General features: G+C 37.6%; 4 protein-coding genes and 1 long non-coding RNA gene across 7 annotated transcripts; 4 read left to right on the top strand and 1 right to left on the bottom strand.

The window, feature by feature from the left end:
• Positions 1-4,221: 4,221 nt before the first annotated feature.
• LOC103702623 (BTB/POZ domain protein TNFAIP protein) lies at positions 4,222-14,877 on the top strand. The gene is made up of 10 exons (XM_008785124.6): positions 4,222-5,573; positions 6,750-6,847; positions 6,925-6,970; positions 8,359-8,441; positions 8,637-8,701; positions 12,040-12,101; positions 13,268-13,327; positions 13,517-13,549; positions 14,216-14,281; positions 14,537-14,877. The coding sequence occupies exons 1-10, from the start codon at positions 5,190-5,192 to the stop codon at positions 14,579-14,581; spliced, it is 942 nt and encodes a 313-aa protein (XP_008783346.1). The 5' UTR covers positions 4,222-5,189; the 3' UTR covers positions 14,582-14,877.
• A 12,035-nt stretch (positions 14,878-26,912) lies between these two features.
• On the top strand, positions 26,913-36,043 carry LOC103702622 (uncharacterized). Of its 2 annotated transcripts, XR_005514689.3 has the most exons (7): positions 26,913-27,197; positions 27,281-27,797; positions 27,886-28,135; positions 28,237-28,327; positions 31,269-31,347; positions 35,246-35,317; positions 35,667-35,732. XR_005514689.3 is itself a non-coding variant. In XM_008785123.6 (6 exons), the coding sequence occupies exons 1-6, from the start codon at positions 27,006-27,008 to the stop codon at positions 35,736-35,738; spliced, it is 1,194 nt and encodes a 397-aa protein (XP_008783345.4). In that variant the 5' UTR covers positions 26,920-27,005; the 3' UTR covers positions 35,739-36,043. The 2 variants fall into 2 exon arrangements, 1 of the variants encoding a protein (XP_008783345.4); XM_008785123.6 differs by lacking the exon at positions 31,269-31,347 and having other exon boundaries at positions 26,920-27,197; positions 35,667-36,043.
• A 6,895-nt stretch (positions 36,044-42,938) lies between these two features.
• LOC103702620 (beta-galactosidase 7-like) lies at positions 42,939-55,620 on the top strand. 2 transcript variants are annotated; one of them, XM_008785121.6, is made up of 19 exons: positions 42,939-43,429; positions 45,167-45,262; positions 45,375-45,487; positions 47,086-47,152; positions 47,941-48,033; positions 48,131-48,274; positions 48,370-48,464; positions 49,665-49,773; positions 50,907-50,991; positions 51,117-51,235; positions 51,363-51,527; positions 51,829-52,010; positions 52,189-52,280; positions 52,532-52,644; positions 53,726-53,833; positions 54,179-54,286; positions 54,380-54,525; positions 54,691-55,000; positions 55,292-55,620. In XM_008785121.6, the coding sequence occupies exons 1-19, from the start codon at positions 43,253-43,255 to the stop codon at positions 55,400-55,402; spliced, it is 2,433 nt and encodes an 810-aa protein (XP_008783343.4). In that variant the 5' UTR covers positions 42,939-43,252; the 3' UTR covers positions 55,403-55,620. The 2 variants fall into 2 exon arrangements, with proteins under 2 accessions (XP_008783343.4, XP_088571157.2); XM_088715031.2 differs by having other exon boundaries at positions 54,179-54,525.
• On the bottom strand, positions 45,854-57,450 carry LOC103702621 (uncharacterized). Its single transcript, XR_603340.6, has 3 exons — positions 56,740-57,450; positions 48,146-48,310; positions 45,854-46,226 (listed from the first exon to the last, which is right to left on the bottom strand). It is a non-coding gene; the product is annotated as an uncharacterized LOC103702621 (long non-coding RNA).
• Positions 57,451-60,004: 2,554 nt separating this feature from the next.
• LOC103702733 (GATA transcription factor 1) lies at positions 60,005-60,592 on the top strand. The gene has a single exon (XM_008785286.3). It carries the CDS (start codon positions 60,005-60,007, stop codon positions 60,590-60,592), a length of 588 nt encoding a protein of 195 aa, XP_008783508.3.
• Positions 60,593-62,834: the final 2,242 nt, after the last annotated feature.

Below are 62,834 nucleotides of genomic sequence, written 5' to 3'. Positions count from 1 at the left end.
TGGAACATTGCATCGAGACAAGGGTAGAAGGAGAGAGAGAGAGAACTACATGGTGGTTTCGGTGGCAGGCAGAGGAATTTAGGAAGGAGGAAGAGGAGAAGACTAAAGAACGACGAGGACAGTGTGGGAGAGGAGTAGCTCCTGGAGTTGGGTCACGAGACAGGATAGGTGGGATTCCTCGTCTCTTGTCTTTCGACTTTCGAGGCCGCGGTCTGGGCCTCCCTCCGATTTTTTTAAGCTTATGCTGTTCTCTTGGACCCCACTATGATTGGAGGGGTAGTCGGCAACGTCTTCGCGAACTGACTTGGTGACACCTGAACCGGACCGGCTACGGTTTTTCTACTATTTGGATTCTCCTCAATAATCCCTGTGACGTCTCGTGCAAGCGTTTAGTCCCACATTGATTATTCGCCAGATAAATTTTGGGTACTTATACAGGTTTGAAAAATCCAAATAATACCTTCCGACTAGCCATTTTGAGTGAGGTCCTGAGTTGTTACAAATAGTATCAGAGCGGATCCGACTCATAACCTATGTGGTGTAGGAAACACTGCAGCACAGATCCATTAGGGCTGACCACGGGCCGATCATGGTATTTATGAATAAATTTGAACCCTTAGCCTGATGAGGACGTTATGACTTGAACATGGAGAATATGTGATGATCCATACATGGTAAATTTTGGATACTTGTACAAGATCAAGAAACGTTGGGACTTGAGTTAATTCTGCTTACTTTTCAAACTTGGAGAATTTAATTCGACTACTCATTTCTTAAAGGGTATGAAGAAAAATCATTTGCCAGTTCTTTAATTCTTTCAACATCCGACCAGATTTTTGACGTTTTGTTAAGGCATTGAAGTCAACATTCTTAACAAATGTTCTAAGATTATAGGTGTACATTAATTGAGCAATTATTTCTTAGGCTCGAAACGTGCTATAGATATTAAAATAGTCAAATATAGGAAGCTCATGGAAAGAGTGACGTAAGTGCTTAGATTGTTTTCTTGAAAGCATGTTAAATTTTATCTATTTATAACCTTTACATATTTGGTGGTCGTGCCACCTTTCATTTAACAAGTTTCAATTATGATTGAAAAAATAGATTTACACAGCGGTGATGGAAGTCAAGTAGATCCTGAAGTAAGATCCACTCTTATGTAAATTATGATAATACCTTGCAATGGCAAGCATTGGTTAGTCTGTCAACCAATTAACATTTACCATATCAATATGGTGGATTTCTACAAGTTCCAACTAATATTGTTGACAAAGTCATTAGATGCTAGATAAAAATGATCTGAAATAATTGATCACTAATTTAACAAGTTGCTAGTCCCGCTTGTTTGAAAAGAATTTATTAGCTTAGGATGTAACATCTATCTACCTGTCAATGACGATAGCCATCATGACATATGTTTTGTGTCTTTTCTTTTATGTGCTAATCGCTATATATTTTCATCATCTTGACAATTTTAGAATTCATGAAGTAAAAAATCATATGAATATAGTCAAACTTCCGTATAAACTATTATTAAAATTTTTTTTTAGATACTACTAATATTATTAGGAAAAAATTATAGGTTGAAAATTTCATAACTATGTTTGATTCAAGCATGAAGCAGGTATAAGAGTATGATTTATGTTTGCCAAACAGTATTTAGGAAGGAGGAAAGATAAAAAAGCTAAGAAATAGTTACGTGGCTCAAAATTGCTTGTGACTCGTATAACCATTCCACGAGAGCTGTCAATAGCTGTCATGCAGGCATTTTTAATAAAGAGTCAATCGTCTATAAATTATTTCACAAAATGGAGCCAGTTAGTATTGTTTGGCTCACGATATAACTATTTTCACAAACATAACTTTAGTTTTTTTTCGTTTTTCTTACTTCCAAATCAAATGCAAAAAAAAAAAAGAAATCTAAGAGAGAATCGCTGCAAATCACCACCCTACCTTTGCTCTTATCACCAATTGTGCATGGCAATTTGTGATTGGTGGAGTACACTCTTTCTTAAGTTATTTTTCCAAATAAAAGTAACTATCATAATGGTGACGTGAGAACCCATGCGAGCGTGTGTTTATTCTCATATTGGTTATTCACTGGGTAGATCTTGAGTACTTATACAGGATCAAGAAACCTAAATAATACCTTCCAGCTAGCCATTTTGGATGAGATCCTAAATTATTACAAATGGTATCAGAGCAAACCCAGCCTATAATCTATATAAACTAGAAGACACTATAGTATGGATCCATTGGGGCTAACCACGGCCGATCGCGGTGCTTGTGATTAAATTTGAATGGATTTGAACCTTTAGTCTAACGAGTATGTCAGGACGCGAGCATGTGTTTAGTTCCATATTGATTATTCGTTGGATAAATTTTGAATATTTATATATAATTAAGGATCTTAAATAATATCTTCCGATTAGCTATGATGAAGTGACAACAGCTTGAAATGAGCCTCTACCTTGTGAGTTCCTTTTCTTATAAAAGGGTTTTTAGATTAAAAAAAAACGCTATCGTATGCCGAAAGATGGTCTTCCTTCTGGTCACCTTAAACGGTTCAAGTTGACAGGCAGCCTGACCTTTGGCTGGTAACTGTGAGGACTCAATTGTAAGAAAAATAGTGGGGGCCTTTGCCCATAAAGTTGCTTGGATCAGTAGAAGACTTATCAGCCCTGTCCTCGTCGAGGCCATCATCAAAGGCCGCATTCCACTGCCATGTGGAGGCCCGCATGTAATGGTGTCGGCGTTGTTGGTGTTGGATGTCCATCAGACTAAGATGAAGTTAAACAAGTTTCCAGTAGAGTTGAGGACCACAGCATTTCACCAGAAAGTTTTCTTTCTTAGGTTTGACTAAGTACTCTTTAATATTATTTCATAAAAATAAAAAAATATCTTAACATTCTAATAATTTAAATCCAAAGTCTATCATAGGCATACTATACCATATTGAATGAAATACAAACTACGTACCATCTCGTACCGAAATGTACCGAGATGCATACAGGTCCGTATTAAAATAAAAATTGAAAAAAAGTTAGAGAGCTATTTCGACACATAAGTATATTATATCGAACTGATAAAATATCGATACGGTATTTGGTACTGAGATTATGGTGTTTGTTCGATGATATTTTTATTGAGAACAAATTACCAATTAATTTCTAAATTTTTTATTTAAAAATAAATTATTTTATTATTTTTTGTTCTGATTTGCTAAACTAAAGTAGGTATAAAGCTGGCTCAAAGCAGATGGATCGGAGAGAAAGCTGGGCTCCTTTGATCGGCATCCTCTTCTTGCTCATGTTCTCCACCCCGCTGCTGCCAAAATCGCCAGTGGGATCAAGTGGCTGCGGCCAATTCTGAAATGTTTGCAGTAGAAATAGCCATTTCTGACATTCCTCCTCTGACCATTTCTCAGGGGGTTCATCATCTAAAACTATTGTCTAATGGCCGAGTTGCATGGAGCGTGGAAAAGGTTGACCTATGCTATTAAGATCCTAAGAGGATCTTGTATTATACTTGAGAGGGATTCAAGTACATTTATTAAATGATATCATACATGACCTCCAAGAAATGGTGCTCAACCCTCATCGAGGATTGTTGGTGGATGATGGCTTTCTTTGATTCTTTTATTATGGTTCATACCTATAAGGAGGCAAACAAAATTATAAATTGTGTGCATTTTATGCGACCAATCATGCATGACTTGTATGGTGGGATTTGACTTTGTTCTCCCTTCTCTTCTCTTGAAAATTTTTCTATAGCAACTCCCGTGAATGTGTTTCCATGTTTATAGTATTATAGTTCTACCAAAAATTAGAAAATTAAAGAGAATGTAGTGTTGTTTGTAAATTTGTATATACTGCAGCCATGCCCCTTATCACCTTAAAACTGGCTAGAACTCGGCACCGTAGGATAAATTGAATATATCCGGTTTGAATCGGACGGCCAAAAAAAATTGCAGGAAGAAACTTACGGAATACCTGTAGCACCTCCTATTCTTTCTTTGGATAATTAGGCTCCGCCAACGTGGCAATTTCCACGCCACAGACCCACCTGTACTCAGGTGCGGCTCAGCTGTTTCCGCTCACACAGGAAACAGACCGAGCCGGACAGCTGGAGCCCTCTGCTTGGCTGTTAGACATGGGTCCCGCCATTCAGAAACTTAGTTCAAACGGTGTCTTAACGTCGTCCGAGAAGTAATAAAATAATAATAATAAACCAATTATACGGCGGAAATCCATCGCTCCATCTCCGGCCCCCTCTTCTTTCTTCCTCCGAGGAGAGCCGCCGGCGATGCCACCTCCGTGGCGGCGGCCGATGGACAGCGATGACCGATGCCATGGGCAAGTGAAATTAGATCCAAGGCACCCCTCTCCCTTCTCATCCTCCCATTCCAACAATGCCATCGCCCCTCATCGCCGAGGAGGATGAAGTGGACCGTGCTCTCCTCGCTTCCCGCCTCCTCTCCAGCTCTCCGTCTTCCCCTGTTCTCTCCTCCGCCTCCTTCTCCAGCCAAAACCTTCTCTTTTCTTTCTCCTAGATCCCCTCTTCGTCAAGTCCAAGCTCCACTTCTCCCTGCAGCCCGCCACCCCCGCCTTGCCTACCTGTCCTCCGGCGATGGCTGGATTCGGATATATAACTCTGCCACCCGGCCGACCCCTGCGTTTCCCATCTCGACTTGGGAGGCCCCGGCCGCGGAGGTGGCATCGCCGCCGATCTGCTCGGGGGCGGACGCGGAACGATGGGTTTCCTCCCTATAATTGAATTATTATTATTATATCAGTAGTTTTCAAGCGGCGTTAAAGCACCGTCGCTCTGTTTCCTGTTTGAGGGGAAACAGCTGAGCCGCACCCCCTGTTCTCGGCTTCGCGGTAGCAAATGCCCGTATGATCCACCTTGATACCCCCGGCTCGCCGAACAAAGATTTTTTTATTTTTGGGGCGACAACGTTATCGATTTCATTCCAAGCTCTCTGCTTTCCTCAACTCGAAATCTCGCTCGTTTCTCTTCCCTCCTCTCACCCGCGATCTAATTGTCAGGACCCTACTCACAATTCGCGCAGGATTACCTCTCTGGCGCTCTCATGAACTGCCTCAGGGCGCGGGAGGCTTCAACTTCTCTCAGCCATTCCACCTAACACCTTAAGTGCAATTCGAGATTCCTTGGAATCCATTAAGATGATAGGCATCTCCACTGCGTCGCGCTGTTCCTACTGCCCTCCCGGAATAAAGCCCCTTAACGTTTCCTTTTCGACGAGTCTCTCTCTATCCAAGTCTTGGTCCCTGTCGATACCACTCTCTACTACAAAGAAGAGGTCCGGCTGCGAGCTCCGCCTCCACCGCCGCTACCCTTGGTGCCGCGCGGCCAAGACCGGCCCGGTGAAGAAGAGAGCAACGAAGAGGAGAGCTCCGGAGAAGCCGGTAACCGACGATGATGACGGCCTGGTAGAGGCGGTACCCTCGCCAGGCCAGCCATCTCCATTGCCGAAGCCGCCCACAGGCTTCGTGCTGGACCCTCATGGAAGGGTCCTCACGGCTTCTTTAAATCGGTTAGCCACCATTGTAAGTGTCTCTTGCTTTTTTTCCCCTTTTTAATTTATGAACACTATACTCTGAAATATGTAATATTGTGGATTCCACTGAATTCATTGGTTGTTAACCCAACCTTAAACATTCATCAAGATGCAAGACCAGCATAAAGTGGGGCAGAAAGAGATGAGAAGTTCAGCATGTCATATTTGCAATGTGGGAAAGCGAATGCACTTCCACCACATTCTTGCACCTCAGTTCCATGTGAAGAATGCAAAAAGAAATGTGTTCCATGACAATTAGAGGATGAAATAAAGTGTCGGTGGGTTGGAGACTAAAGACAGACGGAGATGGTTGCTTACCCCTTTTCTTTGTTGTGTGAGATATTGTGTCTGCTCAGAAACATAGTTTACTAGCTAATCATGATCCTAAATTCTGTTTTAGATCTTTCTGAAAATACCAATCATACTATAATGGTTCTCTAGAATGGCCATATTCATCATATATAGTTGTATTCTTTAGAGGATGGTGCCAGTGGATGCAGTAGAGATCAAAATAAAACAGAAAGAGGTAGGGAGGTTTAGAAGGGAATTAAACAAAGAATAGGGGGAGAGAGAGACCTAATCTTCGATGCAGTAAGAAATTCTCAGAGCTAAGAGATGGTGACACAGGAGTTAGTCTTTGTGTTGTAGGTGAACATTCCTCCCTGTGGTTGAGGGCCCCTTTCTTCTTCTTCTAAATATTTTTTTTCTTCCATTAGCTAGAGGAGATGTGGGACTGAGGCGGTTTGGCTTTTCTTTCTTTTCTTTTCTTTTCTTTTCTTTTCTTTTCTTTTTTTTATGTTTCTACTGGCTGGGTTGGCCAGTTCTTCACCTTGTTTGTCATAGTGAGAACTACTTTCTAAACTCCTACCATCTGGAATAATTTCCTTGTTCCATAGTGAGAACTTCTTCCTGTTCTTCTTTTAAATAATTTCTTTCTTCCATTATCTGGGGGGAGATATGGGACTGAGGCGGTTTAGCTTTTGTTTCTTTTCTTTCTTTCTTTCTTTTCTCTTTCTTTTTTGAATGTTTCTACTGGCTGGGTTGGTAGTTCTTCACCTTGGTTGTCATTAGTGAGAACTATTTTCCAAATTCCTACCATCTTAAGTTGGATTTATAATTTTCTTGTTATACTGATATTTATACTAATACCGGAAATATGTTACAGGTTGACTCTACAAATAATTTGCCTTTAGAATGCGTAATTAGGAGAGTCTTTCAAAGTTCTCAAGGGGATGAGTGCATGCTGCTCTGTCCAGTTGATACGTGAGTATGTGCCTTCAAGGTGTTAAGCAAATTTTCTGAATGTGTGGTCCTCTGAAAAATAAATTGTCTTTGTTCAGGCCTGTACAGATCTTGAAGAGCACAAACTTCAATGGATGGTCAGCTGTATGTCTCTTGTTCTTATGTAAATTGCAAATGCCAGATAAAATTCCATTAACATCAATGTGATAATCTTGATAATCAATTTTTAATGCTTTATGTATTGTTCTATATGAGCATTTCTATGGGTTTTATTTGTCTTAGCTTCTGAATGTGCACATTGTCTTAGTTCTAGATGTTGATCAGCACTGCAAGATAGTATATGGATTTATCTTTGTTTCTGATTTATTTGCTACTTATCTGATTTATCTTCTCTAGTAGTGGGAAGCTTATCTGCTACTAGAATGAATAGGATTGCAATAAATTATTAATCAATAGTGAAAGCTAGCTATTCCCAATTTTCTGTTTTACCATTTTTCTTATGAGTTGATCCTCTTATTTGGTTACTTTGCTTGTAAGCTCACATGATTTCTTTTTATTTTTTATATGTTCCTTGTTGTTCTCATCATAAAACATATCTTATGAGCTTTGTTAACTAAGCTTGGATAGGGTTAAAGGGCTGGATATTTTCTTCTTTTTTGAGAGAAAGCAGTACAAGAGCATCACTTGCAGGATATTTCTTAAAGTAACCCATGCATTCCTCTGACTTTAGGGCTGCCACCTTGTCCTGGGAGGGACTATCCTAACCAAGGCTTTTAGGTGTTAGTCCTTGTCTAGCATCTACAGTGCTATACCATCGCGGGCTAATGCTGGCACTGGGAACATGCACGTGCACATGTGTTGCAAGGCAAACATGCTGATTCAGTGCAGGTTGGTACGGCTCAGTATCAATTGGTACTGAGCCGAACAATATTATTTGTTTGTTTTTGCCTTGACGAAACACAGTAAAGCACTTGCGATGCTGGCAACTGGCTGGCACAATGTTATCCAGTGGCATTTTATTCCTTGACCTTAATTGTTATTTTACCTAGTATTTATACTAGTAAAAAATGTTCATTCTTGTTAGAACTTTGTTTTCTTGTTTGCCTTTTCATTTCTCATTCATTGAACAATATCTATTTTCTTTCTCGTTTGTCCAACCTTCATTTATTGATTAGAAAAACTTTAAAGCGGATACGTTAATATTGTGTTGTGGGTTAAATTCATTTAGTTGATAATTCATAAAAAATCTTTTATTTTGCTATTTATCATAATAGAAACACTACTGATGCCTGTCCGAAGCTTTGCATTAGAAAGGTAAAGTTTATCGTTTGTTGGGAATCAGTTTTAAAAAGCATGCCAAGCTATGAAATGAATCCAAATTTTATTTTTGTTAATTTAGGTGGCCCCTATTAGAGGTAGCCCTTGGTTAAAAATACTTGGTGAAGAGGATCCATAAAGCTGATCCCAAATGCTTGGGGAAATTCTTAATTGTCTTGTACTTGTCCTAATTAGGTCCATGATCTATTTTGCAGGTCAATGATGATGAAGTTGAGGCTATCATTCCTGCTGCTGCATATGCTCTTGCTAAAATCCATATGCATCTTGTATTTAGTGGGTAAAGACCGTTGTGTTTCTTTTGATTAGACTTAATTCTTTTCTGGGTTTTAATGGTTTTCTGTAAGTTTTTGGTAAACAACCTAACTGGTTTTCTGCTTCTCATAATCTACAACAAATTACTGCATTTTTTTCTTTAGATCATTTGACATAATGGTCTTCATTCTAATTTGCTCCATCTGTCTTTCTTGTTCAGATTCTGTTACACAGCAAGGGGTAGCTTTTGCTATTCTGAGGACGACATACTTGAATTCCGCACAGGCAATGTTTCTTTAGATATTACTGTCAAAGGAGATATAGAAATGATTTATGTTTTCTTGCTCTGTAAGTTTAAATTGAAGGATTTTTTTTTTCTGATTGTTAATTAAATAAGTGATGAAGTAGGCTGATAAGGCTGACCTTAAATAGATAGGAATGGAGTCTGCAATCTATGGCTCTACATCATTGTTCTAATCTAAAATTTGCAGCAAGCCAGGATGGTTCCAGCAGTCTCCTCTTAAAAGACCAACAATACAACGTAGCTACAGGAACAAACTAAGACATGGAAGATTTGGCTTAACATTATTTTTAAAATTAAACCATGTCGAATCATTAGTAGTTGAACATTAGACTGAAACCTTTTACTTACCTGGTTCCTTGCACTCCTTTCTACGTGAAACTCCATGTTTTTTTGATAAATGAGCCTTTTTTCTGTGCATAGTGAGGCAAATGTTTATGTCTATATTATGCTGGTATGAGAAACAGGGGTTAGTAAAGAAAAAAGGGAGCTTGTGGAGAATGTTGCACAATAAAGAGGGCTTACATAACAAGTGGAGTATCACCAAAATGACAATGTTAAAATGGAGTTGTGGTCAAATTAGAAAGAATAGATTGAGTAGTGAGTATATTAGATGAGCTGCAGGAGTTGCATAATGGACAAAATGATGGATAATCATTTTAGATAGTGCATGTACGTACAACAAAATTTGACGGGGCTCTAATATGGAGAGGTACTTTTATTTGTATTGAAGAATGCTCAAAAATGAGGGAAAGACCTAGGTAACAAGGATGGAGGGTGTGAAAACAGAAAATTGAAAAGCTTGAAATAGGGTAATGCTATTGCTAGAGCAGTTTTAGTTGCTTCCAAAGCACTCAATTAGCATTTTATAGAATTTGCCATCATGCTGTTTAGAACAAAGGTCCAGCTATTAGTGTTTTTTTTAAAAACTAAATTACCACCTCTCCTTCCCCATCCACCACTTATCTTTTTATCTTCCTTTTCCCCATCTATCTAGCAAGTTTTCCAACCCCTTCACCTTCCTTAGCTCTGCCTTTCACCCCTCCCACTGAGCATTCAAGGGTACAAATATAGATCTAAATAATCTAATTATTTGATAATTAGACTAGCGCCAATGTCCACCACTCCCTCTTTGTTGCCACCAACGCTATTGCCTCCTATGATTGCTTCCTTTTCCCGCCTCTCCCTAGCATGTTATTGTTGATGCCCTTATTGTTGCCCCCCTCCCTATTGACCACCACTATGGTGCTTGCCTTATCCTTATAACCCTCAAGGTGGTAGTGTAGGCCCTATGTTGAGCAAATGTTACTTTTACATTCTCTTCACTGGTGGGCCACATGTTGCCTTATGTATGGGTGGGCCAGAATGGGGCCTAGTGATTGGTGGTGTCCATGTACTTGTTCTCTAGGCCGAGCTATGTGGAGGGTGTGGCCAGAGTGGGGCCCATGTGGTTACTGAATGGGGATGCGGAATGGATGGGATGGTGAGCGTGTTGGTACATGATTTGGCAGAGGTGGCAATAAACCTGTTGGTGAATGCATAATACTCTGGGAAGAACTTGGCAACATTGAGGGAGGTTGCTGACCTCTGCGAGGGGGTGTACAGATCAATGGGGAGGGGGTACACAGGGAAAGTAACGACGGATAGGGGAGGAGCTACCAACATCAATGAGAGGAGGAGGATTTGGTGTAGTGAGTGTAGAGCTTGGTGGCTAAGGCTTGTCTGGAGCTTAATGCCATTGTTTAGAATAAGATTATCTAGATCATTTAATGCTTTTCATGTTTTTGTTGATCTTTGTCAATGCATGCTTTGGATTAGTGTACAAGTGCTCAGAGGAGGTGATGGCTGGTTGTTGCAGTGCAATGGAGGAGGAGGTAGAGGGGGTTGGAGAGCTCAGCATGGGAGTTGAGAAAAAGAGAAAAGAAAAAGGGTAATGGTGGATGGGATGGAGAAGGGGTAATTTAGGGGATGAGGAAAAGAATATTCGGTACACTTTCATTCCAAAGGGTATAACAATCAAGTGATCTAAAATTCTAAATTGAGTGATCTTGAAGCAGTTAAATTGCTTTGGCAATAGTGTTACCCTTGAATGTTGAAGGCCCTACGTGGAAATTTTTGGAGAATGAGAACTGACTGACTGCATTAGTTGGATAAGGCTGGTTTGGTTGGTTATGGTTATGTTATAATGATCAATCAATTGACTGCATATACTGCCTGTTCCTTAACCTGACTACCTAAACTCGGAGGAATATGTGGCACATGGAGAATATTTAGTTCAATTACTATATTGAACTAAAAATGTCACAATTTTGATAGTATTGGCTGACAAACTGTTAGTTACCATGTACTGTCTGCTGATTTGGATCAAACATGCGGGACTTGGTCAAAATTGAGATCCAGTTGTTCCCATGTAAGGCTGTTGGGTAATTGCATGCCTGAATTCTACATTTCAGATTGTAAATCCAGGAAGGACATTAAATTCTTCTTTTATTGAAATTGCTAGTTTCACTATAAGTCGTTTCGGGTGAAAATATAGAAATCTATTGTCCATCCTTTAATGAAATGGGTTTCTTACTTTGGCCTAGCATGGATCATTAGCCTCCATTTCTTGTGCCCGACCTGCTCTGGAATCTTGTTGGTGCATCGAATCCCGCTATCTAGGGTTTCCAACCAACTTCCAATCGAACTTTTCTTTCATATATGATGAAACCAACGTCAAATTGTAATATTTATTGTTTTCTCATGTCTATAGTCAAATCTTTGTGTGTCAATGATCAACTTAGTGAATCTTCATTGTTAAAGGAAAAGTTTTTAAAGATTCTTTTTAGGTGATTCTGCTTCCCAACTTTTTGGTAGACTTGTTTCCCTTCATCGAGACCCAACTCTGCTCAGTATTTCCTCCTGGTATAGGCTACTGAAGTCTTAACAAGGCTTTCACATGTTAAAGTCTTTGTATAAGAATATGCATATACACAAATGAGGATTTATCATCTTTTCTGCAACCATAGTTCTTGGAGACCGGTCATTTGCTATTCAATTGTAATGTTATACAACAGGATTATATGCATTATAAGTAGAAAAAACTGTTTTTAGATGTTAGTTTCGCTGTATTAGAGTTATGTATCTTACAAAGGGGAAAGTAGCAATTGTTTGTGCATGAATTTGCTTCTTGTTTAAATGGTACAGCTAAATGTTTCACTATGTGAGGTAAATTTAACATGACTTAGATCTACTTGAAGTTCAATGGTTTCTGGAATACAAAAACAGAGCAGATATTTGAATTTATAGTTCCATAAACTGTAAAATTTGTTGAATCATGCAGATGATGGTGAAGATATTGATGGGTTACCTTCTGAAGGTGCAGAGATTACTTGCTTCCATTTGGTGAGATAGCCAATACTGTCTGGGATAATCCTTTTGTTGCTCTATGTTACATTCTGGGGTCAACTTTCCATCAGCAATTTTGTAGTTCCTCTGCTTAGGTGTCCATAGTTCTCTGTGTTTATGCTGTGTTTTACTATGTTAAAATGCATTTTTCTTTTTCTTTATCAGTTTCATCTACATTTATGAGAGGCTCTTCTTAAGCCCTTCTCTAAAGCATTAGTAAGCATGCATATTTTTCATATTCTGTAAGGGCTTTTATGTAAGGCACAAACTACCAAACTTTCTTTTGGTCATCTAAAATTAAGAAATCAGCACACTTTATAGAAAATGAAACCTTTTGATACTGTGACAAGCCAGGGAATTCTTAGATTGCTTAAGGAACTTTTGTAAAAGTTGCCCTAATTGGTCCAGTAAATGGGTATCCATTTCAGTTTGATGTGTTGAAGTAGGATAAGGAAATATTACCTTTAGACCAGATTATGAGGGAGTTTATGAACATTCTAGTTGTCTCATTGGAGGGCCAACTGGTCAACATGGATGCTTATGGGCACAATGTGCTATAAATTAATAAAGAATAGACTATAATATATATTACTGCTGTATCGGACAACAGAGCACTAATATGCATTTATAACACCCCTCAAACTTGTTGGGCAAAGCCATATCCCATTTTTGAGGTTTGGATTTGCGAGAACTGAATCAAGCAGGAAGTGCAGGCAGAATTTTATTGGGTTTGAGATGGTGCACCATCTGCTAGGGAGATTTGTGGTTTGACTCTAACTTCCAGTAATGAGGTTTAAAAAGGAAATGACAACTCAAGCTGTTTGCACGCAACAGAGCTCCCTGGTTCCACAGTAAGGATTGAACAATTGATCATTTTCTAATTAAATAAACCGATCAGTTTCTTTTTTCCAAGAAAAATTCCTAAAGGACATTTAATCCTTCGAATTTTGTTTATCAAGACTGGTAAGACATTTTTTGGTTGCCTTTTTCCCTTATCATTGTCTGTAAATACTGAAACATATTATTTCTAGATTAGGCATTTCAGTGGATACCATAATCAAGTTCATAATGAACTATGAAGTTGATATTATCACAAAATGTCCATAAGACTGCATGGCAAGTCTTCCATTCTAATCCTGAATTGTTGAGATTTTATTTTGCAGGATGGGACACAATATATGATCTATACACCATCTGATCCTCTTCTTTTCGTTGCCGTTAAGGTAGATTGTCATTTTTTCTTATATCAGAGATCATTCATGTAGATAAAACTTATCTTGCTAGTCTTTTTCATAAGATATCCTGAAGCTCTCTTAAAGTGCATTTAAAAAAAAATCTCCTTTCCATAAGCGGTTTAGAATTCTGATTGTTAAATCAGATGCAGAAAAGTGACCATTATTTTACCTGTGCAGGACAAAAATGGTTTATTGCAAATTGCTGATGATGTAAGCAGTTCCATCCATTTTTGAATGTCGCGTGTTCTTGATTACTATTAACTAGTTATTGATACTTCTTTTCCATAAAAAAATTCTCTCCCATGTAATGAATGTCTTTTTGTGCTGTCATTATTTGCTAAGACATTGATGGGCAAATTCAGATACATAATGTGGACACCATATAGTTGGGACAAGGCTGAATGGTTGTGATTATAGTATTTGCTAAGAGATTTTGCGTCTGGCATTTTTACCCTCTAATGATTCACTCATTTGCATGCCTCAAATGTCCATTACATTGCATAGATTTGTTCAGAACATGGGTTTCTTTGTTTGGTTGTATGGCCAGCGACTTTGTTTCTTCACACACCTGCTTCAGTCTAGATTCTGCTTTCAGTGCAATTTGGGTTTGTTGCAGGAAAACCATTTTACTATCCCAAGCTATTAATTTTTCATAGACAAGTGCGTCAAGGTGCTACATTTTGATTTCTTGCATATGTTATTTAGCAAAAATTATTTATCGAGAATAAATTTAAGTTAGTCCGCATTAGGAAAGCTAAAGTCTGAACATTTGGAAGTTTTTTCTCAACAAAATGAACTAGCATTGATGCAACAGGTAGGAGAGAATGAAGTTTTGTTATTTAAGCTTAAGTTTCTTACATCTAAAGTTGTAAACAGGATCTCTTGGATGACCCTGCCATCATTGGTGCCATAGACGAGGAGACAGAATTCAATGCGTTGGTGGTATGTAACCTTTGTCTGCTAATTCGGAAGGCACTTTTAAAATGTTTATAACGTGTATGAGTCAAAAACATCCAATTAATGTTTTACTTGTTTAAATCTATTTGGAGAAAAATATCGTAGCCATGCTTCTTTTTGGTGCTCTTTGAACTTGGACGATTGAACCCTAAGATATATTCTTTCCATGTTTATACAACTAGAAAACTTGCTTGTAATCTAGCTACTTTGTCATAATATGCCCTCTTTTAACTTTTGTAGGAGGAGGAGGCTGCTCTTCTTGAATCTTTGCTGCGAGAAAGATGACCACATTCTGCCTACGCTAGAAGAAACTGCTTTACGTACTTGCTTCGAAGATACCCTCAGGAATGTAAATAATGAATAAAGTGTAGTTCAAGTATGCCTGATGTTTAAGTGTTGCCTAATTATATACTTCCATGAATCTAAGTACATGTCATGGGGCATTTTCATTTATTCTCTCTCTATCTACATCATCTGTTGGTGCAATTTTACTGGCTTATGGCCAGTTATCATATAAAACTGGCAAATCCTATGCACAGTCTCATTTCTTGGAGCAACTACATGAAAGCTGATATCTCAAATCCTTGGCCCTTGCAAGTGCTCTTTTCTCTAATGGATGACTGGGAAGGCAACAATACTATCCAACAAATTCTTGGACAAATGGTATCACTCTCAGTAGAACTGAATTGGCAAAATGAGCGGATTCTTAGAATGAATTGGCCGACATACATGCTATTAATTAAGCTGGTTCAGTTTTTGTTGGTTAAGTAGCAATAAAACAAGATTAGCTGAGTAATTTTTATCATGTTCCATTACCATGATAGCTGAATCATGATATCATGCTAATGTGAGATAGATGCAAGTTTGTTTTTCTATGGAGGTACACACTGTGGAAGCACTTTCTATAGATTTATCTTTTTCCAGTTGCAGCTGCATCAATCATTTTCCTTTTCTTTTTCAAGACAGGCTGCATATATTTTGTTCATGTCGCTTAATTTGGGTGTATCAGATGAAGGCAAAAAATGCATTCAGGCCTGGCAGGGCAGTTCAAGGTCGAATCCAACGAAATAGCTTGTGGTCAGCGTACTAAAAAAATAAAGAACAAGAGTGGGTCTGGAAAGCAAGCATGAGAGAAGAGTTCAAGTGAAATGCAGTAGATATTCTAGAAATTGGTGCATGCGATGCCTTATTTTGAGAGATAAATGTCTCTAAGTCCTTGAAACATACGTCACCAAGAGGGATCTTTGGTTTTTTCAGTATGCTTAACAACCCTAAATAATTCATGAACAGCATTTTCAGAAAAGCAAAACCTCAATGGCATCCAATTCAGTTTTTTTACCAAACTACATTAGATCAATCAATTAGTCTACATTTCAATTTACAATCAAAATAATATATAATCCTGAATTGTTGAGATTTTATTTGCAGGATAGGACGCATTATATGCTCTATACACTATATGATCCTCTTCTTTTGTTGCTGTTGAGATAACAAAATTAGAGGGAATAGAGGAGAGAGAGAAGAGAGAAGAAGAGAGGGAAACTAGCTACTTTCTCAAAATAGGGGAGGTTTAATCAGAATGGATGCAGCCCCTGGTGGTTGGCAGCAGTGGCACCTGCGACGGCCTGATGTCTGGCCTCCAGCGATAACCATGGTGGCATCAACACCCACGTCAGTCGATGATGGAGAAAAAGAAGAGAAAGCAGTTGCTAGATTGGCCCAAAATAAGAAGAATTGGGTATTGCGGCTCACCGGCTGGCAATCAAGACTCGACTGTGATAGTAGAGCTGGATCGAAGCTTTTGCAAGAAACCCAGCCTATTTCGGTGGTCGCCAGCAGCGAACACTGGAGGAAGAGTTGCTAAAATAGAGTACCCTCATTTCGAATGAATGCCGGTGTCTTATCAAATTAATTCAAAGGAAAACATCGCTAGAAGACCGGAAAAAGAAGAGAGGAGTGGCTTAGGTCTTACCTTAGTCCGGCGAGGTTTCCAGCGAGGAATCAAGAAGGAGACTTGGAATTGGCGGCCACTCTTGGGTCTTCATCGATGGAGCAAAGAGGAGGAAGGAGCCTTAAATAGAGAAAGTTTTCGGGGTTTTTGGTCAGTCATTAGGCTGTTCTAGGACTCTCGGAGCCCGTCGGAGTCGTGGGAGGAAGTAGACTCCCCATCTCGTGCAACAAGCATGCCTTTGGGCTAATCAAACCTGGCCTTTTTGGGGTGGCCCATAGGCCCACAAGTTGGGCTACGCGGGATTGGGCTGGGGCTGGCTCCAGGCCGGCCCACGAGCCTCAGAAAATTTCTGGGTTATTACACTAAGAGATTTTGTGTCTTGCATTTTCGCCCTCTAATGATTCACTCATATGCATCCCTCAAATGTCTATTACATTGCATAGATTTGTTCAGAACATTGGTTTCTTTGTTTGGTTGTATGGTCAGCAACTTTGTTTCTGCATACACCTGCTTTCAATATAGACTCTGGTTTCGGTGCAAGTTGGATTTCTTGCTGGAAACCCAATTTACTGTGCATCTAACTCATGTATCCCAAGCAATTAATTTTTCATAGACAAGGGGATCAAGGTGCTACATTTTGATTTCTTGCATATGTTATTTAGCAAAAATTAATTATCGAGAATAAAATTTAAGTTAGTCTGCATTAGTCCGAACATTTGGAAGATTTTTCTCAACAAAATGAACTAGTTTTGATGCAACAGGCAGAAGAGAACGAAGTTTTGTTACTAAGCAAAAGTTTCTTACATCTAAAGTTATAAACAGGGTCTCTTGGATGACCTTGCCATCATTGGTGCCATAGATGGGAGACAAAATTCAACACTTTGGTTGTATGTAACCTTTGTCTGTCAGGAGGCACTTTTAAAATGTTAAATTACTTGTATGAATCAAAAACATCCAATTAATGTTCTATTTGTTTAAATCTATTTGGAGAAAAAATATCATAGTCATGCTTCCTTTTGGAGCTCTTTGAACTTCTCTTGGACGTTTGAACCCTAAGATATACTCTTTCCATGATTATACAACTAGAAAACTTGCTTATAATCTAGCTACTTTGTCATAATATGCCCTCTTTAACTTTTGTAGGAGGAGGAGGCTGCCTTCTTGAATCTTTGCTGCGAGAAAGATGACCACATTCTGCTTACGCTAGAAGAAACTGCTCAACGTACTAGCTTCGAAGATACCCTCAGGAATGTAAATAATGAAGCAAAATATAGTTCTTATATGTCTAACGTCTAAGTGCTGCCTAATAAAAATAAGAGTTAGTCTGGAATGCAAACATGAGAGAAAAGGGTGCAAGTGAAACGCAGTAGACGTTCTAGAAATTGATACATACTATTGAAAAAGAAGATAAAAAAAGAGAATCATATTTTTGGTAAGTTCGACTAAGTTTGGCATAACCAACCACAAATCAATAAAGATGAAGTTTGGTAAGATCGACGAAGTTTGGCACAATCAGCTTTTATGGAGGCCGACTATGTTCGGCATAATTAATGGTTCTACAATAATTCTAATACATGCAATGTCTTATTTTGAGAGATGCATGTCTCTAGGTCTTTGATACATACATCACCAAGAGGGATCTTTGATTCTCTGGGTATACTTAACAACCTTAAATAGTTCATGAACAACCTTTTTTAGAAAAGAAAAAGCTCAATGGCAACCAATCGGATCAATCCAGTGAGTCTACATTTCAATTTACAATCAAAATCATGAGTTTGTACCCTGGGTGGGGTTGGAGCTAGCCAAGTCCCTTTTTTTCTGGGTAAGAATGGTAAGAATCTAGCAGCCAAGTTATATAGTTTCTATTTCAGTAGTAGAATAAGTTCTGGACCGGGCCAGATTGGTTCATGACTTGAAGCATACCAATTTCAGTATTGGGTGGATATGATTGAATTTTAAATCTTAGGAATTTGTAGTATGACAAAACTTTACTTGCCATCTGTAACAAATTCTATTTTCGGCCGAGAGATCCTCCACTGCAGTGCATTTTCTCTCCAATCACGGGTGTGGGTGCAGCCTATAAGATTTAAAAAGATAAGAGAATACAAGGACGACGGAACCAAAGTGTGGTTGTCTCAAATAAAACTTCGGAATACTGAGACGCAAAAGATGGCATCAAGTCAGTTGCCCTATTTGTCTCTCTGTAGGCATGATGGCTCAATGAGAAGTGCACTCACCCAAAAACGTCGGATGTCGTGAATCACTCGTATCCTACCGGCTGCACGGCCCGAATCCTGTATCCATCCGATCACCACTTTTTCTTCCCTCTTGTAGGCTCCTCTATCTTCTGTCCTCTTTTATAAGAGGAAAAAAAAAAAACGTTCTTCAAATCCCCTCCAAATTTTTTGTCCTTTTTCTCATTCCCCTTCATCTCGTCTTTGCTCTCATAAGCTCTAGTGTTCTGGTACAAAAACTAAGAGAGGAAAAAATTAAAAAAAATAATTAGAAGAGCGACAACAACACTCTTCTATTTTTTATTTTTTTTTTGCCTTTCTTAGTTATTGTACCAGAACACTAGAGCTTATGAGAGCAAAGAAGACGGAATTAGGAAAGAAGTAGAAGAAAGAGGAAGACCGATTTTGGAGTGGATTTGAAGAACGTTCTTTTTTCTGTTATAAAAGAGGACAGGAGATTAACACAGAAGAACATAAAAAAGAGGAGAGAGAGAGGGAGAGAAAATGGCAGGGGATCTCTTCGATTCCTAATCAAAAATAGAATTTCTTTGTAGTTATGTCATACTACAAATTTTTTAGATTTAAAATTTGACATATCAATCCAATACTAAAATTGGGCTGCTTCAAGTCATGAACCAATCTAGCCTGGTCTAGAACTTTATTTTACCACTTGGCGAGATTCTTACCCCCCAAAAAAGGAATTTGCTATCTCCAACCCGATCTAGAGTACAAACTTGGGATTTTGATTGTGAATTGAAATGTAGACAAACTAGATTGATCCAATTTAGTTTGTAACAAACTGGATTAGATGACATTGAGCTTTTTCTTTTCTAAAAAAGTTGTTCATGAACTATTTAGGGTTGTTAGGTACACTGATAAAACCAAAGATCTCTCTTGGTGACGCATGTATCCAAGACTGAGACACGTGTATCTTTCCAAATAAGGCATCGCATGCATCAATTTCTAGAATGCCTACTGCATTCCACTTGTTCAGTTTTTGTTGGTTAAGTAAAAATAAAACAAGTTAGCTGAGTAATTTTTATCATGCTAATACGAGATAGATGTGAGCTTATTTTTATATGGAAGTACAGAGTGCGGAAGTACTTTGTATGAATTTATTGTTTTCCAATTGTAGCTGCATCCATCGTTCTCTTTTTTTTTCCTCAAAAAAAGCAGCATATATTGTGTTCGTGTCACTCAATTTAGGTGCATCAGACAATAAAAAAAAGATAACAGAGACACCAATATATACATTGATTTTTTTTTTTATTGCCTGAATACAATTCTTACCTTCATTCAATCTAAATTGAGTGACACAAACATAATATATGCTATAAATGCATTCAAGGCAATAAAAAAATATTAATTAAAAAAATATTTTTTTAAATATCAAATTTTGCATGAATGTTTTTTCAAAATTAATATATATATATATATATTCTCGTAAAATATTTGTTTTGCCATTCTGCTTTTTTTTTTTATTTTTGCATATGTTACCATGCCATCAACATTGTTAAAAAATTAATAGTTTCAAATTAAAATGATTAAAATATTTTTAATGGACATATGTGCAAAAAGATACAAAATAGTAATTTCAAATTTTTTTTTACGTAATTTCCCACCAATGATGAGCCCGGTCCTGAAGCATATAGGTGGCAAATCTGATCTTCTCCTCCTCAGTACAATCCATGGCCCTGAAGGCCTTCTCCATCTCATCTATCCAACATTCGGCCTCTTGGGGATCGGTAGTTCCCTTGAAGGCCGGAGGAGCCAACTTTCTAAACTCTGCTATACTCCTCCCCTGATTTGAAGAACTAGCAGAGGGAAATAGCTGCTGTGGTCCCCTCTGCTGTCGAACTAACCCAACCACCTCTCTGATCAGCTCCATCACCTGGGTCGATCCTCCCATCCTGCTCTCGGCCATGATCTGGTCCATCCAGTACTGTTTGATCAGTCTCGTCCCCCTGGACTCTCTCAGTCGGATGAGAAGTGGCTGGATCACTCCTGATAGTCTCGATCAGGCGGCGAGGTGCCACACGTGCATGGCGGGGCGGCATGCTGATACATACACAAACAACACAACATCAGGGTTAGATCCATCCACTGTAAAATTTTCTACCCCACTATCATTTCTTCACATGTGTCCCTATATTCTTTTCTCTTTTTTTTTCCGAATAACACATCATTAGTGTTGGATCCACCCACCCATAAGATTTTCTACCCTACTCTCATTTCTTCACATGTGTCCCTATATTCCTAAGTTTTTTTTTTCCCGAATAACACATCATTAGTGTTAGATCCACCCACCCATAAGATTTTCTACCCCACTCTCATTTCTTCACATGTGTCCCTATATTCCTAAATTTTTTTTAATTATTATTATTTATTATTATATTTATTATGATTCTGTTTTAATGTCCCCAGTGATAAAAAAAATTAAGTAAAAATTCATTGGTTGATTGTATCATTAACCATTTTTTTTTTGGTGCGAGGAACTTACTAATATTTCTATTAATATTGAATATTCAAAAATATTATTAAAATTTTAACCTATGCTCTGATACCAATAAATCTGTCAATTTTAAAGACTATTAAACTAAGGGCAACGACGCCAAAAATTGATAGTCAATTTTGAAGACCACGCAATAGCACGTATCTAGTAGGATAGTGATTACGGGTATCGATCCACAGGGATTGGGGTATAATTGTTTTCTTAAAATAAAAATTTTTGAAAGGATGAATTTGTGAAGACTATTAAACTAAGCAATTTAATAAAAAAAATGCAATTAAAATAATATCAGTTTGGGAGAACCTAGGGCATGGAATTCACCACTAATATTGGAACAAGGGTTAATTATATTTTAATTTATTCTTGGATTAACATGCAAATTGACTACAAGCCCAATAAGCATCCAAATAAAAATCTCACAAAAGTAATTTAGGCATAATCCATCTTCAGTTGGCATGAAATGTCCACCCTAATCTAATGCGGTAGCACACTACATCTTCCTTAAGCATGGACTATCTTATATTTACCTAGTGATCATGAAGAACAGTTGTATGAACTTCACATTTAAAATCACAGAAATTAAATATGAGATGAAATAAAATATTCATTAGAAGCAAAATAAGGTTTATACAACTCCAAGAATAGAAATCAAAAATATAAAACCCTTGGCCCTTTGTTAGAGCTGCATCCAGCCCTAGAGAGAAGATCAGCCTTTCATGGAGTGGTAGATGGCAGCAGCAGCAATGTAGAAGGTCTTCATCATGACTGGGTTTTTCCTCTTTTCGCCCGTCGGCTTCCTCTCCCTCTTGAACTCTATTATTTTATTTCTTTGGGAAATCATTCCCAAAATATCCAAACTAGTATCTCTCCCTCTTATTTTTGTGGGAAGTCACCCGAGAAGAGATGATGCTCCAAGGAAGAAAGCTCTCCTCCTTTTATAGCTTTCACCAGCCCCCTCTCCTCTCTGTTTCGAGTGCAAGATAAACTTCTACTCCTTGATCCTTGGACGCGGTGGATGATTTCATTCTATCCGTGTCTGCTGAAGCTTATCTTCCTGCTGGCGAGAACATGGGATGCTGAAATCTCGGATGAGAGTTGATCACTTCGTTAACGCCGAAGGGAATGCAGATAGCTGGGAATGAACTGGGACCATGAATGTTGAGAGGATCTTGGACGGCTGGAACAAGCGTGGGCGAGATGGGATGTTGGGAGATTACATGAAATTACGCTGGAAGAGGATGGGATCCCGTGAATTATGCAGAGGATTTGGCTCCATTTCAGAAAGATAATCTGAGAGATAATCTTTGCAGTCAGTTCGGTGTTGAAGACTTATCCGTGGATGAAGGAATCGTTGGTCAAGAAGTTTGCTGGGGTCAATCTGATGGAAGAGGATGGGTTGGTTCGGAATGAACACGGAGAAACAGGGGATGATGTGGATGAGGCTCACGGCTGACCGTGGGATGCTGGGAAATTATCTAGAAAGGCGTTTGAAGAAGTTGGCTTGGCTCGTGGACGTGGGAGAGATCCGTGGACGAGGAAGTTTGGAAGATCCGGGATAAGGATGAGTTCTAGAATCGGTTCCGCTGGGAAGAACGCGGAGAAGTTTGAATCACAGAGGGATTACGGTAGAAGAGCTTGGATCCGGCTGGGAATGAACTGAGAACAGGGGATAAGCTTGTAATCCGAGATGCAGGGGATTTGATGCGGTTGTGGGATGAATTCATGTTCGTGGGATAAGGCTGCAAGCTGGAACAGGGGAGCTGGGGAGTTTGGAAGTGCTGCCGTTGGCTGGATAAGGATGCAAGGCTTGGTTTTTGTTCATGGGATATGGGAAGAGATGGGATCTGTTTCAACAGAGGGGAAAACCGTGGTTGTTGTGAACGGCTGATGCTCTGTCCCAAGGAAGAAGAGATCGGAAGCTGGGAGGAGTTGGTTGGGAGATTTGGGATGCTACGGGATGAGGATGATAGATTCGCTGGGAGCAGGAAATAAGGAGAAAGAGCTCTCCCGTGATGCTCGGGAAGACTGGCTTGGGTGTACGTGGAAGAAGTTGAAGGAGAGATAAGCTGTTGGGAGGAAATGACCCGTGGTAACTTGGATGCAAGATGAATGGCTGAGATGGGATGAGGCTTTGGGATCCGTGCAATTAAGATGGTATGCTTTGAGATCTGGGAGATAAATAATTGAAGGGATTTTATTGTTTTTGAGATTAAAATTGGATCATGTGGAGAAAGAGTTGGAACGAGTGGAAAGAAAATTAGGTGACTGAATCAGAGGGTCCTGATTTGCGGGGTGCATGTGATTTGGGTTCAGAGATCATCCTAAATCAATTCGACTTGACCTGCATCCATTAGACTCAACCATTAAATAATTAAATCAACTCGAATTATCTCTGATAATTATTAAAATGCAATGATGATGGTAACACATATTTTATGGTTAAATTTACGAAATATGCGAATTAAAATAATGACAAGTGCTATGTAAATTAGATAAATTTATTCATTATTTAGCACTTATCACATTTTTTTTTTATTTTTTTAATTAATGGTCCCGTACTAAGCAAAAGTTTCTTACATCTAAAGTTATAAACAGGGTCTCTTGGATGACCTTGCCATCATTGGTGCCATAGATGGGAGACAAAATTCAACACTTTGTATGTAACCTTTGTCTGTCAGGAGGCACTTTTAAAATGTTAAATTACTTGTATGGATCAAAAACATCCAATTAATGTTCTATTTGTTTAAATCTATTTGGAGAAAAAATATCATAGTCATGCTTCCTTTTGGAGCTCTTTGAACTTCTCTTGGACGTTTGAGCCCTAAGATACACTCTTTCCATGATTATACAACTAGAAAACTTGCTTATAATCTAGCTACTTTGTCATAATATGCCCTCTTTAACTTTTGTAGGAGGAGGAGGCTGCCTTCTTGAATCTTTGCTGCGAGAAAGATGACCACATTCTGCTTACGCTAGAAGAAACTGCTCAACGTACTAGCTTCGAAGATACCCTCAGGAATGTAAATAATGAAGCAAAATGTAGTTCTTATATGTCTAACGTCTAAGTGCTGCCTAATAAAAATAAGAGTTAGTCTGGAATGCAAACATGAGAGAAAAGGGTGCAAGTGAAACGCAGTAGACGTTCTAGAAATTGATACATACTATTGAAAAAAAAGATAAAAAAAGAGAATTATATTTTTGGTAAGTTCGACTAAGTTTGGCATAATCAATCACAAATCAATAAAGATGAAGTTTGGTAAGATCGACGAAGTTTGGCACAATCAGCTTTTATGGAGGCCGACTATGTTCGGCATAATTAATGGTTCTATAATAATTCTAACACATGCAATGTCTTATTTTGAGAGATGCATGTCTCTAAGTCCTTGATACATACATCACCAAGAGGGATCTTTGATTTTTTGGGTATACTTAACAACCTTAAATAGTTCATGAACAACTTTTTTTAGAAAAGAAAAAGCTCAATGGCAACCAATAGGATTCCAGTGAGTCTACATTTCAATTTACAATCAAAATCACGAGTTTGTACCCTGGGTGGGGTTGGAGCTAGCCAAGTCCCTTTTTTTCTGGGTAAGAATCTAGCAGCCAAGTCATATAGTTTCTATTTCAGTAGTAGAATAAGTTCTGGACCGGGCCAGATTGGTTCATGACTTGAAGCATTCCAATTTCAGTATTGGGTGGATATGATTGAATTTTAAATCTTAGGAATTTGTAGTATGACAAAACTTTACTTGCCATCTGTAACAAATTCTATTTTCGGCCGAGAGATCCTCCACTGCAGTGCATTCTCTCTCCTCCTCCTTTTTTTTTTTTTTCCTCACTCTTTTTTTTTTTTTTTTTTTTTTTATAAGATACAACAATGACTCACACACCACGGGTGTGGGTGCAGCCTATAAGATTCAAAAAGATAAGAGCATACAAGGACGACGGAACCAAAGTATGGTTGTCTCAAATAAAACCTCGAAATGCTGAGCCGCAAAGGATGGTATCAAGTCAGCTGCCCTATTTGTCTCTCTGTAGGCATGAGTGGCTCAATGAGAAGTGCACTCACCTAAAAACGTCGGATGTCGTGAAGCACTCGCATCCTACCAGCTACACGACCCAGATCCTATATCCACCCGATCACCTCTTTTTCTTCTCTTTTGTAGGCTCTTATCTCTTCTGTCCTCTTTTATAAGAGAAAAAAAAAAAAAACGTTCTTCAAATCCCCTCCAATTTTTTTGACCTTTTTCTCATTCCCCTTCATCCCGTCTTTGCTCTCATAAGCTCTAGCGTTCTGGTACAAAAACTAAGGGAGGAAAAAATAAAAAAAAAATAATTAGAAGAGCGACAACAACACTCTTCTATTATTTTTTTTTTTTGCCTTTCTAAGTTATTGTACCATGGCACGAGAGTTTATGGTAGCAGAGAAGACGGAATTACGAAAGAAGTAGAAGAAAGAGGAAGACCGATTTTGGAGTGGATTTGAAGAACGTTATTTTTTCTGTTATAAAAGAGGACAGGAGACTAACACAGAATAACATAAAAAAGAGGAGAGAGAGAGAGGGAGAGAAAATGGCAGGGGATCTCTTCGATTCCTAATCAAAAATAGAATTTCTTTGTAGTTATGTCATACTACAAATTTTTTAGATTTAAAATTCGGCATATCAATCCAATACTAAAATTGGGCTGCTTCAAGTCATGAACCAATCTGGCCTGATCTAGAACTTTATTTTACCACTTGGCGAGATTCTTACCTCCCAAAAAAGGAATTTGCTATCTCCAACCCGATCTAGAGTACAAACTTGAGATTTTGATTGTGAATTGAAATGTAGACAAACTAGATTGATCCAATTTAGTTTGGTAACAAACTGGATTAGATGACATTGAGCTTTTTCTTTTCTAAAAAAGTTGTTCATGAACTATTTAGGGTTGTTAAGTACACTGATAAAACCAAAGATCTCTCTTGGTGACGCATGTATCGAAGACTTAGACACGTGTATCTTTCCAAATAAGGCATCGCATGCATCAATTTCTAGAATGTCTACTGCATTCCACTTGTTCAGTTTTTGTTGGTTAAGTAAAAATAAAACAAGTTAGCTGAGTAATTTTTATCATGCTAATACGAGATAGATGTGAGCTTATTTTTATATGGAAGTACAGAGTGCGGAAGTACTTTGTATGAATTTATTGTTTTCCAATGGTAGCTGCATCCATCGTTCTCTTTTTTTTTTCCTCAAAAAAAGCAGCATATGTTGTGTTCGTGTCACTCAATTTAGGTGCATCAGACAATAAAAAAAAGATAACAGAGACACCAATATATACATTGATTTTTTTTTTTATTGCCTGAATACAATTCTTACCTTCATTCAATCTAAATTGAGTGACACAAACATAATATATGCTATAAATGCATTCAAGGCAATAAAAAAATATTAATTAAAAAATATTTTTTTAAATATTAAATTTTACATGAATATTTTTTCAAAATTAATATATATTATATTCTCGTAAAATATTTGTTTTGCCATTCTGTTTTTTTTTTATTTTTGCATATGTTACCATGCCATCAATATTGTTAAAAAATTAATAGTTTCAAATTAAAATGATTAAAATATTTTTAATGGACATATGTGCAAAAAGATACAAAATAGTAATTTCAAATTTTTTTACGTAAATATAATTTTTATTAACAATAATATAAATATTAGAAATATTATAAAAAAAGTATTTTATAAAAGTACAAAAATAAAGATATATATTCTAAAAGAATATTTAGGTAAATTTTAAAAAATATTTATAAAAAATTCTAAAACAAAGAGACGTATATAATTAAAATATTAATTTTAAGAGTTTATGGTATAATGGGACTCTATCACCAAAAAGGAATTTTATTTTCCTATCAGAAATCGGAGTGCTCCTCTCCTGCTGGCGTATGTACTCTTCCCTTCCTCTCTGCTCTCTCCTCTTTATCCGTCCTTATAAGCTCGGTGTGGGGACGATAAAAACAGAAGAGCGATGACCGTGACTTCAAACCCGCCCCCCTCTCCTTCCTTTCCTTCGTCTCTCCAAACCTCTTCCCCCTCGTCCTCCAACCCGTGGAACCGCAACCCCGCCGGCACTCTCCCCGCCCCTCTTTTGGGCGGTCCCTCCTCCTGGCCCCCTCTCCCCTCCTCCTCCTCCTCCTCCTCCTCCTCCTCCTCGTCTCAGGTACCAACCGTATCGCTAGGGTTTTTCCTCCTTTTAAATAGTTTTTTGTTATTATATTCTCGTCGTTTATTTTGCTCAATCAGATCCACGCCGCCGTCAACGCCACATCCATGGCCACCGTGGAGAAAAACCCCGACGAAACCGCCTCACCGGAGGCGATCGATCCCCCATCAACATCAGCCCCCGAGCCCAGCTCCGATCCTTCGCCTGCCTCTGCTCCTGAGCCTGACCCACTACCCGTGCAGGAACCGACTGCACTGTCAGCAGAAATCGACGCCGCTCCGAGACCCTTTGCTCCGCGGCGGCGGGGGCCCAACCACGCCGCCTCGAACCACCAGCGTGGCAGGAACCACAGGCCCCAGCACGGCGGAGGAAGCCGCGGCCCCTTCTTCCCCGGCGCCAATGGCAGGAATTTTAATGCCCCCCCGGCCGCCAGTTGGAACCCGGGTTTTGGCTTCGGCTCAATGTGGCCGCCGCACCAGTTCATGGGAGTTCCCGTTGGTGTTCCCCTCCCAGGTGGCCCCCCTCTAAATTATTATGATGCCAATTTGCCTCCAATTCCTGTACCTCTTACTCACTATGGGGGTTCCTTCTATCCAGGTGAGAACTTTGTGGGAGATTTCTTTTCACAGTTTTCTGGGAACATTGATGATAAAGACTTGCTTTTGCGGTTGTGATTGCTTTGCAGAACTGAACGGGCCTTTTTATCACTTCCCTCTTCTGCCGCCCGGTGCTCTGCCTCTTGGTGTACCACCACCACTACCACCTATGTATGAGGACCCAAAGGTGGCTCTTCCACCGACACCACCACCACTACCACCTATGTATGAGGACCCAAAGGTGGCTCTTCCACCGACACCACCACCACCATCTATGAATGAGGACCAAAAAGCCGCTCTACTGGCGGCGCTGCGCAAGCAGATAGAATATTACTTCAGGTTATAACTATCAGGATTTCGCTAGTTCTTCCTAGGTTGATTGTAGTTATGTACTTTAACTTTTTTATTTGGTTTTGGATGCTTGTGTGCATGCCATGCAGTGATCAAAATTTGGTTCGAGATGTGTACTTGAAGAAGCAAATGGACGATGAAGGCTGGGTTGATATCCTGACGGTTGCAAAGTTTCCTAAGGTAAGCAACCAGGTTGATCTTTCTTTTTTTTGTACTAGATGAAGCAAGACAGGACTAAGTGCTCTATTGTGGCAGCAACCTGAATTTTATTACCATATCAAGAGAATGAAATGCAGTAATATTGTAGTTATTACATCTTTTTAAATTATTTAGGGCACCATGAGTTCTTTATAACAATCAGGTCCAACTTTTAACATGGAAAGTTGCAAACTCACTATTTTTTTAAAGCTTACAAATTTAGAATCAACAACTTGAGGTATTAGAAAGCCTCACTATTTTTAAAGATACTGTTATCAAAACATGAATAGATCTGTGCACTTAAAAGTGATTTATTTCAAGGTGAAGAGGTAAAAAAAGAAGGGAGCAAGACTCAACTAAATGGCGATAATTATATAATGACTAATTTTTTTTCTCAACCAAACGAAAGAGATTCCATAACCATCAAAAATACAAATATTTCATTTCGAAGTTTGGATGCTTGCATTGCACTTTATTTTGAATTCTGAAAACCTACTTTTTATTAAATGGGAAGAGATTTATAAGTTGTTGGAGCTGCTATTACTGCCTCTACTAGTGCAGAGGTGTTATGAGGTTCTAAATGTGGTATGCCGGTTCAGTCCGTACCAGACCGGACGGCTATTAGTGCGAACCAGTTAAGGACTGGACCGGTTCGGTACGACAGTGGAAAACGGTTTCGGCCCCTTTGGGGCGGAACCGAGCTGTATGGAGGCATACCAGTGCAAACCGGATCAGTTCACACCGGTTCACACAGGTACGGCTTCAGTGACCACAACACGTGTGCATTGTGGCCTTTTTGACCACAGTGCGCGGCACTGTGGCCCAAAGTGGCCGAAACCCGCACTAACCAATGCTACCGGTTTGGTATGGCCCGAACCGGTCCGGTCCAGTACGGCCCGAACCGGCATGGTACGGCCCGAACCGGCACGGTACGGCCCGAACCGGCACGGTACGGCCATCAGTATACCTACCAGTACCGGTTCGGCGGACCATGGTTCTAAATTTTTAGCGGTAGTAGGTCAAAATTTAGTAATTTTGATTTTGAGAGAATGACTTGTTGACATGTTTTCTTTTTCTATATGTTCTAGTTAAGCTGGAGGATTGTAATACACACTTTTAGGAAATTGAATAATCAAGGTGTAACATTGTTAAGATCAGGATTGTCTGGTAAATCACAGAGGGGTTCAACTTGGATGGGTTGTTCATTGAGTCACATATTAGGAGATCCTTTCTGATTTTATTGAAACACAAAGATAAGGTTGAAAGAACATGAATTTAACAAGCATAACTGAATTATGATTTGAACAAATGATGAGCAAGAAACCATCATATAAAGAAATAAAAACTTTACTCTCCAACAACCATAAACTCATGACTGTCATCTCCAAGATGCGAATACTATGATTAATTAATCAATATAGTTTTATTTCACCATAGATGTCTGTAGAATGTTTTAGTTTCAGTTATTTATCCTTTAACTCAGAGTTCAATCCACCATTTTGATCTATCCTTGACTGGTGCTGTGTCAAGTCACCCAATTCCCTCCTCCTTCTGGTTGGAGGTAAACTAATTCATACTCTATGCCTCTTATTTCACCTAAAAATGATTTCATCTTGTCTTGAAGTTGGTGATTAGGAGTATCCTTTCACTTAGGTTTTTGTGATGGGATAGAAGAAAGGTTCATATACTTGAGCTGAGTAGGTTTTAGGGCTTTTATGAGTAGTTGTTGAAAAAAAAGATATTTGGCAGTATTTTGGTGGTAAATTTGACTGGAATTGACCCTCTGTGATGATGGTTTGTCTTTGTGCTACTGAGGTCTCAAAGTGATATGTGCTATCTGACATGGTATGATTGCAGATCACTAGAGGACTTGCAGTGGTTGTCAAACATATTTTGCCTTGAGAGGCCCGTGGTCCCCTTTGATGGTTTTTAATGATGTCATAAGTCATAACCTTCTTGGGAAATGTCAGCATATGTTGGGTTGCATTGACGTCATGAGTCAAGTTGAATATGTTAGATGTATAGGCATATGGTTTTGTTGAGGGCCTAATTGACTAGATCTGATTAGTGGAGTTCTGTGGATAGGAGTTAAGAACGGTGCCTGACTAGGTTCAGCCGAAGGATAGAATTTGTTGAGATGAGTTTGAGGTCTCAAAGTAGCCTGCCCTTTGGGCTTTGGTTATAGCTCAATTTTTTTCCCTTGTTGTCTCATCTAAAGAAATCTATGCGTCCTACAAAGGTCTCTTACTCCCTTGAGAAGTTCTTTAACTGATCAGTGTGTTTCTGCACCTGCAAATGAGACGGGGATCTGCAATTTTTCAAATTTGCATCACATAAGCTGGCGATTTCCTGGCCTTTTACATGTGAAATGGATTTGAGAATAGAGACTTTTATATTCTTACATTGCTTTTCCATTAATTTTGTGCTGTTGTCTTAGATTTCCTTTTTCTGGGAAGTACCCTTTTAGTTTTTTTATCTTTTCTTTGTATAAGGAGGTAATTTTATGCATTGTACTAAGAAAAAAATTGATAGTTTGATGGTGCTGAGAGTTCTAAAATATTCATCTAGTTGTCATGTTTTATTAAGGAACTTTTTTGATCCTATTCATGCAACAACTCTGTAAGCTTACTCATTATGTTTGTTATGATTTGCCAACTCTTAAGTTGTTTTAGAGTCTTCCATAAATAGTAGGTACATTTAAAAATCTGCAGGCTTCTTTGCTCTCTGTCTGGTTTATAAATCCAAAGATATAAAATATAAGGGCATGTATTTGAAACATAGGCCTTATATTCTACAACTATTTTAAGAATCTAGAAATATATATTTTGTACTAATATCAGTTGCTTTAGTATAAATATCAAATCAGAATTATCTACTAGTTAGAACTTCTGTCTGATGTTTGTCATTTATGTCATTTTTCTAGATTTCATTGCAGGCCTTGTCTTTTCCAATGATGACTTGGCTTGGAATGTCACATCAATTTAGATATGATGAATGTTAAGGTAAAGGCCTAGTTGGCAAACTTCCTCAAAATTTGATATTCACACTTAGTATTTTTAGATGCACTGTGTAAGTATGTTTAGTTGGGAAAAGGCTTTCTTGTTGAGATTATAGAAATGTATAGATAAAATACTAGCGAACTGTATGTTGTTGGTGTGATGCAAACTACGACATAGCAAAAATCAAAAATGCTTGTAGGTAACCAGTATGTGGTATTTGGACCTCTATAAATGGGATAGTGGTTCTGTGTAGTTGTAATGAAGCTAGCATTGTTACATAGGCATTGTAGAGAGGTGGCAGTGAGTCAAGTAGGGTTGCATTGGTAAACCATAACCATACGCATCCAGTCTTGTCCCAACTATTTATGGTCAGCTTTATGCATCCTCATTTTTCAAGCATTCCTATTTAGAGTCATCTTTGATGTTCTTTCAAGTTTTTCCTTTTTTACAACCTTCACTTGTGTTACCTTAGGTCTTCCCGTGATCTTTTTGCATCATGCAACAACTCTAGGACAAAGATATTTTGAGAAAATTGTTAACCTTGACCTGAACCATTTATGAATTGGTCAATTACTTGAACCATGGTCTGTTGTGCTGGTACCGGCCCCCTGACCAGTTGCCCAACGGCACGGGTTAATACGGGCCTGCGCTGTGCCGGGCTTGTACCGACACAGTATAGGAGGCTGGGGAGAGGGCGAACGAGAGAGAAAAAGAGAGAGAGAAGTGGGAGAGAGGGAGGGAGAGAGTAGGAGCACGGCGGAGGCCGGTGACCCGGGTAGGAGGCGGAGGAAGGCTCTGCGGCAGGGTAAACGAAATAGGGGTCCGACTGCTTTTTTAATTTTGTGATTTGCCGACTTTACATAAAAATCGTAAAATTAAAAATGTGGCCGGACTCGTGTGTCGAATGAAACAGGGGATCCGGCCGTAAAGCCCGGAGGGCCGTAAAGCCCGGAGGAGCGTTTCAGGTATTGGCTATGGTTGAACCTATACATCAACCCAATCGATAAGGAGATGGGTCTGATTTAGGAACCAAATCCAACCAGGTAGCTTGCTTAGTCTGTTTTTTGGACCTAAACCCTAAATTTTGTGTTAGTTTCAAAGTTGGGTTTCGAACTTGTGATGCTCAGGTCACAATGGAGTAACCTTACTGTTGCGCCAAGGCACGCCATCTACAAGTGCATGTTAAATAAAAATGAGATTTGTCATCCCAACATTTCCAATTTGGAGAGAGATTTTGGGAAGACATAATATCTGTTAGAGAAAGACATAAGAGTTGTAGTCAGGCAATTGGATATTATCTTTTCAACAATGTCTTCTTGTCAAGACTACACGTACTCGTGGTTATCATACAATAAAGATTTTGCTGAGAACTAATCAGTTTTCCACCTAGTGGCATGTTGATAGGCCTAAAGACTCCAACTCATTCTCTCTCTCTCTCTCTTAAATATAGTATAGATGCATATGTGTGGATAAATGTATGTATTTAAATGCATGGATACACACATATACATCTTATATGTGCATGCATGCATGTGTGCATGATCTGGTTGAATTCAAGTATGGATTGGCCTATGTCCAAACACAACCCAGTAATCTTAACTTTGGGACTTGAACCCAACTATATAGGCTACTCGGCTCATTTTCTGAATCCATATCCAAAATCTTGATTTGGGTTCAGGTCGCTCGCAAGCTATGGCCCTCATTGCCACCCTCAACTATGTGCATGTTCATGAGGAGAATAAGATAAAATAGTTAAAACTTATGAGGTCTTCAGAAGCTCAATTTCATACCTAACAGCAGATAATTGTTATGCCAAAATTAGGTTTGATAAAATGATTATTCAAAAGAATGAATGGCATGAAATCACTATTTTTGGCATGGCACTAGACCTTGCCAATTAAGTTTTTCCTTTTGCTTTGAGAACTCCACATTTTTGTCAGAGGATACTTCTTTCTTTTTTTCCTTTTTTCTGGGAGATTAGGAGGGACTAATCCCACCTTCTACATATAGTCATCCGAGCAAATGCTCGGCGGTTTGCCATAGTGTACCTTATTTTAAATTTAAATGGTTAGTGGTGATTACTCTTTGTGGAAACAAATTTTAACTGCTTATGAACATACGTTGTTGGACTTACTAACGATATATCAACAATGGATAGGTTTTAGGGCACTCTTATTATCACACCCTTATTGTCAGACCAGTTAAATTTGAAGTGCTCGTCAGCCTTCATGGGCAGTTTCGTGGCAAGCTTCTTGTTGTAATAGCTGGCTTGCATTATTAATCTCCAGATAGAGTTAAAGATGCTTACTGTTTGTATTTGAAAGTCTGAATGTAGGTTAGATTGCAGTCAGATGAAAAATTGAAGAGGAAAAATAAAGGGAAGTTGACATGGTGGATATAGTCTGATGGACAGTATGACCATGGTTAGGTCATAAAAGAGGAATGGTAAAGACGGACAATGTTGTTAAAGCAAGAATTGTTTGTCATTTTATAGCAAATTTGTTAGTGCAGTATTTATTGCAGAATGCTGCAAACATATATTATTGTAGGGGGGGGGGGACAACATTGAGCTTGATAGCTTCATTTGTTATGTGAGAAGTTGAAAAGTTAATTTCTAAATTAACGTCGAAGTTGATAAGAAATGAAAGGCAAAAGCTGCAGAGAGAGCATTTTAAATTATGCTGATTACTTTTTGAGGGTGCTTGCATAATTTCCTCTTTTATGTTATAGAATCTTTTTGTCAACTGATTTTGACTGATTGATGGCTAGCTGGGCCAGTAAAAATGTTCCATAGCTTTGGTTGCAATGGATGTATCTATGTATGTATTCATGTAGATGTTGTAATGTTGTTTACTGATTTAGTTGGTGTAATTCTGGCATTTATGTGATATTTTGTTGCTTTGGCTATTGTTTTCTACCTTGACGTTGAAGCTATGTTGTTCCTTTGTCCATTGTCCTAAATTAAGATTTTTGCTACAATTTTCTTGGAGCATGACCTGAGCTAGGAACTTTTTAAATTTGCTCTTTTTTAATTGAAGATGTTAACATGAATATGAGTTACCTAATGTATTTTATTTTCTTTGGCAACTTTGAAGCTTACTCTTCTCATGGTCGATATGGACTTGAAATTGTTTATTCCTTTATTTCACTGGAAATCAATTAATCATTTGTCTTAATGCGCTAACTAAAATGTCTGGTTTCACTGGTCATGCATGAGTCTGCTGCTTAGACCTAGGGCTTGTTTGCAGCATGATGATATATTTGTGCAATGCCTTTGAGAATGGGAGTTGTTGTGGAGAGGAATAATGTGAGGGGGTGATGAGAGAGAACAAGGAAGGCCGCTAATACATCCAAATCCCTGACAGTTAGGATTACTAAATCCAATAAATCTGATTTTCTATATCCCTAATAAATCAAGATAATAGAATCTGGAGCACCTTTGATCCTTCAAATCTCAATTTTCAGGCTTTAATTCTAAGCAGATTTTATGCATGAATTAACAAATTGGCCATCCTAAAATCTCTCTTGTTTATCCTGCTAACAATTCATTGCTGGCTTCTGACTTCATTTTCAATATCCATAAAAAAATGTTAATTGATTTTTTGAAGATTGGAGAAGGTGATTCTATCATATAGTAAATATCTCGCAAACTTTTTGATGACTATATGTGTCTAGCATTTTCTTCTAAAGCAAATTTTTTATTGTCAGATATGATACATGCTGTTTCATAAGTTGTTGGGACAAAGCTTGATAATGTTTTTGGCAGTCAGGTCTTTCTGTAATTATTGCATTTGGCAGTCCACATTCATCTAGTGAGCACTGCCATTGTTGAACATGCACGAGTAAACCCACATGCGCATGGGCAATAGAATCTATGATTTTGTTATTCTTTGAATTGCAGGTTGCCACAAAAACAACGGATTTAAAAGTGATTGAAGAAGCATTGTCCTCCTCTGATAGTGTAGAACTCCAAGTAAGTTTCTCTGGATTTATTCATTATCTATATATAGTTTATAGCTTTAAATTGGATGGTCATTAGAATCCTTTTGCTGTGGACAAGGCACACTTTTATGGTTATTGTGGATTAATTATATTGAGACTTAATCAGATTCAAAGGTCTAATTGTGATCCAGTAACCACTGTCATCCTCTTGTACTGTGCAACCCTGCTAAATTTTCTAGAGACATATCTTTGGATTTTTAATTTCTCTATTGCCTATGTTGTTTATGGCTTCAAATTAAATAAGCCGTTTGATTCTTTATTGTGGACAAGGTGTGCATTTATAGATGAGTGGATTAATTATAGTAATATCTTTTGTGCAGGAGAGCAAGTTGCGGAAGAAAGATGGATGGGCTAGATACTGTACACCCAAAAATTACGTTCATTTATTTTGAAATATCGCAGGTCAATTATCTGCGAAGAGAGAGAGAGGTTGGAATGAACGGTTGCTAGCACACTGCTGCTGAATTAACATCATTGCAGCAATAATCACAGCATGATGTCTTATGAAGCACCTTGTTTCACTGTCAATATTAACCCTATTTGTTTCTGCCCTGACTTTTTTGATGTTCTATTCCATCATGACTGGAGAGAGCAAGAAAGGGCATTTCACTGATGGTTGTATATTCTTAAGAGTCTACCTTACAATTCATTTGTGTACTTGATTTATTATATTTATACATTTTGTTTGAACTTGACATATTCTGCTTACACATGCATGGCTTGGTCACTCATATGGGCACCTCCATGGGGAGTGCTGAATTTGATGCCGGTGCTTGCACAGTTTGCTACCATCATCTCAATTATTAAATGGGATGATGAACAAGTCATCAATATGTATAGTTTATGAGCAGTAGCTGGGATGATATACTGATGTTAGGCTCTGATTTCTGCCTGGTCCCTTCAATCAGTAGCGATGAAAATTCAGCAGTTTGTTGGTCAGCAACAAACTCAATGGATTAATGGCTTCTGGAGCTCTCTGTTATAAGTTTTAGCCAATCCAAATGGTTGGCTTCTGGTAACCAAACGACATGAATCTAATCTGTGTTGGTATGTGCTATTGATATCTAATTTAATTGTTGTGAGTCATGATGTTGGTTCATGGATCAGCTCTATTTATCTCTGGAGAAGACTAAGTCTATGTACTGCTCAGAGAGATGACGTTTATGGTAACGTTATCATGTAGGGTAGACCTTTATGTCAATTAACATCATGTCTGGTAGGCCCGCTTTCTCTTCATGCCAAACTCAGGTAACGTTGTCACCTGTTGTTTTTATTAACGCCCTCCCGGCTGCAGCACCAGGAAAGAGCAACATTGAGATTTTTACTGGAGGATATGAAGGCATCAACGATCCTAGTTTTTCTTGTTGAATGATCATAAAACAGGGTTAAATCGGACCTGATGTCCGATGCAGGAAGCACGAAGGATCAAGAAGTCATATTCCGAAATCTATGCCTTGTACTGCTTTGCATGAACCAGGAGCTCAAGCAGAGAGAATGACACTCAGATAAGAAAATAAATCGGAATGAACTTTGGTACATAGAGAGAGAGAGACTTTAAGTTCAATCATACAGCAACCTTCATGCTTATATTCATAACTTCTTACACGTTACCTTTGTTTCAAGCACTCATTTCTTGAATTGCTACTACGTGATCAGCTAATTGGTAGAGCTACCAATCCAACTCCATCTTCCTGTGAAGATCTTGATGATGTCTTCTTTTCAGATTATTCAGTCCTGCTACGAGGCATCGATTTCATCGATGTTAATTCTTACATACATCTATATACTGCCATTGTTGCAAGCTACTCCAGAAGAGCCAGTGTAGGTGTCCAACTTGATGTCATCCTTTGCCTGCATGGACTTGCCGAAGGGAGACGAGAAGAGAGGAGCAAAGCGAGCAGACATGGAGTGATTCGCTTGCATGGACTTGCCGAAGGGAGAAGAGAAGAGAGGCGTAAAGCGAGCAGACATGGAGCGATTCCCCTGCATGGACTTGCCGGAGGGGGACGAGAAGAGAGGAGTAAAGCGAGGAGACATGGAGCGACGCTGCAACCATGCGATTGGTTCGACACCCTTCTTGTCATCTCTGCGCTTGACTAATGGGATGGCGAAGCAACCTTGAGAGGGGAATGCCTGAGGAGTGAAGGCAGAGGGGGAGAGAAGGTTGGAGGATTGAGATTGGAGCATGGAAGGACATGACCTGAGCTTCGGTGGCAGCGGTAAGGGGGTGGTGGTGGGGGAAGGTTGAGGCTTAGGAATGCCTGGCTGGATCTCCCACTTGAATGGAATGGATCCTGGCTTCTTGAAGGACTCATCTATGTTCATCTCCCTCCCAACCTCCATACTATCTGATTATGTGCTCTCCTCTCTCTCCCTCTCAACCTCCTCCTTTACAAGGCAGCAGCTGATATGTGCTATCTTTGAACAGAAGACTGGGTGGGTGGGTGGGTGGCTCAAAAGTTCTAATATCACTCTTGGCTTTGCATTGGATAAAAGCCAACAGTGTGGTGTATATAGGATGGGTTCGAAGAAAAAGCGGATAACCTTTTCCAAGCCCGTTCTTGAGTTTACTGGAAAAACAAGTGGTTCTTTTGTTTTTTCAGTAAACTGGATTTGTTAAGCTAATCTAGAATAAATACATGCATGGGCAAAATATATAACGATCACAGTTATAGATCTTATGTGATTAGCTACATATGTCGCCATCTGGTCTGCAGCTAACAAATGGTTTTTTATGTATAAATACAATTAGTAAACAAAATTATTCAAGAACAATTAAAGAGTAGCATGCGTTTTTAGCAGGGTAACGTAGAGTGTCAATTAGTGCAGTTTCTGGACAAAGTAAGGCATTGTTTAGTGCAGTTCACGCATGGCTGGGTGCAGTTTGTCATGGTCTAGAACAGTTCAAGGGCAATTTATTCATTTGCCTCCATGCGGACGTTACGTAATAACCGAAATGGATTTTGTAGTTGTCTGTCCAAATCTTTGTGGCCTGTGGCTTGCCAAACATCAACATACATAGGATTGAAGTTGGTGAAAAGTAGGAGGAGAAAGAGACGTTTACCCGTTGGTTTTATTGTCATGTTACATTTAGGACATATTTTGAAGCAAGTTTCTTTTTTTAATTTCTTGCCTTTGTTTTTGATGGCCGCTTCATTTGCGAGTCTCTAGCCTATGCTTAATCGTGTATGAAGCAGGGTTTAAGTCGTAAGCGGCTATGAAAAGAAAGCACGGTGATTGAATTTGGATATGGCCATACATTTCATAAGATTTAATCTATAAATGTCCTGTTTGGATATTTCCACATGATCGGAATGAAAATTCTGTAGGAATTGGATCTGTTGGCCTTTCTATCTTGCATTTTTATAAGAACTCGTTCAAATTCAGCCCAAATTCTAGCCTTGGTCTGCAGAAAGAAACAAAAAGCCCAAGCTTAAATGGACGGTTCAATCTATGAATCCTATAGAATTTTCAAACGAATCTTGTAGAAATATCCAAACATGCCTTAAAATATGCAAGGTTTTGAAAGAAATCCTATACTCTAGTCACATTGATAGTGAAGGCCGTGTAAAAGAATATTCATCTTACAATTAACAGATTGTGGCTTATATTAGTGCAACTATTAACTCAAAACTAGATACTTAATTAGGAATCAGAGCACCAAACTTTTCATCATACAAGGGTCCAGATTTCTACGTATTCAAAATAACATTTGAGTTATAACTATCCCAAGTTTTAAATGAAAGTATCCATTACTACTTAAGTTATCACTACTAACAACATTAGAAGGCCTCTTTCCTATCCAAAAGATGAAGTCCAGTCCACACTACAAAAAAGCTAACCTTTGCGCCGGCATCCATGCCACAATACCTATGAAAGAAAGAAAACGAGGCAATGAGCAGGTTGAAATCAAGCTCTTTATATTCGCCAACCAGATCGAAACTAAATGGATCAAGTTGGGCTAATGCGAATTTACCCAGCCCATCTATGAAATGGGCCTAATGTGCAATTCAGGCCTAGTCAATTAAGATCCCATCAAGCCCATATAGAAAAGGCCCATATAGACTCGAACAGTCTTTGTACTTGGGGTCATTAGGCTCAAGGCAGATTCATGCAGCAGGAAAACTAACCTAAACCTATTCCATTAGTAAGGGCCTCCACACATGAGCTCACCTCTTACCCATGGATTGGACGCGAGCTCATTAACATATAATTTATGCAGTGTTGGACAAAAACCATTGATGTAAGGTTACAATTGTTGAGTAGCCAAATGCCTCCAAATATCGGGATGCAAAAATAATTAAAAGTAAGGTTACAATTGTTGAGTAGCCAAATGCCTCCAAATATCGGGATGCAAAAATAATTAAAAGTAAGGTTACAATTGTTGAGTAATCATTTGCTCCAAAATGTTTAAACCGTTATAGAAAGAAAAAATAGCTAACAATGTGCATCAGGCTTAACTCTACCTTCATGTGTAGCTCGAATCATGTACGTGGAGTAACAGCAACAATTTGAATGAGTTAAGACTATAACCTAGAGTCTAAACACCCGTCCATTCCCTTTACTTCTAAAAAAGAATGTAAAGAACTATACTTCAAGTGAGCGATGGCATTGCTTATATTCATGGTCTTGATGAAGTATTGCTCGATGAATTAGTAGAGTTTAAGAGGGTACAATAGGAGTTGCTTTGAATTTGGAGCAAATAATATGGGCATTTCATTAGTGGTGATGGCTTGATGATACATGAAAGTTTAAATGAGTCGAGACTATAAGCAGGAGACTTAACGCTCCTCTCATATGCAGCTCGAACCTTGCATGTCGAGAGATAACAATAATTTAAAAGAGTCAAGACTATAACCATGATAATTAAATAAATAATTAGTATGGAGAGGAGAGACAATAATAATTTGAGTCAAGATTATAACTGAAATAATCAAATAATAATTAGTATGGAGAGGATTTGCACTCTTGACCTCCATTAAACTTGAATTTTGATACAATATTGTGTAACTAATTGATCATAAAATCTTAAGTTGATCGAGAAAGGGTCAACAATGTATATCAAGTTAAATAATATTGATAAGGCTTTTGCTCTTACGAGATTTCTATTTCCAAGAATAGCTATAGTTTTGGGTCTTGTTATGGGTAAAATTTTATAGTGAGGCTCCCTATGCATCTTATTTGATATTGTACATGATGTAGTATGATTTTTTACCATCAGATCAGAACTAGAATAAATCAAGATAATAGAATCTCTAATCTACTTTAACATGCCTCGCATGCATTAGGGTTTTAATCTCGGCAGGACGGGAGCCATTCTAGCTATCACATTCCATTCCGGCAAGAAAATGAGATTGGAAAGAGGTTGGAACTCCGAAATCATCCATGTGGGAGAGAAAAAGAAAGAAGAAAGAAAAAAAAGCAAGGAAAGATGAAGAAAAGAAAAAAAAAGAAAAAAAAAGGAAAGAAAAAAAAAGGAATGGAGAAGAAAAAGAAGGGAAGGAAAGAAAGAAGAAGAAGAAAAAAATAAAATAAAATAAAAGAAAAAGAAAGAAAGAAGGTATAAAAAAGAGAGAAAGGAATGAAGAAGAGTAGAAGAAAAAGCAAACAATAAAAAAAGAAAATAAAGAGAGAAAGATGGAGGAAATCTATCAAGATGAATGATTGGGCTGGGATAGAACAGAACAGGCAAGGCATCTTATTGCGTAAAAAAATTCAGATACCTCCGTCATATTGTCTCTTTCTATAACTAAAAAAGAGAAAGAAATGATTTGATTGTCATATATATATATATATATATATATAAGCATGGTGAAGAAAGGCAATAGTTTCTGAATACCATCTAGGGCACTTTTAAAACCAAATAGTAGAAATTTTTGACCGGTCATCCTAAAAACAAATAGTAGGAGTTTTTGATCTTCCTCATATAAATAACAAAACCATTTTCAATTTATTCAAATAAAGGATCTTAAAAACTAATAAAATATATGGTAAGTGTTATATCAAATATTTAATGTACAAATTGAGCAACATTCCCGTTTCATAACATATATGAAATTGTTTAAATAATCAAAGGAAGTGCCCTTATCATACTCATCCATTTATTCATAACCAAAATACTTGTAGCAAATAAGGAGAATGTGGATCTTTTCAAATCTTATCGTACCCATCCGTTTATTCCATTCGTAACTAAAATCTTTCCATTACATTTTTTCCCCATCAATTTAGCAACGGCTCTCAAGTGATGTTACTAAAACAAATTAAGAAGCAATAAATGATCTAAAACTGGAAAACAAAAGAAACCGCTCTTCACCTGCGCGACCCTTCTTCTCCCTTTATTTAAGTTTTATTGATGTGCAAATTAAATGCCTTTTCTTGCCATATAAAAATTTCAACCTGCACTCTGCATCAGAATAGTTATATTAATTCTTCAACGTATTTGGTTCATGATGGGAATTAAGTTTTGGAGGATTAGGGTATTTTCATTCTCCTTTAGAATCAAAATAAAAATGGAAGTTGCTTATTTCTATTTTCATTCTAAAGTTCAACTTCTCCCAACCAAATATAGCTTTAAAGACCCCTTATGTTATGGTGGCATTTCTTTTTGATAACCATCCAAGAGTTTTATCTCTTTTCTTTAGTTGCAGCTAGAAGGTCAATACTGAGGTGATAATTTTATCTTCTTTGAGGGATTGGGGAGATTAGAAAAGGTGCGCTGCATGCGTTTGGTGATGTATTCATGCATTAGATGTGCCCATGGGCATGGGTTCAGTGAAAAAAAAAGAGAAGGGAAAAGGAATGATCTTTTGGCTACAGGTATCAGAATCATTTCATGATATCAGAATGGAAGTAAATTTTTTTTCCCATTTCATGATATACAATTCTAAGAATCATTGAGAATAATGTATTTCAGTTACTGTATTTAAACTACAGGTATCTTTTAACTGCAGTTAAAACATAATTATATGAACTATAATACGAACAATATCCAGGATTCGAATCTTGGATCTTCTTGAAGAACAAATCTTTTGACGTACGAGAGGTTCCACCTAACGAAGCTAACAGTCTTTAACTGTAAAGTATATTATATGGAATAGTATATTCATAATATGATATTATTAGATATTACTAATATAATTTAGATATATAAATTTAAATCTATAACTATTATTTATATGCATGTAGTGCAATTTAATTGTTTATCTCAATATAAATATCTAACCGTGTAGGATATTATTAATAGCATCTCAAAAGAGAAAATGATGGCTCGAACCTTTTTTTAGTTTTTTTCCCCTCTAGTTTTGTCTTTTGTCTGAATAAAAACATGAAACCAAAGATCTTTTTGATCTACTTTTCACTCGTTTCCATTTTTCCTGCGGCTGAAAACATGAGATTTTCTTCCTTATTATCTCGTTTTTATCCCCCTCCTCCCCGCCTCCTCGTTTGCGTCGCTACGTCTATAAAACGCAAGGTGGCAATTGGTTCCATCGCCAATTCGCCTCTCCCCACTCCCCTGACGTGCACTCCAACGCCAACCTCACCTCTCTCTGGTATCCTTTTCTTCTACACTTCTAATTTGAACTGACCCAAATGATCCTAGTGGTACATTAAATGGCCTGATGCAAGCGTATTTTGGCACCCTCCCCTGTTTAAAGTCTTCCATAAAATTCCATGAAGCAAGAACCAGAAAAAGGAAACCGGATATCTCGGGGGTCCAAATCTAGAAAGCAAGGATCCTCTCCTTTCTTCATTCAAAGAAGAATTCTCTCCTTCCGGCCAGCACATCAACTCTCTCTCTCTCTCTCAATGAGAATATCGGGGTCGTAATTAATGTTCAGGCAGTGGATTAGTGCATAAGAGACAGGAAAGGAGGTTTTGGAGGTGTTGCGGATTCTTGCAAGCTGAGATGGCTCTCAAGAAGGTGGTGGTGGTGTTATCCATGTTCATCATTATTTTGGTTTCCAGCGGGGAAGCAACAAGTGTAAGAGGAGACGTAACATATGATGGAAGAGCTTTGATCATAAATGGAACTAGACGGATGCTCTTCTCTGGTTCCATTCATTACCCTCGCAGCACTCCTGAGGTACTCTCTCTCTCTCTCTCTCTCTCTCTCTCTCTGAGTCTCTCTAGACTTCGATGTATCATTTGCTATTGATTTCTTTGGCTGCTTCTATGCTTGGTATTGAAATCTTGATCCTTTCAAAGACACGGATTAGAGTTTCAGGAATTGGTCGCCAGATGGACTTGACTTTATCTCCTCTCTTGTTTCTTTTTGTCTTTAACTTAACAGACCTTCTTGGCTTGTTTTGAGGTTGTTGCATCAATTGGGACTGGGTTGTCATTTTCCCAAGCAAACCTGGTTGGTCTCAGCAGGAACCTAGTGTTGGGAACCAAGCTGATTAGGTCTGTCAATATTGCGAGCTAGAAGTGAGTTGGTCTGGACCCAACCCTTTAATGAGTTAGAGTTATACTGGAATGGATTGTGTCAAGCTTTGGAGTGCGTATGGAAATTAGCTGAAATCTCCTAAAGATTGCTGTTATTACCTTCCCGTGAAGTTAATGGAGATATCCTTGTTGCCTCCATCCACTAATCTTTGATCCAGAGATCTAAATGAAGTATTCTAGCAGTTCTCCTATCAACAGGGTCACGGGACATGATTTCACTCTATTTATATTAGTAAAATAATCATGACCTGTTGATGATATTGACTTACCAAGCCAAGCTTGTAACAATGAGAAATGCTTAGAGTTGACAATAATAAAATAACAACCGGCCTGTTGATCGATCCAATAACAATAGCAAACAATCAGTACTTACATATCATCCTTTCATTCAAGATAATGGTTTGCCAAATTGGATGTCATAAGAGAATTATGATTCTTCCGAAGTGGAGTTATAGATTAATTAAATCTTCGATCTCTCTCTCTCTCTCTCTCTCTCTCTCAAGAATGCTTCTTTAGATAGAGCATAGGAGGAACTTGCTATTTAAAATGAAGAGCAGTAAGCCAGTAACTATAGAAAAAATATTCTATATATTCTGGTGATATGGTACGCAAACAGGTTTACAAGTTCACAAGTTGTCATAAAATACTGCGCTAAGGAATAAACTAGCAACTTAGTTTTCTTTTATATATACTTCAGCTGATCTATTTGTGGATTGGCATTTTTTAAGTATGAAGATTCTACACTACGTTTTCTTCTTTTCCACATCTAATTGACTCTTAAAATATCAGTACAGACAACAGAATCAATGTAACGATAGCATTTCACAGTTCCAAATTCTGAAATGGAATTAAAGAAAGAAAGCATTCCAATAGAGTTAAAATGAGGAAAAAATTTAAATTGCTTGGCTTTGGAGATCTAATCTATGTAACAGACTCAAGTCGATGATTAAATAAAACCATGCTAATTCTTAGTGGTTGAACAGGGATATGAGTCAGCAGATTCTACATCCTACCTAGTCAGCTCAAAGTTAGCTGCAATGATGTGGTCATTTTTCAAGCTAAACCATCATGCAAGGCGCAAAATAAATGACGATATTTAAACAATAAAGCAAACGGACCGATTATTTGCAGCATTAGTTTCTTTGTATTACATATTCTTTTTTCAATATTTCATCCTAGGAGTAACAGTTTGTAGTTTATGGTTCTGGACTACCAATTCAGTATACTTCTTGGGGAGTTAACAAGGCCATGACGCTTTGCATGTAAAGTCTATGTCTAAGTATGTAAATTTTTTTCAGTTGATATCAGCAGTAGTTAAACAAAAATGTTCATTTGAAGAATTTCTACATAAATTAACAATGTGATAAATTGGCAGATGTGGCCATCCCTCATAGCTAAAGCCAAGAAAGGTGGACTTGATGTCATACAGACCTATGTGTTTTGGAACGCTCACGAGCCAATCAGAGGACAGGCAAGTGATCTATCACATCTACTCCCGTATTTTTCTATACTAATATCAAGCATTCACTAAATGCTATGGCATTATCTCTGAGACATTATATATGACCTATATTTTGCTTCAGTTTAATTTTGAAGGGAGGTACAACCTTGTGAGATTCATTAAAGAAATTCAAGCTCAAGGCCTCTATGTGAGCCTTAGGATGGGTCCCTTCATTGAGTCCGAATGGAAATATGGGTATGGAATGCTATTTTTTCAGTACTTGTAAAACTGTAACTTAATAACATATCCTTTTTTAAAAAACTTATTTTAGAAAATATTATTTTTTTGAAGAAATCTGGCTGAAATCCAATAATAAAAGGGAGAATTTTTTTTTTTGGAATACAGCAAAGGGAGAAGTTATTAGATTGATCGGTCCTTTAAAAGGACATAAAACCTTGATCATTTAATAGAAGTACCCTAAAATTCAATTAAATTGTGATGACTAATAGAATTGGTGCAAACCATCAGTTGGGACCTTCCTCAGCGCTTGCACTGGGGAGAGATTCCAGCAGAGAGAGAGAGAGAGAGAGAGATGGCTCAAACCACATCACACAACAACCCTTTAAAGCGAGAATTTCCATACCATTTTCTACAAACATAATATGGGATACATTTCAAGACTTTAGAATGTTTCATGATTTGCTGCAAGCCAAATGTCTAGCCCTTTACAGACTGATGCTTATGGTAGACCAAGACTAGTTTGTATTTTGGGGAGCTCATGTTTTATGAATCAAAAGCAATAGCAGATAGTTCATTTGTCATACCATCTAATGCATCAGCAATCTAAATCCAACCACTGAATGCCTTCCACACTGCAAACGCTTTGCATGACATGAACAAAGTGAAGTTTGTGACATTGCCTGTTGAATTCTCAATGCGCGCCTCTATTCTTACATTGGAAAAAGGCCTTTATGCAGTCCATGCCTCTGTTGATCTAACAAAGGGCTCATGTCAAAGTTAAAGACCGCAAAAGAAAATGGAGAAATTATAAAGAGTTGAATGCAAGCTTAGAAAAGATATTTTATAATAGTTTACATTCTAGAGGATTTGGTATCCAATAAGAATGGATAGTGAAGTAAGATCTACATGATTGTTTTTGCATCTTTTTTAAGCCAACATTAAGAGATTGAATGTAGTCCTAAACAAGACAAATAAAGCCATAATTTTCTATATATTGTATTTAATTGGCTGTGCTTAAGTAGTGTGTATGTAAACAAGATAAAAAAAGAAGAATAAAATACTTTGATGCTTTCTAATCTAAATGAACTCATACATGCATTTTATTTTCCGAAGATAATGACTTAATTAAGTCATGAAGCACATGACATCTTCCAATAACTAATTCAAATAAAAGAGGGGGCATCATCCAGCCAAACTATTTCACAACCCAGTAAATAAGCAATTTTGGCCAAGAGATGCGCATTCTGATTCCCACCTTGCACTGTATGCACAATGTTACAACTCCTAAATTTTCTCCGAGAGAGCTTAAGAAACACATCTGTGGAATCACACAGTTGAGGGAATTAACTTCCATGTTTATCAATGAAATGTGAGGTGGCTTGCTACTGTTTTTCTCCACACACAAAAAAAATCAATGTTTCACAATTTCTCAAGGCATATATGTACTGTAGTATTGAAATCCCCAAACTGTAATCCTAGATATTGATGACCAATGAAAAGAAAAAAAAAATAAGTTTCACTATATTTGTACTTTCTAGTCTTTTGGATAACTTCTACATATTTTTCTGCACTGCTGATATTTCCTTGACACTATGTGGACATGTGTTTTGCAGAGGCTTCCCATTTTGGTTGCATGATGTTCCAGGAATTGTTTTTCGGTCTGACAATGAACCATTCAAGGTATATGACTGCATGAAATCCATGAATACTACCAGTCCCCTTCACACCATAGGCAACTGCTTGGAGTTTAAAATTTGCTGCTTTACCTACTCTCTCTCCCTCACACACACACCCTGCACCCTCCTCCCCCCCTCCGGCCATTGCTCATACCAAGTCTATTCAATAACATGATTTTGGCCCCTCCGGCCGTGGCTCATACCAAATCTATTCAATCCCCCCCCCCCCCCCCCCCCCCCGCGGCCATGGCTCATACCATTTGCAAATAAGGCTCATAGCAAATATCTCTCAATTACATTCCTCAGAAAATGTCTCTCAACTTTGCAATCATTGACTTAAAACACCTATAAAAGTAAAATCACTATCTGTAATGCAAAACCAGATTCATAATGCAATCGATCACATGGATAAATATTTAAGTATCTTTAAGTTGAAGTAGATGAGTACATGTTTAGTTTTACTTTAACTGAATTTCATTTAAATATCAGAGGATATTCAAATACCAAACAGAGTGAACCTTTCCTCAGAAGACTTGGAAATAGAAATGCGCATAAAAATAATACATAAAAATAATCCTTTCCGTTTTTTTTTTTCAAAAAAAAAAAAGACAACCTGTTGTGACTTTGAATAACACTCTATTAAGAAACTCTGTTCTTATTATAGTAAATCGAGGCTATATATTGATGATTAGTATTAATGTAATTAATCATAAAAAATAATCATGTATAATGTCTTCAGAGCACTTTGGTTGTGTTGGCTACTTCTGCTTAAGTTGGCTAGTTCACATGCAGTTCTACATGAAAAGTTTTGTGGAAAAGATAGTGAATATGATGAAGTTGGAGAAATTGTATTACCCTCAAGGAGGTCCGATCATAATTTCTCAGGTGACACACGTTAACTAAAACTGTTTTTATCATTATGGCTATGTAATGTCATGTGAGACTCACTTAAAGAAAATGATATGAGCAATATAACATGCAGATTGAGAATGAGTACCAAATGGTGGAGCCTGCATTTCATGAGGCAGGACCTCCTTATGTTCGTTGGGCAGCGGCTATGGCTGTGAGTTTACAAACTGGGGTCCCATGGATGATGTGCAAGCAAGATGATGCTCCTGATCCAGTGGTCAGCCTTCTTACTTCATATCTATATTCATGACTCCTGTGAAAATTGCAAGTTAATAGTCTGTCACAATCAAACCGTTGAAACTTCATGTGCAGATAAATACCTGCAATGGATTGAAATGTGGAGAGACATTTGCAGGGCCAAATTCACCTACAAAGCCATCACTTTGGACAGAAAATTGGACCGCTAGGTATGCTTTCGACAAAGCACACCTATCATTTTTCTCATGATTTTGTATTCTTAATACTATCAAAATTCAGATGATCACTTTCTGGTACACTTCTCATCTTAAACATTCAATTTGATTATAAGGTAATGCCTTATGCTAGAGCTATGCAACTGAATTAATTAGGAAAAAAAGCACCAAACATTGTATCTGGTTTCTAAATCTGCAATCCGTGTTCATATAAACCGAACATAATGCTAGTATATCCATATTCCATACTGTATTGAAAAGTGAGATTTTTTTTAAAAAAAATCACTATTCCACCAAGATTCCATTTATCACTCTCTTCCCAAAATAACCTTGATCGCAAGGGGGGAAGGCCCTTGCGCAGTCTTTCTTGTCTCTTCCTCTCTGTCTCACAAACACTCAATATTAGAAGAATACAGGAAATACAATCCCCACATTTTGGTGCTTATCAAGATGTCTCATTCTCTTGTTTTATCATAAAAAATAGTAAAGATCCATCTCACAGTTTTCCTTCTTTTGAAAGCCATGACTAGTTGTTGACCTAAGATTAGTGTTAATTTTTTCCAGCTAGGCTAGTGGTTAGCATTCTAGTAATGTTATATTTAGAGGTGAAAGTAGATCGGATAAAATCCGTCCGGATTTGTTTTCATATCTGAATCTATCCGGATATGGATAAAAATTTGAGCATCTGACTGATATCCGTATCCGTGTCTATATCCGTTGAAGAAAAATAAATATGGATAGACAACCATTTGATCCGTCTCCAAATATCTGATTTCATTTGTAACCCTATTTAATTTTATATAGCACTTATGAACTTTTAAGAAAAATAGATGATCATATTAAAATGCTATTAACTTGATTTATCATCCACTTAGTAAATATTTGATTCTATAGTCATAAAGTTTAATTATCCAATTTATATCCGTATTTTTAGTATCTGATTTGTATCCGCATCCATTTCAAACAAATATGGATATGATTTTTTTTGCATCCAACTAACATCCATATCCGTATTCATTAAGTAAAACAAATATGGATATGAATATGCTAGTATTAGTTCCATATCCTATACGATTTCAGCCCTAGTTATATTGGAAGACATAATGGCGGCATATGTGAACTCATCCCATGCCTACAATGTTTTGTTGATTCTCTGTCCTCCAAGAAGACTAATGGATGACTCTTGCCATGTAGATACCCAGTATATGGGAAGGAACCATCGATGAGGCGTGTTGAAGATCTTGCATTTTCCGTCGCACTGTTCATTGCAAGAAAGAACGGAAGCTTTGTGAACTACTACATGGTATGTGTTTTTCTTCCACTTGTTTCATTATATAACTTCTAGTAGACTAGTACACTTTGCATAAAGAATTTAAATCTATCAAATACTAAGATATATCTTAGATCCCCTTTGTAATTTGAGCCCTCGAAATAGGGTTGGTTCGAACATTGAATAATGGAATGGCTTGAAAGAAGTTATGCCACAAACAGATTTGCTATCATGCCTTAACGATCCTCACTTGAAGCCTTTGAAGGATAATAATTATATTAAGTAATAACCTTGTTTCAAGTACATTTCCTTTTGGGGCTTCTTTTTTTTTTTGGCATATATACACTTGCAAATATGCTTACTGTATATTTAACCTCTGAAAATCACTATTTGCATATATATATCTCTCTAATCATCTTGTTGGTGCATGGATAACCCTCTCATTAGATTTTTGATTGATGGCATTAATAAATAACCATTTTGACTACTATTTGCCGCTATTACCCTTTTTCATTAGTACCCTGAAAAAATACTATTCAGTTTACTGAAAAGAGCTATATTTGTATATGCATGCATCAAGGGTGTTAATGCAAAATAATAGTGAAGCCATTTCATGCTTAAAGCTGTTATTTATTAATATTATCAGCCAAATATTCAATGGAAGGGGTATCAATGCAAAAATAGTATGACTTAAGGGGCATATATGTAAATAGTGATTTCCGGAGGATAGATATTCAATAAGCCATATTTTATCAAGAGGGGAAATATATTCTTTCATTTCAGTAGCTTATTCTTCTATTTGAATAGCTCTGTTGTCCAATAACCTCATTTTGATACAATTACATGATAAAATGAGTCACTCTGGATGGATAATCTGAATATCAGGTAGAAGAGATGACAGTCCAGAAGTTACAGCTAAAACAAGCTAATTTTTACAATTATAAGAAAATCATGGATGAACAGCTTGTAAACAAGAAATCAGAGTGCCAAACAGGATATCCAGATGTGGTAAAATAGAACCTTCAACATAAAAGAATGCTGCTTCTTTCCATGAATCCACTAGAATGGTGTTCCTTTTTTCCAGAAATATAATATGCATGTGCCAATGTGTGGTGCAGATAAACTTCTTTTAAAATATTATCATCTGACAACTGATCCTAATGCAGTACCATGGAGGAACGAACTTTGGGAAGTCCCCCTCCTCATATGTAACAACAAGCTATTACGATCGAGCTCCTCTGGATGAATATGGTTAGTGTTATTAGTTGTAAGTCTTGTATTTCTTCAGTGATTGACTTGAGAAGGGGGAGAGTCTTTGATAGAAGAAAATATATATTTTGCAGGTTCTGATCATACATCTCTGTGACTTCATCCAGGCTTGATCTGGCTACCTACATGGGGTCATCTTAGAGAACTGCATGCTGTAATTAAGCTATCCTCAGAGCCACTACTTTGGGGAACCTATACTAATGTTTCATTGGGTCAACAACAGGAGGTAAGATGGCATAGGGCTTAGAACATTGACATTAAACCTCTCTTTTTTTCTTCTTTTTCACTTTGTTTGATGATATCTTTTGTATATTTGAAACCACTGGTATACTTAATGGATGTTTGCAATACAGGCACATGTTTTTCAAACAAATTCAGGAAAGTGCGCAGCATTTCTTGTAAACTTTGACGAGCATCTTAATGCAACTGTGTGCTTTCATAATGCAACATATGAATTGCCTTCCAAGTCCATAAGTATTCTGCCAGACTGCAAAAGCGTAGCCTTCAATACTGCAAAGGTGATCTCACTGCATCTTAAAGATCAAATTCACTGAGACTGATTTTGTGTTACTCCTTTCTTTACTTCATTCAAGCATTTTATCCTCTTTTCTTCCCTTCTTTGACATGTACACAAATATTTCTGAAATTCTAGATGAGCTATAATTTGGAGCCTTGTTTCTAATCATCAACTGATTTATCCTATTAGAGATGGTTGCCATATTATATCAACTTCAGTTTCAAACTCATCTTTCATCAGTGTACACAATTAAACCACTTAAATAATGTAATAACACTATGGTTCTTCATTGTCTTTCACAGGTTAGTGCTCAATATGGAAATAGATCAGCAAGAGCAGTTCAGAGTTTCGACAATGCTAAGAAATGGATGGCATTCCTAGATGGAGTACCTAACGTTCACGATGCTTCATTCATTACAAAAGAACTGTTGGAACAAATGTCCACAACAAAAGATGTGACGGATTATCTTTGGTATACTTTCAGGTAGTATGAGAACTACTGTTCTTGTTTAATGAATCTTAAGAGGTATTTGTAAGCAATACACTACTTGTTTAAAAGTTTTTTTTTTTTTTGTTTTCAAATCTTGATAAATCCTTAACTTGTAGTATCATTAATTGCCCAAGTAGTCAATTGCATTTACACCCTCTATTCTGAAATGCAGCTACAACTACAAATCCAGTGATGGTCAGCAAGCACTCCATGTTGATTCACGAGCTCATGTTTTACATGCTTTTGTAAATGATGAGTTTGTGGGTAAGTAACTTATGAATTTAAGACAACAGGTTTCTTCCCTGATAAAACAAATGTACTTCACAAACTAAATAAATATGTACATTTTCCATGAATGTTACCAACCAAAACAAATGAAACGGAAAATTAGTAAAATCAGGAAAAAAGTACTTCTCATTTTGCTAGTATTAGAGTGACTCGTTATTGTTAACATTCTGAATTTCTCTCTCCTAGCATTGATAAAGCTGAATATCTTTGCTTCAAAATGTAATTAGGAAGTGTGCATGGGAGTTCTGATGGACCTCGAATTATGACTTTTGAGAAAGACATTTCATTAAGGGAAGGTCAGAACAACCTCTCATTGTTGAGCGTCATGGTTGGATTACCAGTAAGAATGTTACTTCCAGTTCTTGTTATTTACAGTTGTTTCATGTGACTTGTTATTTACATTTGACAATTGAAAGAAAAAAGGAACTATGAACAAAAATACATAACAAAGTACTGAATGAACTATTAGAAAAAAAGAGAGAATAAAAATCTAGAAAGCAGGGGACTTTTGAGACATGATTTTTTTTTAAAAGAATTTTTTTTTAAAGAAAATATTGAACTAGAATTTTGAGTCACAAATTTATTTTGGAGACATTTTTTGAGCCGCAATTCATTTTTCAAGAATTTGTTGCGTCACAAAGTTTAGAGTACAGTATTATTGCTCATAAAGAAATATTTCTTTTTGGTTGTACTTGTGGAATTTGTTTTTAAATTTATAGCCTAAATTTTGATCAAGGATCTACCTCTCTTGTCTGTTTATTCTAACTAGTGCAGCGTTAACTCTGGTTGTATAAGACCTCTGCTACACCAAAACACATTATAAAACCAACTTAGCACAAATGAACTATTATGCTATTGGTACGGCTGCTTTGAAAGAGGGGAACACAGATTCTCTCTTTTTTCCCTCCTAGGAGAGAAAGGGAGAGAAGAGAATGACAATTTGGAAAGAAGCATGAAGAAGTACTCGCCCCTCCTACATTCTTAAGTGCTTGCAACACTGGCTCTATTTCTCACGAGAATACATTAGATTTTATGCTCTATTTTCATCTGAACATCCTTTAGCACTTCTCTCAGAGACTTTTCTTATGTTCATGTTTCTGATATAGTCCTCCATACTCCTGCCCCATGTTTAAAATCAAATTCTTACGTCCATATGAGAAATTTTAAGCCATCTCACCAATATTGAAGATCTTCAATCTGGTTCCTTGACTTCTTTTTTTCCTTTTTTAAAGGAAATCACCCTTTAACTTTCCAATGGTAAAACAAAGACAAAATATTGCAACATCAGTCAAGATTTCAGTCAGAACAAGGGCCACAAAAACAGCTCTATAGAAAATTTCATATGCATTCCTTGTAACATTTGTTTATTTAGTGGTGCATACTATGCAAGTTGGCTTCATTTTTACCTTATGAATTTGAAGGATTCTGGGGCATATCTTGAGAAAAGGTTTGCTGGGCTTCGTAGAGTGAGCATCCACTGCAATGGAAGCAGACCTCAAAATCTCACTAATTGGCTGTGGGGATACCAGGTATACTCTAGACATAAAAGTCTTCTTTGATAAGACATGCTCCGAAAGTAATGATTGTAAAACTATAGAATAGATGGTGGTTATCCTAAAATTCATAGGTATACTTTGTTTCTGAGGAATTTATAGCTACATGCTTATTCAGCATAAATGTTAAATGTGCTCTTTCTCTATAAAAACATTGAAGGCATGCTCTTCTATAAGTTCCTATTAACTATGTTTGGTGAAAACATCACATTGGTTTTCACTATTTAAAGAAATATTAGCTATTAAAAGGTCTCTGTTCACATGGGAAGCAATATGTATGACCACAAATACATGCATTAGATTAACAAAGACAAAATGCAGATTGGTTTATTAGGGGAAAAGCTAGAGATATACACCCAAAAAGGATTACCAAAGGTGGATTGGAAAACAGTTGGGAGCTCTATATGTAAACCTCTCACGTGGTACAAGGTAGAATGTCAATCTCCATGCCATAGAGACACCTCTACTGCCAGAGAACCATTTCTCAAGCAACTAATATTTGTAAATCCTTTTATTGTACAGACAACTTTCCATGTTCCATTGGGTACCAACCCGGTGGCACTAGACCTTTCGAGTATGGGTAAAGGCGAGGTGTGGATCAATGGAGAAAGCATTGGCCGTTATTGGGTCTCATTCACTAGTCCCAATGGACAGCCATCTCAAACTCTGTAAGAAGAGTTTTTCAATTAATGAGCATGTTTATTTCCCTTTCAGTCTCTAACTACAGTGTCTCAAAATGGAATAGTTACAATGATGCTAAATACTTGTTTACATGTCTTCTTTCATCTGACAAATTTATTGTATCTATCCCTTGGCTGATGGCCAACTACTAGGTATCATGTTCCTCGGTCCTTTCTGAAACCTTTTGGGAACCTCCTGGTTCTTTTTGAAGAATTGGGTGGGGACCCTCTTGGTATCACAGTGAACACCATCTCAGTTACTCATATTTGCAGTAATGTGGCTGAGTCCTTTTCCCCATCCCTATTTTCAAAAAGAAAACAACCAAGTGTTCAGCTCCAGTGTCATGAAGGGCAAGCCATATACTCCATAAAGTTTGCAAGCTATGGAAACCCTATTGGAGATTGTGAAAACTATGCTTTAGGAAGCTGTCATTCAGTCTTATCCAAAGCTGTTATGGAGAAGGTAATACTTTTAACGTTCTCAATCTATATGCATGTCCACCACCATGAAATATAGACTTTGTTATACATGAAGCACTCTTCAAAGTTCTTTTCTCTTAGAGTACAAAGAGCTGCTGAGACTTAAGTTCCTTTATTTCGCTCAAAAAAGAAGAGCTCTTGAGATTTCTCAACTTTTAAGCAAGATACATTATAATATCAGGATCAATAAAAATAAAGTTTCTAATAAAATTGACAATATTTTTTCATCAGATTCTCACAATAATTTAATTTGTGCTTTTGCATGTTTAAGCAGGCCTGTGTGGGTAAAAGGAGATGCTCAATCCCAATATCAGCCACAAAATTTGGAGGAGACCCATGCCCAGGCATTGCAAAATCTCTATTAGTTGTGGCTGATTGTGTTTGATCTCTAGCAATTCACATACATGCCACTTGGACCAATGATTATTCATTTTGATATTCAATAATTTATCAACCCAAATTCTTGGAAACCAACATGACAGCAAAATCATATCAGCCCTCATTAGAAATCAGAGATTTTTTTTTGAGCAAAATTAGAGAGAAGTAATTGTTGAGTGATGAATGTAATTGACTCATGAAATAAACAAGTCTTTCATTGCTTAATGATTTACTAATCCAAGTGAAAAAGGTGATCCATCCTTTCTATTATGACTTAAAATGAAGAACAGTTTATCCTTTTTCTTGACAAAGGAGAATAGGATATCCAATTTGCATAAAGAAAGAAGTCAAGAACAATTTCTTTACTGTTATATGGAAGAGTATGGTACTGGAACTTCTTGATAGCATCTACTTCTTAGTCAGAAAATGGATTAGATTATCTTCTGAAGAAATAAAAAAGAAGCTGAATTCTTTGTTGCAACTTCTGAAACTTTTGTTGGTGCAGAGGTCTCGTATCTGGGTTTTCCTTTTTATGGTCTTGATCACTCTTATCTTTACTCCAGAATAATAACCCTTCCTTTTACTTTCATTTGCTTACAATAGCCATTTGGTGGCTGCCTAACCTTTCCCTCGAGGAAAAAAAATCTTGTATGGATTAATACTTTAATCACTTTAGTGGGATTAATGTGGATTCTTTCTATCCTTTCGGATATCTTCTCTGAATGGATAAGGAAAATCACTATGCTAAACAGAAGTTTTAGGTAATGCTGCTTCTGAAGAATTCACTAGAAGCAGCTTAATCATTTTAACATGTGCTCTTGTCTCCACGATATAAGATGGTGTCGAGTACCTTGGCAAAATTTTAATCTTTTGTAATTGATCTCAAGTTTTAAAATTAATGTTTGAGAACCCAATTGTTGCATTAAGTTAATTATGATTAAAGCTTGCTTTTGGCACCAATCCAGAATTTTTTATCCAACAATATTTGATAATGAAAATAATCTCAAACTAAACTACAATAGAAAAAAGGAAAAAAAAATAAGTTGCAAGTAGTGCAACTTTAGATATATGAATGTTTAGAAACAAGAACTAATAGAAGTTGGCATCTTAAAAACCCTTTACGACAACCCAAACATTAATTGTATCTAGAATCGAGAACAGCTAAAATTTTAAAATTAACCATGGTGATTCATCTAACATGAAAGTTGATAACTAAGTCGCACGAGGATAATAATGCTGGAGAAAAATTGCTTTTTATTGAAGAATTGCTACTATTGTATAGAAAGTAAACAATAAAAAAGATCTTTTAAAGAGGGAGGATTTATGTGGAAGAGCTGAGCGTACCGTATGGATAGGAAGACTCTGACTTGAAGACAGATGAGGCTTTGTGCAACTCTCGGATGCTCACTTTGGAACCAAAGAAAAATAAGGGTCTGTGTTTCTGTTTCTCTACAAATCAGCAACATACCAAAAGGAGATTGCGAACTTCCATTGCCAAGGGAGGTCTGAGTCGTAACGAAGAAGGCGAGGAGGCGGAAGGAGCTGTGAGCTGGATGGTGTAGCCGAGGCGGACGCGCTAGCTCTCGCCTACGAGCTTGTCGAGGAAGAGGAAGCGGCGGTGGAAGGAGAAGAGACAGAGGTAGGAGAGGGCGGAGATCGCCGTTAAAGATAGCTGGACGGCGAGGTCGTAGGGGCGGCGGGCAGGGGAGTAGATCAAGAAGAAGTGGGAGGCAGCAGGGACGGAGAGGCTGAGGAGGAGGAAGAGGGACCAGGAGACGACGGCGCGGGGGGATCGGAATGGTCGACGCAGAGCCACTAGAGGCACGACCGGAAGCTCTTGAGCTCGTCGCCAGCGTGGGAGAGGAACCGCGTGTACGACGCCTACACTTATCCTCCTGATTTCGCCATTGATATCGATACTCGCTTTTTGTCGACCTTTCTCCCGGTCTCCTCCATCGGGGATCGGGAGATGGATGCTTCTTTCTTTCTCTCTCTCGTTTCTTCTCCGCCCGACCGTGCCCTCCTCCTCCCCTCCTTATCAACGGGCGAATCGGTGGATGAGTACCAATAATATCGTATATGCTTATACCAAATTATGCTATAATAATAGAGTATTTTGCATAATGAGAGTTATGCAAGGAATGAGGGGATTTTCATTAAAATTCGGTTAGGTTTACATCGGGGACACACACACACACGCACACACACAAAGTCCCACATCAATGATCAGAATTATTGGATTTATGATTTATTATTTCTAAACTGATTATACACAAAAACTCATAAGATTTGAAAACTTTAGCCTATATATTATGCGGCCAAAAAAAAATAAATAGGCTAAACAGAATTAAATTATATGTATTTTTTGGATCACTTGATGCATATTTTAAAAAATTTTATATTATATAATTTTTCACGTATAAGCAGTTAAACGTAGTAGATCAAATCCAACATTTTAGATCATCAATATGGGACCTCCATTGTCTAAAATCTTATCGAATTTCAGCGGAAATCCACTCAAATATAACCATGTCTGGCTCTCTCTCTCTATATCTATATATATATAGACTTAGCTATATTTAACTGGATCTCCATTCATATTTGGTCAGATTTAGATCGAACGATAAAATCTTACATCCGAGCTATTAGATGTGATCTATTACTTCTAAACTAGTTACATATTAAAAATTATATAATTTGAAGGCTATTAGCCTACACATCAAGTGACGTTTGGTATTATTTAGATTGGTTTATTTCTTGACCACTTGATTCAAAAAGCTTGGGCATCCAAATTTCATGATTTTTGTGTGTAAGCAACTTAGAGTTAGTAAATCACATCTAACTTGAATTTTAAATTTAGTTGAGTTGCTGTTTGGACCTATTTTTTTGTCTAGATTTTTTTTTTCTCTTTCTCTTTATACTTGATTAGGCTGACTCGATGGTTATAAAGCATTTGTCTTCTTTGTTACCTTTATTACTAATTCAAAGCTAAAAAAAATTCTTCTGTATTTTGTATGGAATTACAAATATCTCCTACATGTCTAATTGCTGCATTATCAATTCTGTATTTTTGACATTGTTGCAATGTGATCTATTCTCATCCTAATTAGGATTAAGGGTCGCTAGAGGTGCCTATACGGCAGATAACATGGAGGCAGTTATGTGTTGTAGATTTTTTTTTCAACATGAAAGATTAAATTAGACATGGATAAACCTCTTTTCCTTTTTTTCCTAAAACCTAGAGTTTCAAAAACCTAATTTTCGTAGAAGAGAGAGAGATTCAAGAGAAGGGAGTTTGATGCCCCTCACTGTGTCAAACAGCTCTATTTCTAACAAAGGCAAGAAGGGGGAGAAATGGAAAGCTTGGTCCATGATCTATTACCTCACCATGGAATGTGACCTACCACCTCACCATGAAATTGGGGAAGCCTTCCTCTTTTACCATCGAATTATAAAAGGCTTCTACAAGGAAGGTAGATCACATCCCTCCCTTTGGATCTCTTTCTCTTTTGCAAGAGTTAGAATTTTTAAAATCCTAGGTTTTGAAGAAGGGAAGAGAGCCTTATTGCATCTTCCTTTAAAAAAATCCCCATCACATTTATCGATGTCCAATTCCATCTTTCTTTAAAAAAAATCCATATCACATGACTACCTCCACGTCACCTACCATATAGGCACCTCCGGTGAGCCCTGAGGGTGGGCTATATTGCGGTAATATAAAAAAAACAAGATCGACATTGCAGCAATTAGATATATAAAAATTTATATACAATTCTATACAAAATATAGGAGATATATATTTTTAGCCTTGAATCAGTGATATGAACTTATTTCCTTAAAAAAAAAAAAGTAGACTTCATATTTAGCATGTGTTCAATTAATCGAACATGGTAAAGCCGACGCCGCTTACTTTGGTAACTTCAAATCCTATCTTTTCAAAGCCGTTGAACTGGAAGGATGTTCCAAACCGCCCAAAATTCACTTTGAGGTTCACTTCTTGCAACTAAACAACCCTTCTGCTTTCGGGGAAGCGATTTCTGAGCAATAAAATACATCCTAAGTCCAACCGCACCCTTATGTGTTGCAGGTTGTATCTTTCACATGACAGAATAATTGATCTTTCTTCGCAACATCAACCGTCAGATCGACACTCCAGCCTTTTTCTTCCATTTATGTGCAAAGCCACCGTGCATAAATGGTTGATGTTGCAAAAGAAGGTAAATCAATCATTCACACGGAAGATACAGACCTCACTCATACTGATTGGGTTGGGGTCTGGGTTAGATATTTGGGGGACTTAATCCGCTTGCAGCCCTTAACTGCATTTAGTGAGCTCCATGGACAGCTCTGCTGGCAAAGATAACCTTGCATTCATTTGCTTCTTTTTTTACGGCTTGTCCCTCCCGAATGCTCCCATTTAAAATAATTAAGGCAACACAAAATAATATATATGGTAACGGCAACAAAGCCGATTTTGCCGACTCTCAGCATCTCAAGGGTATCCTAGGCCCCGATTTGCCGTCATTTATAGCTACCATTTATTTCCTTGGCCCATCTTGCCAACTTAAAACTCTCGCCCTTGGTGCGGCGGCCCCGAATATTTTTGACCATGCCCATCGTTCACCCCTATCTGTCCTCTCCAGCCTTCGAACACGAAGAGATACTGGAAGATGGCGTAGAAGAAGTCGTCGGCGACAGCGAGCTGTGCAAGCCCAATGATCCCGAGAAGCAAGAGTGGTTCCAAGACCTCCTGGATAGCCTACTGGACTTCCTCCCGCTATCGGATGCCGGCGACGTGGAAGAATCGACCAAAGTCGCTGCTTTTGCTGATTGGCAGGTGCCCAAGAAGCGGAGAACCGGGCAGCTGGTTCGCCGTCGAGCATGGTCCCTCGACCCACCGGCACGCCTTCTGTATCATGACCACCTCTCGAGGGATGGTGATGATTTCAGCATGCTGAAGAAGTGCACGCACTGCATCACAATGGACACTCCGCAGTGGAGGAACGGGCCCGCCGGGCCCGGGACCCTCTGCAATGCTTGCGGAATCCGCTACAAGTCCGGGCGGCTCCTGCCGGAGTACCGCCCGGCGTCGAGCCCGGCGTTTGGTAGTTCTGGATATGCAAACAATCACAAGAAGGTTCTCAAGATAAGGGAGACCAAGAAATCAAGAGGGGATGATGAAGATGTCCTTTGCTGAAAGTGATGCAATGTCAGTGGTGTCATAGAATACTTTCCGCAAAAAAAATTTATCGACATGGTCTGTCTTTGCGTTTCCCATTGTACATCTTTGTTAAAGGAACTGATATTAGGTTTAGCTTTTTTTGGTGTCAAGCTATGGAGAGATGGTCTCTTCTTGTGCAGAATCACCAAATGATTATGGTTAGCGCTTGTGGATTCAATTGTTCAACGCAACTCTTCTGTTGTTTTAAGGTTATCACTGTCATGCATGCATGAGCTAATAGCCCTTTCCAAGGAACATCTATAATGATTCTTGGTGTTTAATTATATTGAAGAGGTAGCAGAACTTTCAAAATTTCTATTTCTGTGCTCGAATTGGTATTGATGAAAAAAAAGTATGGATCCTTTGCGGTGAATATGGCTATCAAACAAAAGCTGCTAAGCATTATTGGCCTTTTTACTGTAGCTCAAGTTTTTAGGTCAATCGGTTAGTTAAGCTAATTCACCAAGCAAGTCGATATATTTACTAAGTTTTAGGTCAATTGGTTAGTTAAGTTTTCATTTACAAACAGCAATAACAACAGTTAAAGAAGGTAATAAGAGACATCAGATAGAAAAAATGGGGTAGTCTAGAGGGAGAAAAAGGGATTGGGATGGAGAGAGATGAAGCATTAGAGACAGTAAGGAAAGCCCCAAATCTTTTCCTGGTATTCAAAAAATAAATCCCATGGTAAACTTAAAATTAAACAGTTAAGCAAACCCTAACAAAACAATCCTCTAAAACTCCCTAAAACAATTTTCTTGAGTAACTGGGCTGCCACCTTGTCTTCTTCCCTTGCCTTGATGTTGAGGATAATCTTGTTGTCTCATGGCTCTGTCATGAATGCTTTAGGGTCACCTTGTGTCTTGTTTCTCCTTGGGTTATCTTGTTACCCATATCTCTAATATACGATGGTTGCTATTATTAGTATAGTTTGTGACCTGACTATCTTGCATCTTCTCTCTATATCCTCGTGCTCGATAAAAAAATTGAAATAATTCTTTGCTTTTCAACGACGATCTCAAAATGGGATCGAGGTTTCATCTAAAACCTCTATATTTGAACTACAAAAGAAACTTTGAGTACAGAGGTCATGATCCATAAAGATCTGGCTTCCATCAAGTTCAGTCAATCTAGCAATATCTGAATTTAGCATCAAATGAGCATCTATATCCATATACGCAATTGGCTCATGAAAATGAATATGATATGGGTATACTAATATTTGATCCACCATCAGATTTGTTTTCAGCCCATCCTTATATTATGCAAAAGCATGCATCATGATTAAGATCATCTTGGTCATTTAGATTATTATTCCCAAAGTTATATTTGTTTCATTTACTTGAATATTTGTTGTATTTCTTCTAGAATTGTTATCAGATTTTAGCTAGCTTATTTGGAGGTTTATCACTAATTTATAAGCATAATTAACTGTAGTTCAAGCAACAAAACTAATAACCGTAGTTTCCATATTAACTCAACAATGATGTAGTTATACAAATTAATTTTCATGCTTTTTCATGAGTTGATTTAAGCTTCCCTCGCGATTTAGCCTATTGTGTTGATCTACACTGAAGCATAAACTATCTTAACCTCTATGCTCCCATTGGAAATAAAGTATCTAAGCCAAATAAAAGCGGAAAAAAATGAAGAAGGGACATATATGATTGATGAATCTTCATGACTTGTCCATTTAGTGACAATTGAAAGTGTGTTGTCTAAATAAAGCAAACTTAACATTGAATTTCTTTGCTATACTTTTAGAATATTAATGTGGCTAAAGGCTAGAGTGATTTTTTCTATTTCTTTTGGAACTAAAAAAAGATCAGAGCATCGAGTTAAATCCTTCCAATACATTAAGGTAATATTTACTTACTAGTTAGAATTATTAAAATAAACCCAAGAAAGTCCATCACTTCTTTAACTATCTATGCTATTATTTATATATGTTACACATATATAAAAATCTAAACACATAACACACACACACATATAAGAGTTGGGGTGTGTGTGCAACATATCTATTAATGTTTATGTATAAATGCATATAACTGGGTCATTTTTTTGCCCTAAACTTTTATCAAAAAACATGAAATTAATTAGGTGCATCCATCTATAAATTATGACGCTTCTTATCCTCTAGCCACATTTTTCTTGTAGAATCAAGTTCCTAAGTTGAATAGCACATTAACATATTCTAAATCATGTTTTCAAGAGT

Source organism: Phoenix dactylifera, chromosome 2 (genome assembly GCF_051530095.1).
Source record: "Phoenix dactylifera cultivar Ajwa chromosome 2, Ajwa_hap1_PhDact_Kaust_v1.1, whole genome shotgun sequence".
Taxonomy (NCBI): Eukaryota; Viridiplantae; Streptophyta; class Magnoliopsida; order Arecales; family Arecaceae; genus Phoenix; species Phoenix dactylifera.
The sequence above is the reverse complement of the archived record's forward strand: the minus strand, read 5'-3'. Positions and strand labels throughout refer to the sequence as shown.

Excerpts from the sequence above, each read along its gene's own strand:
- LOC103702622 (XM_008785123.6), top strand. The coding sequence starts at position 27,006 with ATGACCGTGACTTCAAACCCGCCCCCCTCTCCTTCCTTTCCTTCGTCT. Across the intron at positions 27,798-27,885 it reads TGGGGGTTCCTTCTATCCAG|AACTGAACGGGCCTTTTTAT; the intron begins GTGAGAACTTTG and ends ATTGCTTTGCAG. Across the intron at positions 28,136-28,236 it reads CAGATAGAATATTACTTCAG|TGATCAAAATTTGGTTCGAG; the intron begins GTTATAACTATC and ends CATGCCATGCAG.
- LOC103702623 (XM_008785124.6), top strand. The coding sequence starts at position 5,190 with ATGATAGGCATCTCCACTGCGTCGCGCTGTTCCTACTGCCCTCCCGGA. Across the intron at positions 6,971-8,358 it reads ACTTCAATGGATGGTCAGCT|GTCAATGATGATGAAGTTGA; the intron begins GTATGTCTCTTG and ends TCTATTTTGCAG. Across the intron at positions 8,442-8,636 it reads ATGCATCTTGTATTTAGTGG|ATTCTGTTACACAGCAAGGG; the intron begins GTAAAGACCGTT and ends TTTCTTGTTCAG.
- LOC103702620 (XM_088715031.2), top strand. The coding sequence starts at position 43,253 with ATGGCTCTCAAGAAGGTGGTGGTGGTGTTATCCATGTTCATCATTATT. Across the intron at positions 51,528-51,828 it reads TAGCCTTCAATACTGCAAAG|GTTAGTGCTCAATATGGAAA; the intron begins GTGATCTCACTG and ends TGTCTTTCACAG. Across the intron at positions 52,011-52,188 it reads TATCTTTGGTATACTTTCAG|CTACAACTACAAATCCAGTG; the intron begins GTAGTATGAGAA and ends TCTGAAATGCAG.
- LOC103702733 (XM_008785286.3), top strand. The coding sequence starts at position 60,005 with ATGCCCATCGTTCACCCCTATCTGTCCTCTCCAGCCTTCGAACACGAA.